Source organism: Rhipicephalus microplus, unplaced genomic scaffold (assembly GCF_043290135.1).
Source record: "Rhipicephalus microplus isolate Deutch F79 unplaced genomic scaffold, USDA_Rmic scaffold_69, whole genome shotgun sequence".
Classification (NCBI taxonomy): domain Eukaryota; kingdom Metazoa; phylum Arthropoda; class Arachnida; order Ixodida; family Ixodidae; genus Rhipicephalus; species Rhipicephalus microplus.
In genome coordinates, this window is record NW_027464642.1 from 177809 (window position 1) to 245186 (window position 67378).

Sequence of the window (67378 nt, forward strand, 5' to 3'; positions counted from 1 at the left end):
GCAGGACTGTCTCCGTGGCGGAATTGGCTATCGAGATCGGCTGTTAACCGAAAGGTTCGAGGTTCAAGCCCTCCCGGGAGTGGTGTGTGGCTTTTTTCTTTGCGCTGATAGCTTTGAAGATATGTTCTGTTGGTGGTGAGAGTGGAGCACGACTCTCTCCGTTGCACAATTGGCTAGCGCGATCGGGTGTTAACCAAATGGTTGGAGGTTTGAGCCCACCCGGTGGTGGTGCGGCGCTTTTTTTTCTTTGGGCTGATAGCTCTGAAGAATTGTTTTGACGGTGGTGAGAGTGGAGCATGACTGTCTCCTTGGCGCAATTGGCTAGCGCGATCGGCTGTTAACCGAAAGGTTGGAGGTTCGAGCCCTACCGGGAGTGGTGCGTTGCTTTTTTCTTTGCGCTGATAGCTTTGAAGATATGTTCTGATGGTGGTGAGAGTGGAGCACGACTCTCTCCTTGGCGCAATTGGCTAGCACGTTCGGCAGACAACCGAAAGGTTGGAGGTTCGAGCCCACTCGGTGGTGGTGCGGCGCTTTTTTTTCTTTGGGCTGATACCTTTGAAGATATGTTCTGATGGTGGTGAGAGTGGAGCAGGACTGTCTCCGTGGCGCAAATGGCTAGCGAGATCGGCTGTTAACCGAAAGGTTCGAGGTTCAAGCCCTCCCGGGAGTGGTGTGTTGCTTTTTTTTCTTTGGGCTGATAGCTCTGAAGAAATGTTCTGACGGTGGTGAGAGTGGAGCACGACTCTCTCCGTGGCGCAATTGGCTAGCGCGATGGGCTGTTAACTGAAAGGTTGGAGGTTCGAGCCCACCCAGTAATGGTATGTTGCTTTTTTTTTCTTTGGGCTGGTAGCTTTAAAGATATGTTCTGATGGTAGTGAGAGTGGAGCAGGACTGTCTCCATGGCGCAATTGGCTAGCGCGATCGGCTGTTAACCGAAAGTTTGGAGGTTCGAGCCCACCTGGTGGTGGTGCGACGCTTTTTTTTCTTTGGGCTGTTAGCTCTGAAGAAATGTTCTGACGGTGGTGAGAGTGGAGCACGACTGTCTCCGTGGCACAATTGGCTAGCGCGATTGGCTGTTAACCGAAAGGTTGGAGGTTCGAGCCCACCCGATGGTGGTGCGGCGCTTTTTTTCTTTTGGCTCATAGCTCTGAAGAAATGTTCTGACGGTGGTGAGAGTGGAGCACGACTGTCTCCTTGGCGCAATTGGCTAGCACGTTCGGCAGACAACCGAAAGGTTGGAGGTTCGAGCCCACTCGGTGGTGGTGCGGCGCTTTTTTTTCTTTGGGCTGATACCTTTGAAGATATGTTCTGATGGTGGTGAGAGTGGAGCAGGACTGTCTCCGTGGCGCAAATGGCTAGCGAGATCGGCTGTTAACCGAAAGGTTCGAGGTTCAAGCCCTCCCGGGAGTGGTGTGTTGCTTTTTTTTCTTTGGGCTGATAGCTCTGAAGAAATGTTCTGACGGTGGTGAGAGTGGAGCACGACTGTCTCCGTGGCACAATTGGCTAGCGCGATTGGCTGTTAACCGAAAGGTTGGAGGTTCGAGCCCACCCGAAGGTGGTGCGGCGCTTCTTTTTCTCTGGGCTGATAGCTCTGAAGAAATGTTCTGACGGTGGTTAGAGAGGAGCAGGACTGTCTCCGTGGCGCAATTGGCTAGCGCGATCCGCTGTTAACCAAAAGGCTGGAGGTTCGAGCTCTCCCGGGAGTGGTGTGTTGCTTTTTTTTGCACTGATAGCTTTGAATATATGTTCTGATGGTGGTGGGAGTGGAGCACGACTGTCTCCGTGGCGCAATCGGCTAGCTCGATCGGCTGTTAACCGAAAGGTTGAAGGTTCGAGCCCACTCGGTGGTGGTGCGGCGCTTTTTTTTCTTTGGGCTGATAGCTCTGAAGAAATGTTGTGACGGGGGGGAGAGTGGAGCACGACTGTCTCCGTGGCGCAATTGGCTGGCGCGATCGGCTGTTAACCGAAAGGTTGGAGGTTCGAGCCCACTCGGTGGTGGTGCGGCGCTTTTTTTTCTTTGGGCTGATAGCTTTGAAGATATGTTGTGATGGTGGTGAGAGTGGAGCACGACTGTCTCCGTGGCGCAATTGGCTAGCGCTATGGGCTGTTAACTGAAAGGTTGGAGGTTCGAGCTCTCCCGGGAGTGGTGTGTTGCTTTTTTTTTTGCGCTGATAGCTTTGAAGATATTGTTACGGAGCTCGCAAACACACGGAAGAGAGGAATGAGCGTATTTCCTATATTTACATGCCAAAGTGACGCTTCAGAGCTGCCAGTCTCTCGCGCGGCGAGTCCACTTCTTTTTCATCGAACTGTTGTCCACGACGGTAGAGCCATGCCCACTGCCTCGTAATATCACCCCCGGCGAACAAAGCGCCGTCACGGCGCCCCTAAGTCAATCAGGACTGGCAGTATAGTAGGGCTTTAGGCGCGACACATGAACAACATCAGTAGATGGTGTAGCAGAGGATGAGTGCGGTTGAACGGGAGTGATGAGGTAGTCGACGTCGGTGACCTTGTGGAGAACTTTGTAGGGTCCTGTGTATCGTGGGAGGAGCTTCTCGCACAAACCTTCACGTCGATACGGCGTCCAGAGTAGGACAAGAGAGTCATCAGGGTAGTCAACGTCGCGGTGCGAGTCATCGTAGCGGACTTTTTGTGCGGCCTGAGAAGCACTGAGCCGAGTGTGCGCGATTTGGCGAGCGACGCGGGCTCGAGAAGCAGCGTCCTGCGCATACACCGTTGGTTGGATAGTAGCAGAAGGAAGGAGTGTGTCGAATGGCAACGCAGGGTTGCAGCCGTACAAAAGAAAGAATGGAGAGTAGCCGGCGGTGTCATGTCTTGACGAATTATATGCAAATGTAACGTAGGGGAGCATTGCGTCCCAGTCACGGTGGTCAGCAGAGACGTACATAGACAACATGTCTGTAAGAGTTCGGTTGAGACGCTCCGTGAGACCGTTAGTCTGGGGATGGTAGGCAGTAGTAAGGTGATGTTCGGTAGAGCAGCTCCGGAGGATTTCGTCGATAACTTTTGCGAGGAAGCAGCGGCCCCGATCCGTCAAAAGCTGGCGCGGAGCTCCATGCCGCAGAATGACGTCATTTAGGAGAAAGTCTGCGACGTCTGTAGCGCAGCTAGTTGGCAATGCACGAGTTATCGCGTATCTGGTCGCATAGTCGGTTGCGACAGCGATCCACTTGTTGCCTGACACGGACGTCGGGAAAGGTCCGAGCAAGTCGAGGCCGATGCGGAAGAATGGTTCCGGGGGAATGTCGATAGGTTGGAGCAGGCCAGCCGGACGGAGAGCAGGACGTTTCCGACGCTGGCAGCGCTCGCAAGCAGCGACATAACGGCGCACAAATTTATACATGCCAGGCCAAAAGAACCGTTGCCGCACGCGGTGATAGGTGCGTGAAAAACCCAGGTGTCCCGCCGTCGGTGCGTCATGCAGATGTTGAAGAATAGTGGCACGCATGTGTTGGGGAATAACTAACAAATATTCCGGGCCATCAGACTTCATGTTGCGACGATACAGAATGTCGTTGCGAAGGACATATTGACGGAGAGAAGGGTCGGAATGTCCTGAAGATACTCGCTGAATGACCTTCTTGAGGGTTGCGTCCCGGCGCTGCTCTGTGCCGATGTCGTGCAAATCAGATATGGCGAGCACACAAGAATCGCCTTCATGGACAGCGAGGCTAGCAGGGTCCACCGGATAACGCGAGAGACAATCAGCATCTTGGTGCAACCTGCCCGACTTATAAATTACGTCGAAGTTATACTCCTGGAGACGTAGAGCCCAGCGACCTAGGCGACCAGTTGGGTCCTTGAGCGACGACAGCCAACACAGAGCGTGGTGGTCCGTAATAACTGAAAACTCGCGGCCATACAAGTAGGGGCGAAATTTCGCTACAGCCCAGACCAACGCAAGACACTCGCGCTCTGTTATCGAATAGTTTCGCTCAGATGTGGAGAGAAGGCGGCTGGCATACGCAATAACACGCGTTTGGCCTCCCTGGTGTTAAGCGAGGACGGCGCCGATTCCGTGAGCACTGGCGTCTGTGCGTACTTCAGTCGTCGCAGACGGGTCAAAGTGAGCCAGTATTGGTGGTGAAATGAGCAGGTCGATCAGCGTGGAAAACGCAGCTGCTTGGTCTTGGCCCCACGAGAAGGGCACGTTCTTTTTGAGAAGATCAGTTAGTGGTCGTGCAATTGTAGCGAAATCGCGTATAAAGCGGCGGAAGTACGAGCATAAGCCCACAAAACTCCGAACATCTTTGGTTGAAGAAGGCAGAGGGAAATTCTTGACAGCGCTAATCTTGTCAGGGTCAGGTCGGACGCCAGCAGCACTTACAAGATGACCAAGGATCGTGATTTGTTGTCGGCCGAAATTGCACTTTTTCGAGTTCAGCTGGAGTCCTGCTCGACGAAAAACGGCTAAAATGGTCGACAAACGAGTTAAGTGAGTTTCAAATGTTGGGGAAAAAACAATCACATCGTCGAGGTAGCAAAGACAGATGGACCATTTATAACCACGAAGAAGAGAGTCCATCATGCGTTCGAACGTTGCCGGGGCGTTGCACAGCCCAAAAGGCATAACCTTGAACTGATAAAGGCCGTCCGGTGTGATGAAGGCAGTCTTTTCTCGGTCTAAGTCGTCGACAGAAATTTGCCAGTAGCCCGAACGCAGATCAATAGATGAGAAGTATCGCGCGCCATGAAGGCAATCAAGGGCGTCGTCGATTCGTGGCAGCGGATATACGTCTTTGCGGGTTATCTTGTTCAAGGCACGGTAGTCAACGCAAAATCTCCAGCTGCCATCCTTCTTTTTCACTAAAACAACAGGTGACGCCCATGGACTTGAAGAGGCCTCTATGACTCCTTTGGAGAGCATTTTCTCGACTTCTCGTTGTATGACCTGGCGTTCGGACTGGGAAACACGATACGGTCGCCGTCTAACAGGATTAGCATCGCCGGTATGTATTTGATGACGCACGAAGGACGTTTGCCCTAAAGGGCGGTCATCGAAGTCGAAAATATCTCGGTAGGTAGTCAGAACGTGGTGAAGTTGCGCCAACTGACAGGGCAGAAGATCAGGGGCGATCATCATCGTGATTTCGTCGCTAGGTGCGTTTGCTCGGCTGGCTGCAGTAGGGGACGAACAGTCTTCAGGGTCCAATGCCACGATGCTACATGCATCAAGTGGGGAAACGTGGGCTAACGAAATGCCTTGCGGGAGAACTTGGGTCGAACTACTGAAGTTAAGGAGCGGAAGCTGAACGTAGTTGTCCACAATAGTCACGATTGTATGCGGCACAGCAACACTTCGAGCCAAGAGCACATCCACCAATGGAGACACTATGTAGTCACCGTCAGGAAGAGCTGGTGATATCGTTAAGGCAACACACGTGGTGGCTTGCGGTGACAGCCGAACATAATCAACAGCGCACAAGCGGTGTGACGGTGAGGACGGCACAGGTCCAAGTCGAGGCAGTTCAAGTTGAAGAACGCCGGTTGCACAGTCGATGAGAGCAGCATGGGTGGACAAGAAATCTAAACCAAGAATTAGGTCATTTGGGCACTGCTCAATAACTGCAAAGAGAACAGATGTGGGGTGATCGGCGATAGTGATGCGTGCTGTGCACATTCCTGTGATGGCAAGACTTCTTCCGTCGGCGACACGAATAACGCCAGGGGCAGCCGGTGTGAGCACTTTCTTCAGGCGGCGACGAAGTCGGGCACTCATCACAGAAATATGCGCCCCAGTGTCAACAAGTGCAGAAACAGTCAGGCCGTCAACGTCGACGTCGATCAAATTTCGTCGTGTCGGCAGTACAAGGAGAGGATTTGAGGTCGGTACCGAGGATGCAGCTTCACCTCCAAGAGCTGCACCGCTTAGTTTCCCTGGTGAGAATTGAGCGGGGAGGTCGGGCGTCGTCGTAGAGGAGAAGGGGACGACGGTCGACGTCCTGGCGGCGAACGAGACTGGTGACGTCGAGGCGACGGTGAGCGGCTGTGCTGCGTATCAGGGGCATCGCAGGCGTAGGAATCGACGGGCAGAGGCCGGCGGTAGTTGTCGGCGATCGGCTCAGGAGGTTGGAAACGACGGTAGCTATCGGTGCGGCGAGCAGTGTTATACTGGTTTCGGGACGAAGACCAATGGTTGTGGCAATACCGTGCGACGTGACCTATGCGGCGGCAGTTAAAGCAGATCGGCCGATCATCCGCAGTTCTCCATTCGGCCGGATTGCGAGAGCGTGGATAAGACCTTTCTTGGGGTGGTGACCTGGGGCGAGGCGGCGACCTTGAACGGAAGCCAATTGGTCGAGACTGAGCAACGGCGCAGACATCGAAGCCCAAATTGCTCAGTTCTTCCCGCACAATCGACTGTACCAAGCAAACCTGAGGTACTTGCAAATCGACGTGGCCGTTGGCGGGAAGAGTAGGTGTAATTGCTTCGATTTCCCGCCGGACAATTCGCGTAATTTCAGACGCTGGTGAAGACTGCCGATGGGAGGACAGTCCATCTTCGCAGGAGGACGTCGCTGCGGTGTTCGGCAGTCGAGTAAATGATCTTGAAATCCGCCTGCTTTTGGCCAGTTCAAAACGCCGGCATTCCTCAATAATTTCGTCGACGGTCGCACAGTTCCGGCACATTAGCAGGTTGAACGCGTCGTCCGCTATGCCCTTGAGGACGTGGCCAACCTTGTCAGACTCCGACATGTCGTTGTCAACTTTACGACATAGAGCCAGCACGTCCTGTATATATGAGATATACGGCTCTGTGGACGTCTGAGCACGTATAGACAACTCCTTCTTTGCAGCCGCCTTTCGACCGATGGGCTTCCCAAATAAGTCGCGAAGCTTTTCCTTGAAGGTGTCCCAACTGCCGATCTCCTCCTCATGGTTCTCGTACCAGACTTTGGCCGTGCCTTTCAGGTAAAACAGCACATTGGCCAGCATAAGAGTCGGATCATACCGGTTGAGAGCACTGGTGCGTTCGTAGTCGGCTATCCAGTCGTCGACATCAACTTGGTCCGTACCGCAGAACGTTCCAGGATGCTTCGGATGCGTCAGCACGTACGTGGGTGGGGGTGGGGCCAGTGGAGGCGTTGCCGTGGATGGTGCGGGCGTCGCCGAAGCCGATGGAGAGGTGGCCGTGGGATCAGTCCCGTGTTCCATCACGGAAACTCCGATTTGACGACCACTGCGGAGCTCCGTTGTATGGCGCTTCGTTACCCAGCACTCCCACCAATTTGTTACGGAGCTCGCAAACACACGGAAGAGAGGAATGAGCGTATTTCCTATATTTACATGCCAAAGTGACGCTTCAGAGCTGCCAGTCTCTCGCGCGGCGAGTCCACTTCTTTTTCATCGAACTGTTGTCCACGACGGTAGAGCCATGCCCACTGCCTCGTAATAATATGTTCTGATGGTGGTGAGAGTGGAGCACGACTCTCTCCGTTGCGCAATTGGCTAGCGCGATGGGCTGTTAACTGAAAGGTTGGAGGTTCGAGCCCACCCAGTAATGGTATGTTGCTTTTTTTTTCTTTGGGCTGATAGCTTTAAAGATATGTTCTGATGGTAGTGAGAGTGGAGCAGGACTGTCTCCATGGCGCAATTGGCTAGCGCGATCGGCTGTTAACCGAAAGTTTGGAGGTTAGAGCCCACCTGGTGGTGGTGCGACGCTTTTTTTTCTTTGGGCTGTTAGCTCTGAAGAAATGTTCTGACGGTGGTGAGAGTGGAGCACGACTGTCTCCGTGGCACAATTGGCTAGCGCGATTGGCTGTTAACCGAAAGGTTGGAGGTTCGAGCCCACCCGATGGTGGTGCGGCGCTTTTTTTCTTTTGGCTCATAGCTCTGAAGAAATGTTCTGACGGTGGTGAGAGTGGAGCACGACTGTCTCCTTGGCGCAATTGGCTAGCACGTTCGGCAGACAACCGAAAGGTTGGAGGTTCGAGCCCACTCGGTGGTGGTGCGGCGCTTTTTTTTCTTTGGGCTGATACCTTTGAAGATATGTTCTGATGGTGGTGAGAGTGGAGCAGGACTGTCTCCGTGGCGCAAATGGCTAGCGAGATCGGCTGTTAACCGAAAGGTTCGAGGTTCAAGCCCTCCCGGGAGTGGTGTGTTGCTTTTTTTTCTTTGGGCTGATAGCTCTGAAGAAATGTTCTGACGGTGGTGAGAGTGGAGCACGACTGTCTCCGTGGCACAATTGGCTAGCGCGATTGGCTGTTAACCGAAAGATTGGAGGTTCGAGCCCACCCGAAGGTCGTGCGGCGCTTCTTTTTCTCTGGGCTGATAGCTCTGAAGAAATGTTCTGACGGTGGTTAGAGTGGAGCAGGACTGTCTCCGTGGCGCAATTGGCTAGCGCGATCCGCTGTTAACCAAAAGGCTGGAGGTTCGAGCTCTCCCGGGAGTGGTGTGTTGCTTTTTTTGCGCTGATAGCTTTGAATATATGTTCTGATGGTGGTGGGAGTGGAGCACGACTGTCTCCGTGGCGCAATCGGCTAGCTCGATCGGCTGTTAACCGAAAGGTTGAAGGTTCGAGCCCACTCGGTGGTGGTGCGGCTCTTTTTTTTCTTTGGGCTGATAGCTCTGAAGAAATGTTGTGACGGGGGGGAGAGTGGAGCACGACTGTCTCCGTGGCGCAATTGGCTGGCGCGATCGGCTGTTAACCGAAAGGTTGGAGGTTCGAGCCCACTCGGTGGTGGTGCGGCGCTTTTTTTTCTTTGGGCTGATAGCTTTGAAGATATGTTGTGATGGTGGTGAGAGTGGAGCAGGACTGTCTCCGTGGCGCAATTGGCTAGCGAGATCGGCTGTTAACCGACAGGTTCGAGGTTCAAGCCCTCCCGGGAGTGGTGTGTTGCTTTTTTCTTTGCGCTGATAGCTTTGAAGATATGTTCTGATGGTGGTGGGAGTGGAGCACGACTGTCTCCATGGCACAATCGGCTAGCGCGATCAGCTGTTAACCGAAAGGTTGGAGGTTCGAGCCCACTCGGTGGTGGTGCAGCGCTTTTTTTTCTTTGGGCTGATAGCTCTGAAGAAATGTTCTGACGGTGTTGAGAGTGGTGCACGACTGTCTCCGTGGCACAATTGGCTAGCGCGATTGGCTGTTAACCGAAAGGTTGGAGGTTCGAGCCCACCCGAAGGTGGTGCGGCGCTTTTTTCTTTTGGCTGATAGCTCTGAAGAAATGTTCTGACGGTGGTGAGAGTAGAGCATGCATGTCTCCTTGGCGCAATCGGCTAGCACGTTCGGCAGTTAACCGAAAGGTTGGAGGTTCGAGCTCTCCCGGGAGTGGTGTGTTGCTTTTTTTTGCGCTGATAGCTTTGAAGATATGTTCTGATGGTGGTGGAAGTTGAGCACGACTATCTCCGTGGCGCAATTGGCTAGCGCGATCGGCTGTTAACCGAATAGTTGGAGGTTCAAGCCCACCCGGTGGTGGTGCGGTGCTTTTTTTCCTTTGGGCTGATAGCTTTGAAGATATGTTGTGATGGTGGTGAGAGTGGAGCACGACTGTCTCCGTGGGACAATTGGCTAGCGCTATGGGCTGTTAACTGAAAGGTTGGAGGTTCGAGCTCTTCCGGGAGTGGTGTGTTGCTTTTTTCTTTGCGCTGATAGCTTTGAAGATATGTTCTGATGGTGGTGGGAGTGGAGCACGACTGTCTGCGTGGCGCAATTGGCTAGCGCGTTCGGCTGTTAACCGAAAGGTTGGAGGTTCGAGCCCTCCCGGGAGTGGTGTGTTGCTTTTTTTCTTTGCCCTTATAGCTTTGAAGATATGTTCTGATGGTGGTGAGAGTGGAGCACGACTGTCTCCGTGGCGCAATTGGCTGGCGCGATCGGCTGTTAACCGAAAGGTTGGAGGTTCGAGCCCACTCGGTGGTGGTGCGGCGCTTTTTTTTTCTTTGGGCTGATAGCCTTTAAGATATGTTCTGATGTTGGTGAGAGTGGAGCAGGACTGTCTCCGTGGCGGAATTGGCTAGCGAGATCGGCTGTTAACCGAAAGGTTCGAGGTTCAAGCCCTCCCGGGAGTGGTGTGTGGCTTTTTTCTTTGCGCTGATAGCTTTGAAGATATGTTCTGTTGGTGGTGAGAGTGGAGCACGACTCTCTCCGTTGCACAATTGGCTAGCGCGATCGGGTGTTAACCAAATGGTTGGAGGTTTGAGCCCACCCGGTGGTGGTGCGGCGCTTTTTTTTCTTTGGGCTGATAGCTCTGAAGAATTGTTTTGACGGTGGTGAGAGTGGAGCATGACTGTCTCCTTGGCGCAATTGGCTAGCGCGATCGGCTGTTAACCGAAAGGTTGGAGGTTCGAGCCCTACCGGGAGTGGTGCGTTGCTTTTTTCTTTGCGCTGATAGCTTTGAAGATATGTTCTGATGGTGGTGAGAGTGGAGCACGACTCTCTCCGTGGCGCAATTGGCTAGCGCGATGGGCTGTTAACTGAAAGGTTGGAGGTTCGAGCCCACCCAGTAATGGTATGTTGCTTTTTTTTTCTTTGGGCTGATAGCTTTAAAGATATGTTCTGATGGTGGTGAGAGTGGAGCAGGACTGTCTCCATGGCGCAATTGGCTAGCGCGATCGGCTGTTAACCGAAAGTTTGGAGGTTCGAGCCCACCTGGTGGTGGTGCGGCGCTTTTTTTTCTTTGGGCTGTTAGCTCTGAAGAAATGTTCTGACGGTGGTGAGAGTGGAGCACGACTGTCTCCGTGGCACAATTGGCTAGCGCGATTGGCTGTTAACCAAAAGGTTGGAGGTTCGAGCCCACCCGATGGTGGTGCGGCGCTTTTTTTCTTTTGGCTCATAGCTCTGAAGAAATGTTCTGACGGTGGTGAGAGTGGAGCACGACTGTCTCCTTGGCGCAATTGGCTAGCACGTTCGGCAGATAACCGAAAGGTTGGAGGTTCGAGCCCACTCGGTGGTGGTGCGTTGCTTTTTTCTTTGCACTGATAGCTTTGAAGATATGTTCTGATGGTGGTGAGAGTGGAGCACGACTCTCTCCGTGGCGCAATTGGCTAGCGCGATGGGCTGTTAACTGAAAGGTTGGAGGTTCGAGCCCACCCAGTAATGGTATGTTGCTTTTTTTTTCTTTGGGCTGATAGCTTTAAAGATATGTTCTGATGGTAGTGAGAGTGGAGCAGGACTGTCTCCATGGCGCAATTGGCTAGCGCGATCGGCTGTTAACCGAAAGTTTGGAGGTTCGAGCCCACCTGGTGGTGGTGCGACGCTTTTTTTTCTTTGGGCTGTTAGCTCTGAAGAAATGTTCTGACGGTGGTGAGAGTGGAGCACGACTGTCTCCGTGGCACAATTGGCTAGCGCGATTGGCTGTTAACCGAAAGGTTGGAGGTTCGAGCCCACCCGATGGTGGTGCGGCGCTTTTTTTCTTTTGGCTCATAGCTCTGAAGAAATGTTCTGACGGTGGTGAGAGTGGAGCACGACTGTCTCCTTGGCGCAATTGGCTAGCACGTTCGGCAGACAACCGAAAGGTTGGAGGTTCGAGCCCACTCGGTGGTGGTGCGGCGCTTTTTTTTCTTTGGGCTGATACCTTTGAAGATATGTTCTGATGGTGGTGAGAGTGGAGCAGGACTGTCTCCGTGGCGCAAATGGCTAGCGAGATCGGCTGTTAACCGAAAGGTTCGAGGTTCAAGCCCTCCCGGGAGTGGTGTGTTGCTTTTTTTTCTTTGGGCTGATAGCTCTGAAGAAATGTTCTGACGGTGGTGAGAGTGGAGCACGACTGTCTCCGTGGCACAATTGGCTAGCGCGATTGGCTGTTAACCGAAAGGTTGGAGGTTCGAGCCCACCCGAAGGTGGTGCGGCGCTTCTTTTTCTCTGGGCTGATAGCTCTGAAGAAATGTTCTGACGGTGGTTAGAGAGGAGCAGGACTGTCTCCGTGGCGCAATTGGCTAGCGCGATCCGCTGTTAACCAAAAGGCTGGAGGTTCGAGCTCTCCCGGGAGTGGTGTGTTGCTTTTTTTTGCGCTGATAGCTTTGAATATATGTTCTGATGGTGGTGGGAGTGGAGCACGACTGTCTCCGTGGCGCAATCGGCTAGCTCGATCGGCTGTTAACCGAAAGGTTGAAGGTTCGAGCCCACTCGGTGGTGGTGCGGCTCTTTTTTTTCTTTGGGCTGATAGCTCTGAAGAAATGTTGTGACGGGGGGGAGAGTGGAGCACGACTGTCTCCGTGGCGCAATTGGCTGGCGCGATCGGCGGTTAACCGAAAGGTTGGAGGTTCGAGCCCACTCGGTGGTGGTGCGGCGCTTTTTTTTCTTTGGGCTGATAGCTTTGAAGATATGTTGTGATGGTGGTGAGAGTGGAGCAGGACTGTCTCCGTGGCGCAATTGGCTAGCGAGATCGGCTGTTAACCGACAGGTTCGAGGTTCAAGCCCTCCCGGGAGTGGTGTGTTGCTTTTTTCTTTGCGCTGATAGCTTTGAAGATATGTTCTGATGGTGGTGGGAGTGGAGCACGACTGTCTCCATGGCACAATCGGCTAGCGCGATCAGCTGTTAACCGAAAGGTTGGAGGTTCGAGCCCACTCGGTGGTGGTGCAGCGCTTTTTTTTCTTTGGGCTGATAGCTCTGAAGAAATGTTCTGACGGTGGTGAGAGTGGTGCACGACTGTCTCCGTGGCACAATTGGCTAGCGCGATTGGCTGTTAACCGAAAGGTTGGAGGTTCGAGCCCACTCGGTGGTGGTGCGGCGCTTTTTTTTCTTTGGGCTGATAGCCTTTAAGATATGTTCTGATGTTGGTGAGAGTGGAGCAGGACTGTCTCCGTGGCGGAATTGGCTAGCGATATCGGCTGTTAACCGAAAGGTTCGAGGTTCGAGCCCTCCCGGGAGTGGTGTGTTGCTTTTTTCTTTGCGCTGATAGCTTTGAAGATATGTTCTGTTGGTGGTGAGAGTGGAGCACGACTCTCTCCGTTGCACAATTGGCTAGCGCGATCGGGTGTTAACCAAATGGTTGGAGGTTTGAGCCCACCCGGTGGTGGTGCGGCGCTTTTTTTTCTTTGGGCTGATAGCTCTGAAGAATTGTTTTGACGCTGGTGAGAGTGGAGCATGACTGTCTCCTTGGCGCAATTGGCTAGCGCGATCGGCTGTTAACCGAAAGGTTGGAGGTTCGAGCCCTACCGGGAGTGGTGCGTTGCTTTTTTCTTTGCGCTGATAGCTTTGAAGATATGTTCTGATGGTGGTGAGAGTGGAGCACGACTCTCTCCGTGGCGCAATTGGCTAGCGCGATGGGCTGTTAACTGAAAGGTTGGAGGTTCGAGCCCACCCAGTAATGGTATGTTGCTTTTTTTTCTTTGGGCTGATAGCTTTAAAGATATGTTCTGATGGTGGTGAGAGTGGAGCAGGACTGTCTCCATGGCGCAATTGGCTAGCGCGATCGGCTGTTAACCGAAAGTTTGGAGGTTCGAGCCCACCTGGTGGTGGTGCGGCGCTTTTTTTTCTTTGGGCTGTTAGCTCTGAAGAAATGTTCTGACGGTGGTGAGAGTGGAGCACGACTGTCTCCGTGGCACAATTGGCTAGCGCGATTGGCTGTTAACCAAAAGGTTGGAGGTTCGAGCCCACCCGATGGTGGTGCGGCGCTTTTTTTCTTTTGGCTCATAGCTCTGAAGAAATGTTCTGACGGTGGTGAGAGTGGAGCACGACTGTCTCCTTGGCGCAATTGGCTAGCACGTTCGGCAGATAACCGAAAGGTTGGAGGTTCGAGCCCACTCGGTGGTGGTGCGGCGCTTTTTTTTCTTTGGGCTGATACCTTTGAAGATATGTTCTGATGGTGGTGAGAGTGGAGCAGGACTGTCTCCGTGGCGCAATTGGCTAGCGAGATCGGCTGTTAACCGAAAGGTTCGAGGTTCAAGCCCTCCCGGGAGTGGTGTGTTGCTTTTTTCTTTGCGCTGATAGCTCTGAAGAAATGTTCTGTTGGTGGTGAGAGTGGAGCACGACTTTCTCCGTTGCGCAATCGGCTAGCGCGATCGGGTGTTAACCAAAAGGTTGGAGGTTCGAGCCCACCCGGTGGTGGTGCGGCGCTTTTTTTTCTTTGGGCTGATAGCTCTGGAGAATTGTTCTGACGGTGGTGAGAGTGGAGCACGACTGTCTCCTTGGCGCAATTGGCTAGCGCGATCGGCTGTTAACCTAAAGGTTGGAGGTTCGAGCCCTCCCGGGAGTGGTGTGTTGCTTTTTTCTTTGCGCTGATAGCTTTGAAGATATGTTCTGTTGGTGGTGAGAGTGGAGCACGACTGTCTCCGTGGCGCAATTGGCTACCGCGATGGGCTGTTAACTGAAAGGTTGGAGGTTCGAGCCTACCCGATGGTGGTGCGGCTCTTTTTTTTCTTTGGGCTGATAGCTCTGAAGAAATGTTCTGACGATGGTGAGAGTGGAGCAGGACTGTCTCCGTAGCACAATTGGCTAGCGCGATCGGCTGTTAACCGAAAGGCTGGAGGTTCGAGCTCTCCCGGGAGTGGTGTGTTGCTTTTTTTTGCGCTGATAGCTTTGAAGATATGTTCTGATGGTGGTGGAAGTGGAGCACGACTATCTCCGTGGCGCAATTGGCTAGCGCGATCGGCTGTTAACCGAATAGTTGGAGGTTCAAGCCCACCCGGTGGTTGTGCGGCGCTTCTTTTTCTTTGGGCTGATAGCTCTGAAGAAATGTTCTGACGGGGAGGAGGGTGGACCACGACTGTCTCCGTGGCGCAATTGGCTGGCGCGATCGGCTGTTAACCGAAAGGTTGGAGGTTCGAGCCCACTCGGTGGTGGTGCGGCGCTTTTTTTTTCTTTGGGCTGATAGCCTTTAAGATATGTTCTGATGTTGGTGAGAGTGGAGCAGGACTGTCTCCGTGGCGGAATTGGCTAGCGAGATCGGCTGTTAACGGAAAGGTTCGAGGTTCAAGCCCTCCCGGGAGTGGTGTGTTGCTTTTTTCTTTGCGCTGATAGCTTTGAAGATATGTTCTGTTGGTGGTGAGAGTGGAGCACGACTCTCTACGTTGCACAATTGGCTAGCGTGATCGGGTGTTAACCAAAAGGTGGGAGGTTTGAGCCCACCCGGTGGTGGTGCGGCGCTTTTTTTCCTTTGGGCTGATAGCTCTGAAGAATTGTTCTGACGGTGGTGAGAGTGGAGCATGACTGTCTCCTTGGCGCAATTGGCTAGCGCGATCGGCTGTTAACCGAAAGGTTGGAGGTTCGAGCCCTACCGGGAGTGGTGCGTTGCTTTTTTCTTTGCGCTGATAGCTTTGAAGATACGTTCTGATGGTGGTGAGAGTGGAGCACGACTCTCTCCGTGGCGCAATTGGCTAGCGCGATGGGCTGTTAACTGAAAGGTTGGAGGGTCGAGCCCACCCAGTAATGGTATGTTGCTTTTTTTTTCTTTGGGCTGATAGCTTTAAAGATATGTTCTGATGGTGGTGAGAGTGGAGCAGGACTGTCTCCCTGGCGCAATTGGCTAGCGCGATCGGCTGTTAACCGAAAGTTTGGAGGTTCGAGCCCACCTGGTGGTGGTGCGGCGCTTTTTTTTCTTTGGGCTGTTAGCTCTGAAGAAATGTTCTGACGGTGGTGAGAGTGGAGCACGACTGTCTCTGTGGCACAATTGGCTAGCGCGATTGGCGGTTAACCGAAAGGTTGGAGGTTCGAGCCCACCCGATGGTGGAGCGGCGCTTTTTTTCTTTTGGCTCATAGCTCTGAAGAAATGTTCTGACGGTGGTGAGAGTGGAGCACGACTGTCTCCTTGGCGCAATTGGCTAGCACGTTCGGCAGACAACCGAAAGGTTGGAGGTTCGAGCCCACTCGGTGGTGGTGCGGCGCTTTTTTTTCTTTGGGCTGATACCTTTGAAGATATGTTCTGATGGTGGTGAGAGTGGAGCAGGACTGTCTCCGTGGCGCAATTGGCTAGCGAGATCGGCTGTTAACCGAAAAGTTCGAGGTTCAAGCCCTCCCGGGAGTGGTGTGTTGCTTTTTTCTTTGCGCTGATAGCTTTGAAGATATGTTCTGATGGTGGTGGGAGTGGAGCACGACTGTCTCCATGGCACAATCGGCTAGCGCGATCGGCTGTTAACCGAAAGGTTGGAGGTTCGAGCCCACTCGGTGGTGGTGCAGCGCTTTATTTTCTTTGGGCTGATAGCTCTGAAGAAATGTTCTGACGGTGGTGAGAGTGGAGCACGACTGTCTCCGTGGCACAATTGGCTAGCGCGATTGGCTGTTAACCGAAAGGTTGGAGGTTCGAGCCCACCCGAAGGTGGTGCGGCGCTTATTTCTTTTGGCTGATAGCTCTGAAGAAATGTTCTGACGGTGGTGAGAGTGGAGCATGCATGTCTCCTTGGCGCAATCGGCTAGCACGTTCGGCAGTTAACCGAAAGGTTGGAGGTTCGAGCTCTCCCGGGAGTGGTGTGTTGCTTTTTTTTGCGCTGATAGCTTTGAAGATATGTTCTGATGGTGGTGGAAGTTGAGCACGACTATCTCCGTGGCGCAATTGGCTAGCGCGATCGGCTGTTAACCGAATAGTTCGAGGTTCAAGCCCACCCGGTGGTGGTGCGGTGCTTTTTTTCCTTTGGGCTGATAGCTTTGAAGATATGTTGTGATGGTGGTGAGAGTGGAGCACGACTGTCTCCGTGGCGCAATTGGCTAGCGCTATGGGCTGTTAACTGAAAGGTTGGAGGTTCGAGCTCTTCCGGGAGTGGTGTGTTGCTTTTTTCTTTGCGCTGATAGCTTTGAAGATATGTTCTGATGGTGGTGGGAGTGGAGCACGACTGTCTGCGTGGCGCAATTGGCTAGCGCGTTCGGCTGTTAACCGAAAGGTTGGAGGTTCGAGCCCTCCCGGGAGTGGTGTGTTGCTTTTTTTCTTTGCCCTTATAGCTTTGAAGATATGTTCTGATGGTGGTGAGAGTGGAGCACGACTGTCTCCGTGGCGTAATTGGCTAGCGCGATGGGCTGTTAACTGAAAGGTTGGAGGTTCGAGCTCTCCCGGGAGTGGTGTGTTGCTTTTTTTTTGCGCTGATAGCTTTGAAGATATGTTCTGATGGTGGTGGAAGTGGAGCACGAATATCTCTGTGGCGCAATTGGCTAGCGCGATCGGCTGTTAACCGAATAGTTGGAGGTTCAAGCCCACCCGGTGGTTGTGCGGCGCTTCTTTTTCTTTGGGCTGATAGCTCTGAAGAAATGTTCTGACGGGGAGGAGGGTGGACCACGACTGTCTCCGTGGCGCAATTGGCTGGCGCGATCGGCTGTTAACCGAAAGGTTGGAGGTTCGAGCCCACTCGGTGGTGGTGCGGCGCTTTTTTTTTCTTTGGGCTGATAGCCTTTAAGATATGTTCTGATGTTGGTGAGAGTGGAGCAGGACTGTCTCCGTGGCGGAATTGGCTAGCGAGATCGGCTGTTAACCGAAAGGTTCGAGGTTCAAGCCCTCCCGGGAGTGGTGTGTTGCTTTTTTCTTTGCGCTGATAGCTTTGAAGATATGTTCTGTTGGTGGTGAGAGTGGAGCACGACTCTCTCCGTTGCACAATTGGCTAGCGCGATCGGGTGTTAACCAAATGGTTGGAGGTTTGAGCCCACCCGGTGGTGGTGCGGCGCTTTTTTTCCTTTGGGCTGATAGCTCTGAAGAATTGTTCTGACGGTGGTGAGAGTGGAGCATGACTGTCTCCTTGGCGCAATTGGCTAGCGCGATCGGCTGTTAACCGAAATGTTGGAGGTTCGAGCCCTACCGGGAGTGGTGCGTTGCTTTTTTCTTTGCGCTGATAGCTTTGAAGATATGTTCTGATGGTGGTGAAAGTGGAGCACGACTCTCTCCGTGGCGCAATGGGCTAGCGCGATGGGCTGTTAACTGAAAGGTTGGAGGTTCGAGCCCACCCAGTAATGGTATGTTGCTTTTTTTTCTTTGGGCTGATAGCTTTAAAGATATGTTCTGATGGTGGTGAGAGTGGAGCAGGACTGTGTCCATGGCGCAATTGGCTAGCGCGATCGGCTGTTAACCGAAAGTTTGGAGGTTCGAGCCCACCTGGTGGTGGTGCGGCGCTTTTTTTTCTTTGGGCTGTTAGCTCTGAAGAAATGTTCTGACGGTGGTGAGAGTGGAGCACGACTGTCTCCGTGGCACAATTGGCTAGCGCGATTGGCTGTTAACCGAAAGGTTGGAGGTTCGAGCCCACCCGATGGTGGTGCGGCGCTTTTTTTCTTTTGGCTCATAGCTCTGAAGAAATGTTCTGACGGTGGTGAGAGTGGAGCACGACTGCCTCCTTGGCGCAATTGGCTAGCACGTTCGGCAGATAACCGAAAGGTTGGAGGTTCGAGCCCACTCGGTGGTGGTGCGGCGCTTTTTTTTCTTTGGGCTGATACCTTTGAAGATATGTTCTGATGGTGGTGAGAGTGGAGCACGACTGTCTCCTTGGCGCAATTGGCTAGCGCGATCGGCTGTTAACCTAAAGGTTGGAGGTTCGAGCCCTCCCGGGAGTGGTGTGTTGCTTTTTTCTTTGCGCTGATAGCTTTGAAGATATGTTCTGATGGTGGTGAGAGTGGAGCACGACTGTCTCCGTGGCGTAATTGGCTAGCGCAATGGGCTATTAACCGAAAGGTTGGACGCTCGAACCCACCCGGTGGTGGTGCGGCACTTTTTTTCCTTTGGGCTTATAGCTCTGAAGAAATGTTCTGACGGTGTGAGAGTGGAGCACGACTGTCTCCGTGGCGCAATTGGCTAGCGCGATGGGCTATTAACCGAAAGGTTGGAGGTTCAAGCCCACCCGGTGGTGGTGCGGCGCTTTTTTTTCTTTGCCCTGATAGCATTGAAGATATGTTCTGTTGGTGGTGAGAAAAGAGCACGACTCTCTCCGTGGCGCAATTGGCTAGCGCGATCGGCTGTTAACCGAAAGGCTGGAGGTTCGAGCTCTCCCGGGAGTGGTGTGTTGCTTTTTTTTGCGCTGATAGCTTTGAATATATGTTCTGATGGTGGTGGGAGTGGAGCACGACTGTCTCCGTGGCGCAATCGGCTAGCGTGATCGGCTGTTAACCGAAAGGTTGGAGGTTCGAGCCCACTCGGTGGTGGTGCGGCGCTTTTTTTCCTTTGGGCTGATAGCTCTGAAGAAATGTTCTGACGGGGGGGAGAGTGGAGCACGACTGTCTCCGTGGCGCAATTGGCTGGCGCGATCGGCTGTTAACCGAAAGGTTGGAGGTTCGAGCCCACTCGGTGGTGGTGCGGCGCTTTTTTTTTCTTTGGGCTGAGTGCTTTGAAGATATGTTGTGATGGTGGTGAGAGTGGAGCAGGACTGTCTCCGTGGCGCAATTGGCTAGCGAGATCGGCTGTTAACCGACAGGTTCGAGGTTCAAGCCCTCCCGGGAGTGGTGTGTTGCTTTTTTCTTTGCGCTGATAGCTTTGAAGATATGTTCTGATGGTGGTGGGAGTGGAGCACGACTGTCTCCGTGGCGCAATCGGCTAGCGCGTTCGGCTGTTAACCGAAAGGTTGGAGGTTCGAGCCCTCCCGGGAGTGGTGTGTTGCTTTTTTTCTTTGCCCTTATAGCTTTGAAGATATGTTCTGATGGTGGTGAGGGTGGAGCACGACTGTCTCCGTGGCGTAATTGGCTAGCGCGATGGGCTGTTAACTGAAAGGTTGGAGGTTCGAGCCCACCCGATGGTGGTGCGGCGCTTTTTTTTCTTTGGGCTGATAGCTCTGAAGAAATGTTCTGACGATGGTGAGAGTGGAGCAGGACTGTCTCCGTGGCGCAATTGGCTAGCGCGATCGGCTGTTAACCGAAAGGTTGGAGGTTCGAGCTCTCCCGGGAGTGGTGTGTTGCTTTTTTTGCGCTGATAGCTTTGAAGATATGTTCTGATGGTGGTGGAAGTGGAGCACGACTATCTCCGTGGCGCAATTGGCTAGCGCGATCGGCTGTTAACCGAATAGTTGGAGGTTCAAGCCCACCCGGTGGTGGTGCGGCGCTTCTTTTTCTTTGGGCTGATAGCTCTGAAGAAATGTTCTGACGGGGAGGAGGGTGGACCACGACTGTCTCCGTGGCGCAATTGGCTGGCGCGATCGGCTGTTAACCGAAAGGTTGGAGGTTCGAGCCCAGCCGATGGTGGTGCGGCGCTTTTTTTTCTTTGGGCTGATAGCTCTGAAGAAATGTTCTGACGATGGTGAGAGTGGAGCAGGACTGTCTCCGTGGCGCAATTGGCTAGCGAGATCGGCTGTTAACCGAAAGGTTCGAGGTTCAAGCCCTCCCGGGAGATGTGTGTTGCTTTTTTCTTTGCGCTGGTAGCTTTGAAGATATGTTCTGTTGGTGGTGACAGTGGAGCACGACTCTCTCCATTGCGCAATTGGCTAGCGCGATCGGGTGCTAACCAAAAGGTTGGAGGTTTGAGCCCACCCGGTGGTGGTGCGGTGCTTTTTTTCCTTTGGGCTGATAGCTCTGAAGAAATGTTCTGACGGTGCTGAGAGTGGAGCATGACTGTCTCCGTGGCGCGATTGGCTAGCGCGATCAGCTGTTAACTGAAAGGTTGGAGGTTCTAGCCCTCCCGGGAGTGGTGTGTTGCTTTTTTTTCTTTGGGCTGATAGCTTTGAAGATATGTTCTGATGGTGGTGAGAGTGGAGCAAGACTGTCTCCGTGGCGCAATCGGCTAGCGCGATCGGCTGGTAACCGAAAGGTTGGAGGTTCGAGCCCACGCGGTGGTGGTGTGATGCTTTTTTTTCTTTGGGCTGATAGCTTTGAAGATATGTTGTGATGGTGGTGACAGTGGAGCCCGACTGTCTCCGTGGCGCAATTGGCTAGCGCGATGGGCTGTTAACTGAAAGGTTGGAGGTTCGAGCCCTCCCAGGAGTGGTGTGTTGCTTTTTTTTCTTTGGGCTGATAGCTTTGAAGATATGTTCTGATGGTGGTGAGAGTGGAACAGGACTGTCTCCATGGCGCAATTGGCTAGCGCGATCGGCTGTTAACCGAAAGGTTGGAGGTTCGAGCCCACCCGGTGGTGGTGCGGCGCTTTTTTTTGGGGGGCTCATAGCTCTGAAGAAATGTTCTGACGGTGGTGAGAGTGGAGCACGACTGTCTCCGTGGCGCAATTGGCTAGCGCGATTGGCTATTAACCGAAACGTTGGAGGTTCGAGCCCACCCGATGGTGGTGCGGCGCTTTTTTTTCTTTGGGCTGATAGCTCTGAAGAAATGTTCTGACGGTGGTGAGAGTGGAGCCGGACTGTCTCCGATGCGGAAGTGGCTAGCGCGATCGGCTGTTAACCGAAATGTTGGAGGTTCGAGCCCTCCCGGGAGTGGTGTGTTGCTTTTTTCTTTGCGCTGATAGCTTTGGAGATATGTTCTGTTGGGTGTGAGAAAGGAGCACGACTCTCTCTGTGGCGCAATTGGCTAGCGCGATCGGCTGTTAACCAAAAGGTTGGAGGTTTGAGCCCACCCGGTGGTGGTGCGGCGCTTTTTTTCTTTGGGCTGATAGCTCTGAAGATATGTTCTGGTGGTGGTGAGAGTGGAGCGGGACTGTCTCCGTTACGCGATTCTCTAGCGCGATCGGCTGTTAACCGAAAGGTTGGAGGTTCGAGCCCACCCGGTGGTGGTGCGGCGCTTTTTTTTCTTTCGTCTGATAGCTTTGAATATATGTTCTGATGGTGGTGAGAGTGGAGCAGGACTGTCTCCGTGGCGCAATTTGCTAGCGCGATCGGCTGTTAACAGAAAAGTTGGAGGTTCGAGCCCTCTCGGGAGTGGTGTGTTGCTTTTTTCTTTGCGCTTATAGCTTTTGTTCTGATGGTGGTGAGAGTGGAGCATGACTGTCTCCGCGGCGCAATTGGCTAGCGCGATCGGCTGTTAACCGAAAGCTTCGAGGTTCAAGCCCTCCCGGGAGTGGTGTGTTCTTTTTTCTTTGCGCTGATAGCTTTGAAGATATGTTCTGTTGGTGGTGAGAAAGGAGCACGACTCTCTCCGTGGCGCAATTGGCTAGCGCGATCGGCTGTTAACGAAAAGGTTGGAGGTTCAAGCCCACCCGGTGGTGGTGCGGCGCTTTTTTCCTTTGGGCTGATAGCTCTGAAGAAATGTTCTGACGGTAGTGAGAGTGGAGCAGGACTGTCTCCGTGGCGCAATTGGCTAGCGCGATGGGCTGTTAACCGAAAGGTTGGAGGTTCGAGCCCACCCGAAGGTGGTGCGGCGCTTCTTTTTCTTTGGGCTGATAGCTCTGGAGAAATGTTCTCACGGTGGTGAGAGTGGAGCATGACTGTCTCCTTGGCGCAATTGGCTAGCGCGATCGGCTGTTAACCGAAAGGTTGGAGGTTCGAGCCCTCCCGGGAGTGGTGTGTTGCTTTTTTCTTTGCGCTGATAGCTTTGAAGATATGTTCTGATGGTGGTGAGAGTGGAGCACGACTGTCTCCGTGGCGTAATTGGCTAGCGCGATGTGCTATTAACCGAAAGGTTGGACGCTCGAACCCACCCGGTGGTGGTGCGGCACTTTTTTTCCTTTGGGCTTATAGCTCTGAAGAAATGTTCTGACGGTGGTGAGAGTGGAGCACGAATGTCTCCGTGGCGCAATTGGCTGGCGCGATGGGCTATTAACCGAAAGGTTGGAGGTTCGAGCCCACCCGGTGGTGGTGCGGCGCTTTTTTTTCTTTGCCCTGATAGCTTTGAAGATATGTTCTGTTGGTGGTGAGAAAGGAGCACGACTCTCTCCGTGGCGCAATTGGCAAGCACGATCGGCTGTTAACCAAAAGGTTGGAGGTTCGAGCCCACCCGGTGGTGGTGCGGCGCTTTTTTTCTTTGGGCTGATAGCTCTGAAGAAATGTTCTGACGGTGGTGAGAGTGGAGCAGGACGGTCTCCGTGGCGCAATTGGATAGCGCGATCATCTGTTAACCGAAAGGTTGGAGGTTCGAGCTCTCCCGGGAGTGGTGTGTTGCTTTTTTCTTTGCGCTGATAGCTTTGAAGATATGTTCTGATGGTGGTGAGAGTGGAGCACGACTGTCTCCGTGGCGTAATTGGCTAGCGCGATGGGCTATTAACCGAAAGGTTCGAGGTTCAAGCCCACCCGGTGGTGGTGCGGCGCTTTTTTTTTGGGCTGATAGCTCTGAAGAAATGTTCTGACGGTGGTGAGAGTGGAGCATGACTGTCTCTGTGGCGCAATTGGCTAGCGCGATGGGCTGTTAACCGAAAGGTTGGAGGTTCGAGCCCACCCGATGGTTGTGCGGCGCTTCTTTTTCTCTGGGCTGATAGCTCTGAACAAATGTTCTGACGGTGGTGAGAGTGGAGCAGGACTGTCTCCGTGGCGCAATTGGCTAGCGCGATCCGCTGTTAACCAAAAGGCTGGAGGTTCGAGCTCTCCCGGGAGTGGTGTGTTGCTTTTTTTTGCGCTGATAGCTTTGAATATATGTTCTGATGGTGGTGGGAGTGGAGCACGACTGTCTCCGTGGCGCAATCGGCTAGCGCGATCGGCTGTTAACCGAAAGGTTGAAGGTTCGAGCCCACTCGGTGGTGGTGCGGCGCTTTTTTTTCTTTGGGCTGATAGCTCTGAAGAAATGTTGTGACGGGGGGGAGAGTGGAGCACGACTGTCTCCGTGGCGCAATTGGCTGGCGCGATCGGCTGTTAACCGAAAGGTTGGAGGTTCGAGCCCACTCGGTGGTGGTGCGGCGCTTTTTTTTTCTTTGGGCTGATAGCTTTGAAGATATGTTGTGATGGTGGTGAGAGTGGAGCAGGACTGTCTCCGTGGCGCAATTGGCTAGCGAGATCGGCTGTTAACCGACAGGTTCGAGGTTCAAGCCCTCCCGGGAGTGGCGTGTTGCTTTTTTCTTTGCGCTGATAGCTTTGAAGATATGTTCTGATGGTGGTGGGAGTGGAGCACGACTGTCTCCATGGCACAATCGGCTAGCGCGATCGGCTGTTAACCGAAAGGTTGGAGGTTCGAGCCCACTCGGTGGTGGTGCAGCGCTTTTTTTTCTTTGGGCTGATAGCTCTGAAGAAATGTTCTGACGGTGGTGAGAGTGGAGCACGACTGTCTCCGTGGCACAATTGGCTAGCGCGATTGGCTGTTAACCGAAAGGTTGGAGGTTCGAGCCCACCCGAAGGTGGTGCGGTGCTTTTTTCTTTTGGCTGATAGCTCTGAAGAAATGTTCTGACGGTGGTGAGAGTGGAGCATGACTGTCTCCTTGGCACAATCGGCTAGCACGTTCGGCAGTTAACCGAAAAGTTGGAGGTTCGAGCTCTCCCAGGAGTGGTGTGTTGCTTTTTTTTGCGCTGATAGCTTTGAAGATATATTCTGATGGTGGTGGAAGTGGAGCATGACTATCTCCGTGGCGCAATTGGCTAGCGCGATCGGCTGTTAACCGAATAGTTGGAGGTTCAAGCCCACCCGGTGGTGGTGCGGTGCTTTTTTTCCTTTGGGCTGATAGCTTTGAAGATATGTTGTGATGGTGGTGAGAGTGGAGCACGACTGTCTCCGTGGCGCAATTGGCTAGCGCTATGGGCTGTTAACTGAAAGGTTGGAGGTTCGAGCTCTCCCGGGAGTGGTGTGTTGCTTTTTTCTTTGCGCTGATAGCTTTGAAGATATGTTCTGATGGTGGTGGGAGTGGAGCACGACTGTCTCCGTGGCGCAATTGGCTAGCGCGTTCGGCTGTTAACCGAAAGGTTGGAGGTTCGAGCCCTCCCGGGAGTGGTGTGTTGCTTTTTTTCTTTGCCCTTATAGCTTTGAAGATATGTTCTGATGGTGGTGAGAGTGGAGCACGACTGTCTCCGTGGCGTAATTGGCTAGCGCGATGGGCTGTTAACTGAAAGGTTGGAGGTTCGAGCCCACTCAGTGGTGGTGCGGCGCTTTTTTTTCTTTGGGCTGAGTGCTTTGAAGATATGTTGTGATGGTGGTGAGAGTGGAGCAGGACTGTCTCCGTGGCGCAATTGGCTAGCGAGATGGGCTGTTAACCGACAGGTTCGAGGTTCAAGCCCTCCCGGGAGTGGTGTGTTGCTTTTTTCTTTGCGCTGATAGCTTTGAAGATATGTTCTGATGGTGGTGGGAGTGGAGCACGACTGTCTCCGTGGCGCAATCGGCTAGCGCGTTCGGCTGTTAACCGAAAGGTTGGAGGTTCGAACCCTCCCGGGAGTGGTGTGTTGCTTTTTTTCTTTGCCCTTATAGCTTTGAAGATATGTTCTGATGGTGGTGAGAGTGGAGCACGACTGTCTCCGTGGCGTAATTGGCTAGCGCGATGGGCTGTTAACTGAAAGGTTGGAGGTTCGAGCCCACCCGATGGTGGTGCGGCGCTTTTTTTTCTTTGGGCTGATAGCTCTGAAGGAATGTTCTGACGATGGTGAGAGTGGAGCATGACTGTCTCCGTGGCGCAATTGGCTAGCGCGATCGGCTGTTAACCGAAAGGTTGGAGGTTCGACCTCTCCCGGGAGTGGTGTGTTGCTTTTTTTTGCGCTGATAGCTTCGAAGATATGTTCTGATGGTGGTGGAAGTGGAGCACGACTATCTCCGTGGCGCAATTGGCTAGCGCGACCGGCTGTTAACCGAATAGTTGGAGGTTCAAGCCCACCCGGTGGTGGTGCGGCGCTTCTTTTTCTTTGGGCTGATAGCTCTGAAGAAATGTTCTGACGGGGAGGAGGGTGGACCACGACTGTCTCCGTGGCGCAATTGGCTGGCGCGATCGGCTGTGAACCGAAAGGTTGGAGGTTCGAGCCCACTTGGTGGTGGTGCGGCGCTTTTTTTTTCTTTGGGCTGATAGCCTTTGGGATATGTTCTGATGTTGGTGAGAGTGGAGCAGGACTGTCTCCGTGGCGGAATTTGCTAGCGAGATCGGCTGTTAACCGAAAGGTTCGAGGTTCAAGCCCTCCCGGGAGTGGTGTGTTGCTTTTTTCTTTGCGCTGATAGCTTTGAAGATATGTTCTGTTGGTGGTGAGAGTGGAGCACGACTCTCTCCGTTGCACAATTGGCTAGCGCGATCGGGTGTTAACCAAAAGGTTGGAGGTTTGAGCCCACCCGGTGGTGGTGCGGCGCTTTTTTTCCTTTGGGCTGATAGCTCTGAAGAATTGTTCTGACGGTGGTGAGAGTGGAGCATGACTGTCTCCTTGGCGCAATTGGCTAGCGCGATCGGCTGTTAACCGAAAGGTTGGAGGTTCGAGCCCTACCGGGAGTGGTGTGTTGCTTTTTTCTTTGCGCTGATAGCTTTGAAGATATGTTCTGATGGTGGTGAGACTGGAGCACGACTCTCTCCGTGGCGCAATTGGCTAGCGCGATGGGCTGTTAACTGAAAGGTTGGAGGTTCGAGTCCACCCAGTAATGGTATGTTGCTTTTTTTTTCTTTGGGCTGATAGCTTTAAAGATATGTTCTGATGGTGGTGAGAGTGGAGCAGGACTGTCTCCATGGCGCAATTGGCTAGCGCGATCGGCTGTTAACCGAAAGTTTGGAGGTTCCAGCCCACCTGGTGGTGGTGCGGCGCTTTTTTTTCTTTGGGCTGTTAGCTCTGAAGAAATGTTCTGACGGTGGTGAGAGTGGAGCACGACTGTCTCCGTGGCGCAATTGGCTAGCGAGATCGGCTGTTAACCGAAAGGTTCGAGGTTCAAGCCCTCTCGGTAGTGGTGTGTTGCTTTTTTCTTTGCGCTGATAGCTCTGAAGAAATGTTCTGTTGGTGGTGAGAGTGGAGCACGACTTTCTCCGTTGCGCAATCGGCTAGCGCGATCGGGTGTTAACCAAAAGGTTGGAGGTTCGAGCCCACCCGGTGGTGGTGCGGCGCTTTTTTTTCTTTGGGCTGATAGCTCTGGAGAATTGTTCTGACGGTGGTGAGAGTGGAGCACGACTGTCTCGAGGGCGCAATTGGCTAGCGCGATCGGCTGTTAACCGAAAGGCTGGAGGTTCGAGCTCTCCCGGGAGTGGTGTGTTGCTTTTTTTTGCGCTGATAGCTTTGAATATATGTTCTGATGGTGGTGGGAGTGGAGCACGACTGTCTCCGTGGCGCAATCGGCTAGCGTGATCGGCTGTTAACCGAAAGGTTGGAGGTTCGAGCCCACTCGGTGGTGGTGCGGCGCTTTTTTTTCCTTTGGGCTGATAGCTCTGAAGAAATGTTCTGACGGGGGGGAGAGTGGAGCACGACTGTCTCCGTGGCGCAATTGGCTGGCGCGATCGGCTGTTAACCGAAAGGTTGGAGGTTCGAGCCCACTCGGTGGTGGTGCGGCGCTTTTTTTTCTTTGGGCTGAGTGCTTTGAAGATATGTTGTGATGGTGGTGAGAGTGGAGCAGGACTGTCTCCGTGGCGCAATTGGCTAGCGAGATCGGCTGTTAACCGACAGGTTCGAGGTTCAAGCCCTCCCGGGAGTGGTGTGTTGCTTTTTTCTTTGCGCTGATAGCTTTGAAGATATGTTCTGATGGTGGTGGGAGTGGAGCACGACTGTCTCCGTGGCGCAATCGGCTAGCGCGTTCGGCTGTTAACCGAAAGGTTGGAGGTTCGAACCCTTCCCGGGAGTGGTGTGTTGCTTTTTTTCTTTGCCCTTATAGCTTTGAAGATATGTTCTGATGGTGGTGAGAGTGGAGCACGACTGTCTCCGTGGCGTAATTGGCTAGCGCGATGGGCTGTTAACTGAAAGGTTGGAGGTTCGAGCCCACCCGATGGTGGTGCGGCGCTTTTTTTTCTTTGGGCTGATAGCTCTGAAGAAATGTTCTGACGATGGTGAGAGTGGCGCATGACTGTCTCCGTGGCGCAATTGGCTAGCGCGATCGGCTGTTAACCGAAAGGTTGGAGGTTCGAGTTCTCCCGGGAGTGGTGTGTTGCTTTTTTTTGCGCTGATAGCTTTGAAGATATGTTCTGACGGTGGTGGAAGTGGAGCACGACTATCTCCGTGGCGCAATTGGCTAGCGCGACCGGCTGTTAACCGAATAGTTGGAGGTTCAAGCCCACCCGGTGGTGGTGCGGCGCTTCTTTTTCTTTGGGCTGATAGCTCTGAAGAAATGTTCTGACGGGGAGGAGGGTGGACCACGACTGTCTCCGTGGCGCAATTGGCTGGCGCGATCGGCTGTGAACCGAAAGGTTGGAGGTTCGAGCCCACTTGGTGGTGGTGCGGCGCTTTTTTTTCTTTGGGCTGATATCCTTTAAGATATGTTCTGATGGTGGTGAGAGTGGAGCAGGACTGTCTCCGTGGCGTAATTGGCTAGCGCGATGGGCTGTTAACTGAAAGGTTGGAGGTTCGAGCCCACCCGATTGTGGTGCGGCTGTTTTTTTTCTTTGGGCTGATAGCTCTGAAGAAATCTTCTGACGATGATGAGAGTGGAGCAGGACTGTCTCCGTGGCGGAATTTGCTAGCGAGATCGGCTGTTAACCGAAAGGTTCGAGGTTCAAGCCCTCCCGGGAGTGGTGTGTTGCTTTTTTCTTTGCGCTGATAGCTTTGAAGATATGTTCTGTTGGTGGTGAGAGTGGAGCACGACTCTCTCCGTTGCACAATTGGCTAGCGCGATCGGGTGTTAACCAAAAGGTTGGAGGTTTGAGCCCACCCGGTGGTGGTGCGGCGCTTTTTTTCCTTTGGGCTGATAGCTCTGAAGAATTGTTCTGACGGTGGTGAGAGTGGAGCATGACTGTCTCCTTGGCGCCATTGGCTAGCGCGATCGGCTGTTAACCGAAAGGTTGGAGGTTCGAGCCCTACCGGGAGTGGTGTGTTGCTTTTTTCTTTGCGCTGATAGCTTTGAAGATATGTTCTGATGGTGGTGAGACTGGAGCACGACTCTCTCCGTGGCGCAATTGGCTAGCGCGATGGGCTGTTAACTGAAAGGTTGGAGGTTCGAGTCCACCCAGTAATGGTATGTTGCTTTTTTTTTCTTTGGGCTGATAGCTTTAAAGATATGTTCTGATGGTGGTGAGAGTGGAGCAGGACTGTCTCCATGGCGCAATTGGCTAGCGCGATCGGCTGTTAACCGAAAGTTTGGAGGTTCCAGCCCACCTGGTGGTGGTGCGGCGCTTTTTTTTCTTTGGGCTGTTAGCTCTGAAGAAATGTTCTGACGGTGGTGAGAGTGGAGCAGGACTGTCTCCGTGGCGCAATTGGCTAGCGAGATCGGCTGTTAACCGAAAGGTTCGAGGTTCAAGCCCTCTCGGTAGTGGTGTGTTGCTTTTTTCTTTGCGCTGATAGCTCTGAAGAAATGTTCTGTTGGTGGTGAGAGTGGAGCACGACTTTCTCCGTTGCGCAATCGGCTAGCGCGATCGGGTGTTAACCAAAAGGTTGGAGGTTCGAGCCCACCCGGTGGTGGTGCGGCGCTTTTTTTTCTTTGGGCTGATAGCTCTGGAGAATTGTTCTGACGGTGGTGAGAATGGAGCACGACTGTCTCCTTGGCGCAATTGGCTAGCGCGATCGGCTGTTAACCTAAAGGTTGGAGGTTCGAGCCCTCCCGGGAGTGGTGTGTTGCTTTTTTCTTTGCGCTGATAGCTTTGAAGATATGTTCTGATGGTGGTGAGAGTGGAGCACGACTGTCTCCGTGGCGTAATTGGCTAGCGCAATGGGCTATTAACCGAAAGGTTGGACGCTTGAACCCACCCGGTGGTGGTGCGGCACTTTTTTTCCTTTGGGCTTATAGCTCTGAAGAAATGTTCTGACGGTGGTGAGAGTGGAGCACGACTGTCTCCGTGGCGCAATTGGCTAGCGCGATGGGCTATTAACCGAAAGGTTGGAGGTTCGAGCCAACCCGGTGGTGGTGCGGCGCTTTTTTTTCTTTGCCCTGATAGCATTGAAGATATGTTCTGTTAGTGGTGAGAAAAGAGCACGACTCTCTCCGTGGCGCAATTGGCTAGCGCGATCGGCTGTTAACCGAAAGGCTGGAGGTTCGAGCTCTCCCGGGAGTGGTGTGTTGCTTTTTTTTGCGCTGATAGCTTTGAATATATGTTCTGATGGTGGTGGGAGAGGAGCACGACTGTCTCCGTGGCGCAATCGGCTAGCGTGATCGGCTGTTAACCGAAAGGTTGGAGGTTCGAGCCCACTCGGTGGTGGTGCGGCGCTTTTTTTCCTTTGGGCTGATAGCTCTGAAGAAATGTTCTGACGGGGGGGAGAGTGGAGCACGACTGTCTCCGTGGCGCAATTGGCTGGCGCGATCGGCTGTTAACCGAAAGGTTGGAGGTTCGAGCCCACTCGGTGGTGGTGCGGCGCTTTTTTTTCTTTGGGCTGAGTGCTTTCAAGATATGTTGTAATGGTGGTGAGAGTGGAGCAGGACTGTCTCCGTGGCACAATTGGCTAGCGAGATCGGCTGTTAACCGACAGGTTCGAGGTTCAAGCCCTCCCGGGAGTGGTGTGTTGCTTTTTTTCTTTGCGCTGATAGCTTTGAAGATATGTTCTGATGGTGGTGGGAGTGGAGCACGACTGTCTCCGTGGCGCAATCGGCTAGCGCGTTCGGCTGTTAACCGAAAGGTTGGAGGTTCGAACCCTCCCGGGAGTGGTGTGTTGCTTTTTTTCTTTGCCCTTATAGCTTTGAAGATATGTTCTGATGGTGGTGAGAGTGGAGCACGACTGTCTCCGTGGCGTAATTGGCTAGCGCGATGGGCTGTTAACTGAAAGGTTGGAGGTTCGAGCCCACCCGATGGTGGTGCGGCGCTTTTTTTTCTTTGGGCTGATAGCTCTGAAGAAATGTTCTGACGATGGTGAGAGTGGAGCAGGACTGTCTCCGTGGCGCAATTGGCTAGCGCGATTGGCTGTTAACCGAAACGTTGGAGGTTCGAGCCCACCCGATGGTGGTGCGGCGCTTTTTTTTCTTTGGGCTGATAGCTCTGAAGAAATGTTCTGACGGTGGTGAGAGTGGAGCCGGACTGTCTCCGATGCGGAAGTGGCTAGCGCGATCGGCTGTTAACCGAAATGTTGGAGGTTCGAGCCCTCCCGGGAGTGGTGTGTTGCTTTTTTCTTTGCGCTGATAGCTTTGGAGATATGTTCTGTTGGTGGTGAGAAAGGAGCATGACTCTCTCTGTGGCGCAATTGGCTAGCGCGATCGGCTGTTAACCAAAAGGTTGGAGGTTCGAGCCCACCCGGTGGTGGTGCGGCGCTTTTTTTCTTTGGGTTGATAGCTCTGAAGATATGTTCTGGTGGTGGTGAGAGTGGAGCACGACTCTCTCCGTTGCACAATTGGCTAGCGCGATCGGGTGTTAACCAAAAGGTTGGAGGTTTGAGCCCACCCGGTGGTGGTGCGGCGCTTTTTTTCCTTTGGGCTGATAGCTCTGAAGAATTGTTCTGACGGTGGTGAGAGTGGAGCATGACTGTCTCCTTGGCGCAATTGGCTAGCGCGATCGGCTGTTAACCGAAAGGTTGGAGGTTCGAGCCCTACCGGGAGTGGTGTGTTGCTTTTTTCTTTGCGCTGATAGCTTTGAAGATATGTTCTGATGGTGGTGAGAGTGGAGCACGACTCTCTCCGTGGCGCAATTGGCTAGCGCGATGGGCTGTTAACTGAAAGGTTGGAGGTTCGAGTCCACCCAGTAATGGTATGTTGCTTTTTTTTTCTTTGGGCTGATAGCTTTAAAGATATGTTCTGATGGTGGTGAGAGTGGAGCAGGAATGTCTCCATGTCGCAATTGGCTAGCGCGATCGGCTGTTAACCGAAAGTTTGGAGGTTCCAGCCCACCTGGTGGTGGTGCGGCGCTTTTTTTTCTTTGGGCTGTTAGCTCTGAAGAAATGTTCTGACGGTGGTGACAGTGGAGCACGACTGTCTCCGTGGCACAATTGGCTAGCGCGATTGGCTGTTAACCGAAAGGTTGGAGGTTCGAGCCCACCCGATGGTGGTGCGGCGCTTTTTTTCTTTTGGCTCATAGCTCTGAAGAAATGTTCTGACGGTGGTGAGAGTGGAGCACGACTGTCTCCTTGGCGCAATTGGCTAGCACGTTCGGCAGATAACCGAAAGGTTGGAGGTTCGAGCCCACTCGGTGGTGGTGCGGCGCTTTTTTTTCTTTGGGCTGATACCTTTGAAGATATGTTCTGATGGTGGTGAGAGTGGAGCAGGACTGTCTCCGTGGCGCAATTGGCTAGCGAGATCGGCTGTTAACCGAAAGGTTCGAGGTTCAAGCCCTCTCGGTAGTGGTGTGTTGCTTTTTTCTTTGCGCTGATAGCTCTGAAGAAATGTTCTGTTGGTGGTGAGAGTGGAGCACGACTGTCTCCGTGGCGTAATTGGCTAGCGCAATGGGCTATTAACCGAAAGGCTGGACGCTCGAACCCACCCGGTGGTGGTGCGGCACTTTTTTTCCTTTGGGCTTATAGCTCTGAAGAAATGTTCTGACGGTGGTGAGAGTGGAGCACGACTGTCTCCGTGGCGCAATTGGCTAGCGCGATGGGCTATTAACCGAAAGGTTGGAGGTTCGAGCCCACACGGTGGTGGTGCTGCGCTTTTTTTTCTTTGCCCTGATAGCATTGAAGATATGTTCTGTTGGTGGTGAGAAAAGAGCACGACTCTCTCCGTGGCGCAATTGGCTAGCGCGATCGGCTGTTAACCGAAAGGCTGGAGGTTCGAGCTCTCCCGGGAGTGGTGTGTTGCTTTTTTTTGCGCTGATAGCTTTGAAGATATGTTGTGATGGTGGTGAGAGTGGAGCAGGACTGTCTCCGTGGCGCAATTGGCTAGCGAGATCGGCTGTTAACCGACAGGTTCGAGGTTCAAGCCCTCCCGGGAGTGGTGTGTTGCTTTTTTCTTTGCGCTGATAGCTTTGAAGATATGTTCTGATGGTGGTGGGAGTGGAGCACGACTGTCTCCGTGGCGCAATCGGCTAGCGCGTTCGGCTGTTAACCGTAAGGTTGGAGGTTCGAACCCTCCCGGGAGTGGTGTGTTGCTTTTTTTCTTTGCCCTTATAGCTTTGAAGATATGTTCTGATGGTGGTGAGAGTGGAGCACGACTGTCTCCGTGGCGTAATTGGCTAGCGCGATGGGCTGTTAACTGAAAGGTTGGAGGTTCGAGCCCACCCGATGGTGGTGCGGCTCTTTTTTTTCTTTGGGCTGATAGCTCTGAAGAAATGTTCTGACGATGGTGAGAGTGGAGCAGGACTGTCTCCGTGGCGCAATTGGCTAGCGCGATCGGCTGTTAACCGAAAGGTTGGAGGTTCGAGCTCTCCCGGGAGTGGTGTGTTGCTTTTTTTTGCGCTGATAGCTTTGAAGATATGTTCTGATGGTGGTGGAAGTGGAGCACGACTATCTCCGTGGCGCAATTGGCTAGCGCGACCGGCTGTTAACCGAATAGTTGGAGGTTCAAGCCCACCCGGTGGTGGTGCGGCGCTTCTTTTTCTTTGGGCTGATAGCTCTGAAGAAATGTTCTGACGGGGAGGAGGGTGGACCAAGACTGTCTCCGTGGCGCAATTGGCTGGCGCGATCGGCTGTGAACCGAAAGGTTGGAGGTTCGAGACCACTCGGTGGTGGTGCGGCGCTTTTTTTTCTTTGGGCTGATAGCCTTTAAGATATGTTCTGATGGTGGTGAGAGTGGAGCAGGACTGTCTCCGTGGCGTAATTGGCTAGCGCGACGGGCTGTTAACTGAAAGGTTGGAGGTTCGAGCCCACCCGATGGTGGTGCGGCTCTTTTTTTTCTTTGGGCTGATAGCTCTGAAGAAATGTTCTGACGATGAGGAGAGTGGAGCAGGACTGTCTCCGTGGCGCAATTGGCTAGCGCGATTGGCTGTTAACCGAAAGGTAGGAGGTTCGAGCTCTCCCGGGAGTGGTGTGTTGCTTTTTTTTGCGCTGATAGCTTTGAAGATATGTTCTGATGGTGGTGGAAGTGGAGCACGACTATCTCCGTGGCGCAATTGGCTAGCGCGACCGGCTGTTAACCGAATAGTTGGAGGTTCAAGCCCACCCGGTGGTGGTGCGGCGCTTCTTTTTCTTTGGGCTGATAGCTCTGAAGAAATGTTCTGACGGGGAGGAGGGTGGACCACTACTGTCTCCGTGGCGCAATTGGCTGGCGCGATCGGCTGTGAACCGAAAGGTTGGAGGTTCGAGCCCACTCGGTGGTGGTGCGGCGCTTTTTTTTCTTTGGGCTGATAGCCTTTAAGATATGTTCTGATGGTGGTGAGAGTGGAACAGGACTGTCTCCGTGGCGTAATTGGCTAGCGCGATGGGCTGTTAACTGAAAGGTTGGAGGTTCGAGCCCACCCGGTGGTGGTGCGGCGCTTTTTTTCCTTTGGGCTGATAGCTCTGAAGAATAGTTCTGACGGTGGTCAGAGTGGAGCATGACTGTCTCCTTGGCGCAATTGGCTAGCGCGATCGGCTGTTAACCGAAAGGTTGGAGGTTCGAGCCCTACCGGGAGTGGTGTGTTGCTTTTTTCTTTGCGCTGATAGCTTTGAAGATATGTTCTGATGGTGGTGAGAGTGGAGCACGACTCTCTCCGTGGCGCAATTGGCTAGCGCGATGGGCTGTTAACTGAAAGGTTCGAGTCCACCCAGTAATGGTATGTTGCTTTTTTTTTCTTTGGGCTGATAGCTTTAAAGATATGTTCTGATGGTGGTGAGAGTGGAGCAGGACTGTCTCCATGGCGCAATTGGCTAGCGCGATCGGCTGTTAACCGAAAGTTTGGAGGTTCCAGCCCACCTGGTGGTGGTGCGGCGCTTTTTTTTCTTTGGGCTGTTAGCTCTGAAGAAATGTTCTGACGGTGGTGAGAGTGGAGCACGACTGTCTCCGTGGCGCAATTGGCTAGCGAGATCGGCTGTTAACCGAAAGGTTCGAGGTTCAAGCCCTCTCGGTAGTGGTGTGTTGCTTTTTTCTTTGCGCTGATAGCTCTGAAGAAATGTTCTGTTGGTGGTGAGAGTGGAGCACGACTTTCTCCGTTGCGCAATCGGCTAGCGCGATCGGGTGTTAACCAAAAGGTTGGAGGTTCGAGCCCACCCGGTGGTGGTGCGGCGCTTTTTTTTCTTTGGGCTGATAGCTCTGGAGAATTGTTCTGACGGTGGTGAGAGTGGAGCACGACTGTCTCCTTGGCGCAATTGGCTAGCGCGATCGGCTGTTAACCTAAAGGTTGGAGGTTCGAGCCCTCCCGGGAGTGGTGTGTTGCTTTTTTCTTTGCGCTGATAGCTTTGAAAATATGTTCTGATGGTTGTGAGAGTGGAGCACGACTGTCTCCGTGGCGTAATTGGCTAGCGCAATGGGCTATTAACCGAAAGGTTGGACGCTTGAACCCACCCGGTGGTGGTGCGGCACTTTTTTTCCTTTGGGCTTATAGCTCTGAAGAAATGTTCTGACGGTGGTGAGAGTGGAGCACGACTGTCTCCGTGGCGCAATTGGCTAGCGCGATGGGCTATTAACCGAAAGGTTGGAGGTTCGAGCCAACCCGGTGGTGGTGCGGCGCTTTTTTTTCTTTGCCCTGATAGCCTTGAAGATATGTTCTGTTGGTGGTGAGAAAAGAGCACGACTCTCTCCGTGGCGCAATTGGCTAGCGCGATCGGCTGTTAACCGAAAGGCTGGAGGTTCGAGCTCTCCCGGGAGTGGTGTGTTGCTTTTTTTTGCGCTGATAGCTTTGAATATATGTTCTGATGGTGGTGGGAGTGGAGCACGACTGTCTCCGTGGCGCAATCGGCTAGCGTGATCGGCTGTTAACCGAAAGGTTGGAGGTTCGAGCCCACTCGGTGGTGGTGCGGCGCTTTTTTTCCTTTGGGCTGATAGCTCTGAAGAAATGTTCTGACGGGGGGGAGAGTGGAGCACGACTGTCTCCGTGGCGCAATTGGGAGAGTGGAGCACGACTGTCTCCGTGGCGCAATTGGCTGGCGCGATCGGCTGTTAACCGAAAGGTTGGAGGTTCGAGCCCACTCGGTGGTGGTGCGGCGGTTTTTTTTCTTTGGGCTGAGTGCTTTGAAGATATGTTGTGATGGTGGTGAGAGTGGAGCAAGACTGTCTCCGTGGCGCAATTGGCTAGCGAGGTCGGCTGTTATCCGACAGGTTCGAGGTTCAAGCCCTCCCGGGAGTGGTGTGTTGCTTTTTTCTTTGCGCTGATAGCTTCGAAGATATGTTCTGATGGTGGTGGGAGTGGAGCACGACTGTCTCCGTGGCGCAATCGGCTAGCGCGTTCGGCTGTTAACCGAAAGGTTGGAGGTTCGAACCCTCCCGGGAGTGGTGTGTTGCTTTTTTTCTTTGCCCTTATAGCTTTGAAGATATGTTCTGATGGTGGTGAGAGTGGAGCACGACTGTTTCCGTGGCGTAATTGGCTAGCGCGATGGGCTGTTAACTGAAAGGTTGGAGGTTCGAGCCCACCCGATGGTGGTGCGGCTCTTTTTTTTCTTCGGGCTGATAGCTCTGAAGAAATGTTCTGACGATGGTGAGAGTGGAGCAGGACTGTCTCCGTGGCGCAATTGGCTAGCGCGATCGGCTGTTAACCGAAAGGTTGGAGGTTCGAGCTCTCCCGGGAGTGGTGTGTTGCTTTTTTTGCGCTGATAGCTTTGAAGATATGTTCTGATGGTGGTGGAAGTGGAGCACGACTATCTCCGTGGCGCAATTGGCTAGCGCGACCGGCTGTTAACCGAATAGTTGGAGGTTCAAGCCCACCCGGTGGTGGTGCGGCGCTTCTTTTTCTTTGGGCTGATAGCTCTGAAGAAATGTTCTGACGGGGAGGAGGGTGGACCACGACTGTCTCCGTGGCGCAATTGGCTGGCGCGATCGGCTGTGAACCGAAAGGTTGGAGGTTCGAGACCACTCGGTGGTGGTGCGGCGCTTTTTTTTCTTTGGGCTGATAGCCTTTAAGATATGTTCTGATGGTGGTGAGAGTGGAGCAGGACTGTCTCCGTGGCGTAATTGGCTAGCGCGATGGGCTGTTAACTGAAAGGTTGGAGGTTCGAGCCCACCCGATGGTGGTGCGGCTCTTTTTTTTCTTTGGGCTGATAGCTCTGAAGAAATGTTCTGACGATGATGAGAGTGGAGCGGGAGTGTCTCCGTGGCGCAATTGGCTAGCGCGATTGGCTGTTAACCGAAAGGTTGGAGGTTCGAGCTCTCCCGGGAGTGGTGTGTTGCTTTTTTTTGCGCTGATAGCTTTGAAGATATGTTCTGATGGTGGTGGAAGTGGAGCACGACTATCTCCGTGGCGCAATTGGCTAGCGCGACCGGCTGTTAATCGAATAGTTGGAGGTTCAAGCCCACCCGGTGGTGGTGCGGCGCTTCTTTTTCTTTGGGCTGATAGCTCTGAAGAAATGTTCTGACGGGGAGGAGGGTGGACCACGACTGTCTCCGTGGCGCAATTGGCTGGCGCGATCGGCTGTGAACCGAAAGGTTGGAGGTTCGAGCCCACTCGGTGGTGGTGCGGCGCTTTTTTTTCTTTGGGCTGATAGCCTTTAAGATATGTTCTGATGGTGGTGAGAGTGGAGCAGGACTGTCTCCGTGGCGTAATTGGCTAGCGCGATGGGCTGTTAACTGAAAGGTTGGAGGTTCGAGCCCACCCGATGGTGGTGCGGCTCTTTTTTTTCTTTGGGCTGATAGCTCTGAAGAAATGTTCTGACGATGATGAGAGTGGAGCAGGACTGTCTCCGTGGCGCAATTGGCTAGCGCGATTGGCTGTTAACCGAAAGGTTGGAGGTTCGAGCTCTCCCGGGAGTGGTGTGTTGCTTTTTTTGCGCTGATAGCTTTGAAGATATGTTCTGATGGTGGTGGAAGTGGAGCACGACTATCTCCGTGGCGCAATTGGCTAGCGCGATCGGCTGTTAACCGAAAGGTTGGAGGTTCGAGCCCACTCGGTGGTGGTGCGGCACTTTTTTTTTCTTTGGGCTGATAGCCTTTGGGATATGTTCTGATGTTGGTGAGAGTGGAGCAGGACTGTCTCCGTTGCGGAATTGGCTAGCGAGATCGGCTGTTAACCGAAAGGTTCGAGGTTCAAGCCCTCCCGGGAGTGGTGTGTTGCTTTTTTCTTTGCGCTGATAGCTTTGAAGATATGTTCTGTTGGTGGTGAGAGTGGAGCACGACTCTCTCCGTGGCGCAATTGGCTAGCGCGATGGGCTGTTAACTGAAAGGATCGAGTCCACCCAGTAATGGTATGTTGCTTTTTTTTCTTTGGGCTGATAGCTTTAAAGATATGTTCTGATGGTGGTGAGAGTGGAGCAGGACTGTCTCCATGGCGCAATTGGCTAGCGCGATCGGCTGTTAACCGAATGTTTGGAGGTTCCAGCCCACCTGGTGGTGGTGCGGCGCTTTTTTTTCTTTGGGCTGTTAGCTCTGAAGAAATGTTCTGACGGTGGTGAGAGTGGAGCACGACTGTCTCCGTGGCGCAATTGGCTAGCGAGATCGGCTGTTAACCGAAAGGTTCGAGGTTCAAGCCCTCTCGGTAGTGGTGTGTTGCTTTTTTCTTTGCGCTGATAGCTCTGAAGAAATGTTCTGTTGGTGGTGAGAGTGGAGCACGACTTTCTCCGTTGCGCAATCGGCTAGCGCGATCGGGTGTTAACCAAAAGGTTGGAGGTTCGAGCCCACCCGGTGGTGGTGCGGCGCTTTTTTTTCTTTGGGCTGATAGCTCTGGAGAATTGTTCTGACGGTGGTGAGAGTGGAGCACGACTGTCTCCTTGGCGCAATTGGCTAGCGCGATCGGCTGTTAACCTAAAGGTTGGAGGTTCGAGCCCTCCCGGGAGTGGTGTGTTGCTTTTTTCTTTGCGCTGATAGCTTTGAAGATATGTTCTGATGGTGGTGAGAGTGGAGCACGACTGTCTCCGTGGCGTAATTGGCTAGCGCAATGGGCTATTAACCGAAAGGTTGGACGCTTGAACCCACCCGGTGGTGGTGCGGCACTTTTTTTCCTTTGGGCTTATAGCTCTGAAGAAATGTTCTGACGGTGGTGAGAGTGGAGCACGACTGTCTCCGTGGCGCAATTGGCTAGCGCGATGGGCTATTAACCGAAAGGTTGGAGGTTCGAGCCAACCCGGTGGTGGTGCGGCGCTTTTTTTTCTTTGCCCTGATAGCCTTGAAGATATGTTCTGTTGGTGGTGAGAAAAGAGCACGACTCTCTCCGTGGCGCAATTGGCTAGCGCGATCGGCTGTTAACCGAAGGGCTGGAGGTTCGAGCTCTCCCGGGAGTGGTGTGTTGCTTTTTTTGCGCTGATAGCTTTGAATATATGTTCTGATGGTGGTGGGAGTGGAGCACGACTGTCTCCGTGGCGCAATCGGCTAGCGTGATCGGCTGTTAACCGAAAGGTTGGAGGTTCGAGCCCACTCGGTGGTGGTGCGGCGCTTTTTTTCCTTTGGGCTGATAGCTCTGAAGAAATGTTCTGACGGGGGGGAGAGTGGAGCACGACTGTCTCCGTGGCGCAATTGGCTGGCGCGATCGGCTGTTAACCGAAAGGTTGGAGGTTCGAGCCCACTCGGTGGTGGTGCGGCGCTTTTTTTTCTTTGGGCTGAGTGCTTTGAAGATATGTTGTGATGGTGGTGAGAGTGGAGCAGGACTGTCTCCGTGGCGCAATTGGCTAGCGAGATCGGCTGTTATCCGAGAGGTTCGAGGTTCAAGCCCTCCCGGGAGTGGTGTGTTGCTTTTTTCTTTGCGCTGATAGCTTTGAAGATATGTTCTGATGGTGGTGGGAGTGGAGCACGACTGTCTCCGTGGCGCAATCGGCTAGCGCGTTCGGCTGTTAACCGAAAGGTTGGAGGTTCGAACCCTCCCGGGAGTGGTGTGTTGCTTTTTTTCTTTGCCCTTATAGCTTTGAAGATATGTTCTGACGGTGGTGAGAGTGGAGCACGACTGTCTCCGTGGCGCAATTGGCTAGCGCGTTCGGCTGTTAACCGAAAGGTTGGAGGTTCGAACCCTCCCGGGAGTGGTGTGTTGCTTTTTTTCTTTGCCCTTATAGCTTTGAAGATATGTTCTGATGGTGGTGAGAGTGGAGCACGACTGTCTCCGTGGCGTAATTGGCTAGCGCGATGGGCTGTTAACTGAAAGGTTGGGGGTTCGAGCCCACCCGATGGTGGTGCGGCGCTTTTTTTTCTTTGGGCTGATAGCTCTGAAGAAATGTTCTGACGATGGTGAGAGTGGAGCAGGACTGTCTCCGTTGCGGAATTGGCTAGCGAGATCGGCTGTTAACCGAAAGGTTCGAGGTTCAAGCCCTCCCGGGAGTGGTGTGTTGCTTTTTTCTTTGCGCTGATAGCTTTGAAGATATGTTCTGTTGGTGGTGAGAGTGGAGCACGACTCTCTCCGTTGCACAATTGGCTAGCGCGATCGGGTGTTAACCAAAAGGTTGGAGGTTTGAGCCCACCCGGTGGTGGTGCGGCGCTTTTTTTCCTTTGGGCTGATAGCTCTGAAGAATAGTTCTGACGGTGGTGAGAGTGGAGCATGACTGTCTCCTTGGCGCAATTGGCTAGCGCGATCGGCTGTTAACCGAAAGGTTGGAGGTTCGAGCCCTACCGGGAGTGGTGTGTTGCTTTTTTCTTTGCGCTGATAGCTTTGAAGATATGTTCTGATGGTGGTGAGAGTGGAGCACGACTCTCTCCGTGGCGCAATTGGCTAGCGCGATGGGCTGTTAACTGAAAGGTTCGAGTCCACCCAGTAATGGTATGTTGCTTTTTTTTTCTTTGGGCTGATAGCTTTAAAGATATGTTCTGATGGTGGTGAGAGTGGAGCAGGACTGTCTCCATGGCGCAATTGGCTAGCGCGATCGGCTGTTAACCGAAAGTTTGGAGGTTCCAGCCCACCTGGTGGTGGTGCGGCGCTTTTTTTTCTTTGGGCTGTTAGCTCTGAAGAAATGTTCTGACGGTGGTGAGAGTGGAGCACGACTGTCTCCGTGGCGCTATTGGCTAGCGAGATCGGCTGTTAACCGAAAGGTTCGAGGTTCAAGCCCTCTCGGTAGTGGTGTGTTGCTTTTTTCTTTGCGCTGATAGCTCTGAAGAAATGTTCTGTTGGTGGTGAGAGTGGAGCACGACTTTCTCCGTTGCGCAATCGGCTAGCGCGATCGGGTGTTAACCAAAAGGTTGGAGGTTCGAGCCCACCCGGTGGTGGTGCGGCGCTTTTTTTTCTTTGGGCTGATAGCTCTGGAGAATTGTTCTGACGGTGGTGAGAGTGGAGCACGACTGTCTCCTTGGCGCAATTGGCTAGCGCGATCGGCTGTTAACCTAAAGGTTGGAGGTTCGAGCCCTCCCGGGAGTGGTGTGTTGCTTTTTTCTTTGCGCTGATAGCTTTGAAGATATGTTCTGATGGTGGTGAGAGTGGAGCACGACTGTCTCCGTGGCGTAATTGGCTAGCGCAATGGGCTATTAACCGAAAGGTTGGACGCTTGAACCCACCCGGTGGTGGTGCGGCACTTTTTTTCCTTTGGGCTTATAGCTCTGAAGAAATGTTCTGACGGTGGTGAGAGTGGAGCACGACTGTCTCCGTGGCGCAATTGGCTAGCGCGATGGGCTATTAACCGAAAGGTTGGAGGTTCGAGCCAACCCGGTGGTGGTGCGGCGCTTTTTTTTCTTTGCCCTGATAGCCTTGAAGATATGTTCTGTTGGTGGTGAGAAAAGAGCACGACTCTCTCCGTGGCGCAATTGGCTAGCGCGATCGGCTGTTAACCGAAAGGCTGGAGGTTCGAGCTCTCCCGGGAGTGGTGTGTTGCTTTTTTTTGCGCTGATAGCTTTGAATATATGTTCTGATGGTGGTGGGAGTGGAGCACGACTGTCTCCGTGGCGCAATCGGCTAGCGTGATCGGCTGTTAACCGAAAGGTTGGAGGTTCGAGCCCACTCGGTGGTGGTGCGGCGCTTTTTTTCCTTTGGGCTGATAGCTCTGAAGAAATGTTCTGACGGGGGGGAGAGTGGAGCACGACTGTCTCCGTGGCGCAATTGGCTGGCGCGATCGGCTGTTAACCGAAAGGTTGGAGGTTCGAGCCCACTCGGTGGTGGTGCGGCGCTTTTTTTTCTTTGGGCTGAGTGCTTTGAAGATATGTTGTGATGGTGGTGAGAGTGGAGCAGGACTGTCTCCGTGGCGCAATTGGCTAGCGAGATCGGCTGTTATCCGACAGGTTCGAGGTTCAAGCCCTCCCGGGAGTGGTGTGTTGCTTTTTTCTTTGCGCTGATAGCTTTGAAGATATGTTCTGATGGTGGTGGGAGTGGAGCACGACTGTCTCCGTGGCGCAATCGGCTAGCGCGTTCGGCTGTTAACCGAAAGGTTGGAGGTTCGAACCCTCCCGGGAGTGGTGTGTTGCTTTTTTTCTTTGCCCTTATAGCTTTGAAGAAATGTTCTGACGGGGGGGAGAGTGGAGCACGACTGTCTCCGTGGCGCAATTGGCTGGCGCGATCGGCTGTTAACCGAAAGGTTGGAGGTTCGAGCCCACTCGGTGGTGGTGCGGCGCTTTTTTTTCTTTGGGCTGAGTGCTTTGAAGATATGTTGTGATGGTGGTGAGAGTGGAGCAGGACTGTCTCCGTGGCGCAATTGGCTAGCGAGATCGGCTGTTAACCGACAGGTTCGAGGTTCAAGCCCTCCCGGGAGTGGTGTGTTGCTTTTTTCTTTGCGCTGATAGCTTTGAAGATATGTTCTGATGGTGGTGGGAGTGGAGCACGACTGTCTCCGTGGCGCAATCGGCTAGCGCGTTCGGCTGTTAACCGAAAGGTTGGAGGTTCGAACCCTCCCGGGAGTGGTGTGTTGCTTTTTTTCTTTGCCCTTATAGCTTTGAAGATATGTTCTGTTGGTGGTGAGAAAGGAGCATGACTCTCTCCGTGGCGCAATTGGCTAGCGCGATTGGCTGTTATCCGAAACGTTGGAGGTTCGAGCCCACCCGATGGTGGTGCGGCGCTTTTTTTCCTTTGGGCTGATAGCTCTGAAGAATTGTTCTGACGGTGGTGAGAGTGGAGCATGACTGTCTCCTTGGCGCAATTGGCTAGCGCGATCGGCTGTTAACCGAAAGGTTGGAGGTTCGAGCCCTACCGGGAGTGGTGTGTTGCTTTTTTCTTTGCGCTGATAGCTTTGAAGATATGTTCTGATGGTGGTGAGAGTGGAGCACGACTCTCTCCGTGGCGCAATTGGCTAGCGCGATGGGCTGTTAACTGAAAGGTTGGAGGTTCGAATCCACCCAGTAATGGTATGTTGCTTTTTTTTCTTTGGGCTGATAGCTTTAAAGATATGTTCTGATGGTGGTGGGAGTGGAGCAGGACTGTCTCTATGGCGCAATTGGCTAGCGCGATCGGCTGTTAACCGAAAGTTTGGAGGTTCCAGCCCACCTGGTGGTGGTGCGGCGATTTTTTTCTTTGGGCTGTTAGCTCTGAAGAAATGTTCTGACGGTGGTGAGAGTGGAGCACGACTGTCTCCGTGGCACAATTGGCTAGCGCGATTGGCTGTTAACCGAAAGGTTGGAGGTTCGAGCCCACCCGATGGTGGTGCGGCGCTTTTTTTCTTTTGGCTCATAGCTCTGAAGAAATGTTCTGACGGTGGTGAGAGTGGAGCACGACTGTCTCCTTGGCGCAATTGGCTAGCACGTTCGGCAGATAACCGAAAGGTTGGAGGTTCGAGCCCACTCGGTGGTGGTGCGGCGCTTTTTTTTCTTTGGGCTTATACCTTTGAAGATATGTTCTGATGGTGGTGAGAGTGGAGCAGGACTGTCTCCGTGGCGCAATTGGCTAGCGAGATCGGCTGTTAACCGAAAGGTTCGAGGTTCAAGCCCTCTCGGTAGTGGTGTGTTGCTTTTTTCTTTGCGCTGATAGCTCTGAAGAAATGTTCTGTTGGTGGTGAGAGTGGAGCACGACTTTCTCCGTTGCGCAATCGGCTAGCGCGATCGGGTGTTAACCAAAAGGTGGGAGGTTCGAGCCCACCCGGTGGTGGTGCGGCGCTTTTTTTTCTTTGGGCTGATAGCTCTGGAGAATTGTTCTGACGGTGGTGAGAGTGGAGCACGCCTGTCTCCTTGGCGCAATTGGCTAGCGAGATCGGCTGTTAACCTAAAGGTTGGAGGTTCGAGCCCTCCCGGGAGTGGTGTGTTGCTTTTTTCTTTGCGCTGATAGCTTTGAAGATATGTTCTGATGGTGGTGAGAGTGGAGCACGACTGTCTCCGTGGCGTAATTGGCTAGCGCAATGGGCTATTAACCGAAAGGTTGGACGCTCGAACCCACCCGGTGGTGGTGCGGCACTTTTTTTCCTTTGGGCTTATAGCTCTGAAGAAATGTTCTGACGGTGGTGAGAGTGGAGCACGACTGTCTCCGTGGCGCAATTGGCTAGCGCGATGGGCTATTAACCGAAAGGTTGGAGGTTCGAGCCCACCCGGTGGTGGTGCGGCGCTTTTTTTCTTTGCCCTGATAGCATTGAAGATATGTTCTGTTGGTGGTGAGAAAAGAGCACGACTCTCTGCGTGGCGCAATTGGCTAGCGCGATCGGCTGTTAACCGAAAGGCTGGAGGTTCGAGCTCTCCCGGGAGTGGTGTGTTGCTTTTTTTTTGCGCTGATAGCTTTGAATATATGTTCTGATGGTGGTGGGAGTGGAGCACGACTGTCTCCGTGGCGCAATCGGCTAGCGTGATCGGCTGTTAACCGAAAGGTTGGAGGTTCGAGCCCACTCGGTGGTGGTGCGGCGCTTTTTTTCCTTTGGGCTGATAGCTCTGAAGAAATGTTCTGACGGGGGGGAGAGTGGAGCACGACTGTCTCCGTGGCGCAATTGGCTGGCGCGATCGGCTGTTAACCGAAAGGTTGGAGGTTCGAGCCCACTCGGTGGTGGTGCGGCGCTTTTTTTTCTTTGGGCTGAGTGCTTTGAAGATATGTTGTGATGGTGGTGAGAGTGGAGCAGGACTGTCTCCGTGGCGCAATTGGCTAGCGAGATCGGCTGTTAACCGACAGGTTCGAGGTTCAAGCCCTCCCGGGAGTGGTGTGTTGCTTTTTTCTTTGCGCTGATAGCTTTGAAGATATGTTCTGATGGTGGTGGGAGTGGAGCACGACTGTCTCCGTGGCGCAATCGGCTAGCGCGTTCGGCTGTTAACCGAAAGGTTGGAGGTTCGAACCCTCCCGGGAGTGGTGTGTTGCTTTTTTTCTTTGCCCTTATAGCTTTGAAGATATGTTCTGATGGTGGTGAGAGTGGAGCACGACTGTCTCCGTGGCGTAATTGGCTAGCGCGATGGGCTGTTAACTGAAAGGTTGGAGGTTCGAGCCCACCCGATGGTGGTGCGGCTCTTTTTTTTCTTTGGGCTGATAGCTCTGAAGAAATGTTCTGACGATGGTGAGAGTGGAGCAGGACTGTCTCCGTGGCGCAATTGGCTAGCGCGATCGGCTGTTAACGGAAAGGTTGGAGGTTCGAGCTCTCCCGGGAGTGGTGTGTTGCTTTTTTTTGCGCTGATAGCTTTGAAGATATGTTCTGATGGTGGTGGAAGTGGAGCACGACTATCTCCGTGGCGCAATTGGCTAGCGCGACCGGCTGTTAACCGAATAGTTGAAGGTTCAAGCCCACCCGGTGGTGGTGCGGCGCTTCTTTTTCTTTGGGCTGATAGCTCTGAAGAAATGTTCTGACGGGGAGGAGGGTGGACCACGACTGTCTCCGTGGCGCAATTGGCTGGCGCGATCGGCTGTGAACCGAAAGGTTGGAGGTTCGAGCCCACTCGGTGGTGGTGCGGCGCTTTTTTTTCTTTGGGCTGATAGCCTTTAAGATATGTTCTGATGGTGGTGAGAGTGGAGCAGGTTGTCTCCGTGGCGTAATTGGCTAGCGCGATGGGCTGTTAACTGAAAGGTTGGAGGTTCGAGCCCACCCGATGGTGGTGCGGCTCTTTTTTTTCTTTGGGCTGATAGCTCTGAAGAAATGTTCTGACGATGATGAGAGTGGAGCAGGACTGTCTCCGTGGCGCAATTGGCTAGCGCGATTGGCTGTTAACCGAAAGGTTGGAGGTTCGAGCTCTCCCGGGAGTGGTGTGTTGCTTTTTTTTGCGCTGATAGCTTTGAAGATATGTTCTGATGGTGGTGGAAGTGGAGCACGACTATCTCCGTGGCGCAATTGGCTAGCGCGATCGGCTGTTAACCGAATAGTTGGAGGTTCAAGCCCACCCGGTGGTTGTGCGGCGCTTCTTTTTCTTTGGGCTGATAGCTCTGAAGAAATGTTCTGACGGGGAGGAGGGTGGACCACGACTGTCTCCGTGGCGCAATTGGCTGGCGCGATCGGCTGTTAACCGAAAGGTTGGAGGTTCGAGCCCACTCGGTGGTGGTGCGGCGCTTTTTTTTTTCTTTGGGCTGATAGCCTTTGGGATATGTTCTGATGTTGGTGAGAGTGGAGCAGGACTGTCTCCGTGGCGGAATTGGCTAGCGAGATCGGCTGTTAACCGAAAGGTTCGAGGTTCAAGCCCTCCCGGGAGTGGTGTGTTGCTTTTTTCTTTGCGCTGATAGCTTTGAAGATATGTTCTGTTGGTGGTGAGAGTGGAGCACGACTCTCTCCGTTGCACAATTGGCTAGCGCGATCGGGTGTTAACCAAAAGGTTGGAGGTTTGAGCCCACCCGGTGGTGGTGCGGCGCTTTTTTTCCTTTGGGCTGATAGCTCTGAAGAATTGTTCTGACGGTGGTGAGAGTGGAGCATGACTGTCTCCTTGGCGCAATTGGCTAGCGCGATCGGCTGTTAACCGAAAGGTTGGAGGTTCGAGCCCTACCGGGAGTGGTGTGTTGCTTTTTTCTTTGCGCTGATAGCTTTGAAGATATGTTCTGATGGTGGTGAGAGTGGAACACGACTCTCTCCGTGGCGCAATTGGCTAGCGCGATGGGCTGTTAATTGAAAGGTTGGAGGTTCGAGTCCACCCAGTAATGGTATGTTGCTTTTTTTTTCTTTGGGCTGATAGCTTTAAAGATATGTTCTGATGGTGGTGAGAGTGGAGCAGGACTGTCTCCATGGCGCAATTGGCTAGCGCGATCGGCTGTTAACCGAAAGTTTGGAGGTTCCAGCCCACCTGGTGGTGGTGCGGCGCTTTTTTTTCTTTGGGCTGTTAGCTCTGAAGAAATGTTCTGACGGTGGTGAGAGTGGAGCACGACTGTCTCCGTGGCGCAATTGGCTAGCGAGATCGGCTGTTAACCGAAAGGTTCGAGGTTCAAGCCCTCTCGGTAGTGGTGTGTTGCTTTTTTCTTTGCGCTGATAGCTCTGAAGAAATGTTCTGTTGGTGGTGAGAGTGGAGCACGACTTTCTCCGTTGCGCAATCGGCTAGCGCGATCGGGTGTTAACCAAAAGGTGGGAGGTTCGAGCCCACCCGGTGGTGGTGCGGCGCTTTTTTTTCTTTGGGCTGATAGCTCTGGAGAATTGTTCTGACGGTGGTGAGAGTGGAGCACGACTGTCTCCTTGGCGCAATTGGCTAGCGAGATCGGCTGTTAACCTAAAGGTTTGAGGTTCGAGCCCTCCCGGGAGTGGTGTGTTGCTTTTTTCTTTGCGCTGATAGCTTTGAAGATATGTTCTGATGGTGGTGAGAGTGGAGCACGACTGTCTCCGTGGCGTAATTGGCTAGCGCAATGGGCTATTAACCGAAAGGTTGGACGCTCGAACCCACCCGGTGGTGGTGCGGCACTTTTTTTCCTTTGGGCTTATAGCTCTGAAGAAATGTTCTGACGGTGGTGAGAGTGGAGCACGACTGTCTCCGTGGCGCAATTGGCTAGCGCGATGGGCTATTAACCGAAAGGTTGGAGGTTCGAGCGCACCCGGTGGTGGTGCGGCGCTTTTTTTTCTTTGCCCTGATAGCATTGAAGATATGTTCTGTTGGTGGTGAGAAAAGAGCACGACTCTCTGCGTGGCGCAATTGGCTAGCGCGATCGGCTGTTAACCGAAAGGCTGGAGGCTCGAGCTCTCCCGGGAGTGGTGTGTTGCTTTTTTTTGCGCTGATAGCTTTGAATATATGTTCTGATGGTGGTGGGAGTGGAGCACGACTGTCTCCGTGGCGCAATCGGCTAGCGTGATCGGCTGTTAACCGAAAGGTTGGAGGTTCGAGCCCACTCGGTGGTGGTGCGGCGCTTTTTTTCCTTTGGGCTGATAGCTCTGAAGAAATGTTCTGACGGGGGGGAGAGTGGAGCACGACTGTCTCTGTGGCGCAATTGGCTGGCGCGATCGGCTGTTAACCGAAAGGTTGGAGGTTCGAGCCCACTCGGTGGTGGTGCGGCGCTTTTTTTTCTTTGGGCTGAGTGCTTTGAAGATATGTTGTGATGGTGGTGAGAGTGGAGCAGGACTGTCTCCGTGGCGCAATTGGCTAGCGAGATCGGCTGTTAACCGACAGGTTCGAGGTTCAAGCCCTCCCGGGAGTGGTGTGTTGCTTTTTTCTTTGCGCTGATAGCTTTGAAGATATGTTCTGATGGTGGTGGGAGTGGAGCACGACTGTCTCCGTGGCGCAATCGGCTAGCGCGTTCGGCTGTTAACCGAAAGGTTGGAGGTTCGAACCCTCCCGGGAGTGGTGTGTTGCTTTTTTTCTTTGCCCTTATAGCTTTGAAGATATGTTCTGATGGTGGTGAGAGTGGAGCACGACTGTCTCCGTGGCGTAATTGGCTAGCGCGATGGGCTGTTAACTGAAAGGTTGGAGGTTCGAGCCCACCCGATGGTGGTGCGGCTCTTTTTTTTCTTTGGGCTGATAGCTCTGAAGAAATGTTCTGACGATGGTGAGAGTGGAGCAGGACTGTCTCCGTGGCGCAATTGGCTAGCGCGATCGGCTGTTAACGGAAAGGTTGGAGGTTCGAGCTCTCCCGGGAGTGGTGTGTTGCTTTTTTTTGCGCTGATAGCTTTGAAGATATGTTCTGATGGTGGTGGAAGTGGAGCACGACTATCTCCGTGGCGCAATTGGCTAGCGCGACCGGCTGTTAACCGAATAGTTGAAGGTTCAAGCCCACCCGGTGGTGGTGCGGCGCTTCTTTTTCTTTGGGCTGATAGCTCTGAAGAAATGTTCTGACGGGGAGGAGGGTGGACCACGACTGTCTCCGTGGCGCAATTGGCTGGCGCGATCGGCTGTGAACCGAAAGGTTGGAGGTTCGAGCCCACTCGGTGGTGGTGCGGCGCTTTTTTTTCTTTGGGCTGATAGCCTTTAAGATATGTTCTGATGGTGGTGAGAGTGGAGCATGTCCGAGACAGCCTTGCTCGTCTTTCGCTGCTGCCGGAAGTGGTTGCCCTAGGGGCATACCAAATGAATCATGTATGGGCAGTGACGTTCAAGGATGATGAGGGTAAAAAGAAGATGCTGGCGGCGGAGTCTTTTGATCTAAAGGACCATCGCTGTATGGTGGTTGACCCCCGTGATCGAGGTGTGCGGCTGAAGTTGTACTGGCTTCTTCATGGCGTGCCGGACGAGGCTGTGCGAGTCGCCTTAACGCCCTACGGAAAAGTGACCGAGATAAGCAGAGATAAATGGAAGGTGCAGGGTTGCAATGATAAAGGTTCAACCACGCGGTCGGTCACGCTGAGGCTACACGCGGGCGTGTCCGTGGACGACCTGCCACACCAACTGCGAGTTGCGGAGGATATGGCGCTCGTCGTAATTCCTGGCAGAGCACCGCTATGCCTCCGATGCCGGGCTATCGGACACATTCGACGGGATTGCCGCGTGCCGCGCTGTGGGGTCTGTCGTCGCTATGGCCACGATGACGCCCACTGTGTGAGGTCGTACGCCAGCATTGCGGGCCCAGGCCAAACAGACGAAGTGTCTGAACACCTGATGGATGCCGTGGATGCCGAAGAAGCGAGCAGGGAAGACGGTTATACGGAAGGCCCTGCCACGCCCCCTGAACAGTCTTCTGGGGCCGCACTGGAATCTACCAATAAAGGCGACAAGCACTCTGGTGCGCCAGGAACGAATTTAGACACGGCAGCAGTAGAGAACGACGCTACAGCAGCGAGCAAGTCATCTTCAGCTGCGCGAGAGGGCGGCCCGGAAGCAACGGACGCCGAGATGACCAAGGCCGGTGCTATCGCTTTTAAGCGAGCTCGTGAAACACCTGACCGTACCGGAAATGTTGACACGTCGGCCATCAATGAACCTCCAACAAAGACGGCGACTGGTCGTCGGCCTACCTTTAAACCACGACCAAACCTGTCTCCTGACCGTAGGGGCACTCAAACGTCGGCCCCGCCGTAGCGGAGGGGACGTTCCGAGGCTTTCTACGCTGAGCACACGCAACCACTGTTGCGACGTGAGTATGACACCTGACGAAACAACCTTCAAGAAATGGCGACTAACTTTAAAACTGGTATTTGCATCGCGACGTTGAACTCAAGAGGCCTGTGTTCGCGCAGGAGACAATGCCAGATTAGTCGCATTTTGTTAGAAAACGACATAGACCTCCTGGCTGTACAAGAAACTAAAATGGAAAGTGAAGAACAAACGGAGCAAATGGTTCAAGTTTTTCGCTCTAGGTACAATGTCTGCGTTTGTCATGCTGTTGGGCGGTCAGGAGGCTGTGTCGTTTTCATACGTAGTAGTATCGCGGTTGTTGAAAATGTGTCTACCTGCGATAGCGGTAGGCTGGTTGTGTGCGACTTCAGTGTTTCTGGAATGCCTTGGCGCGTTGTGTGTGTTTATGCACCGAATAGATCGCACGAACGGGAATTTTTTTTCAGAGCGATTGAAGGATTCTTGAAAACGGAAAGAAATGTTGTGGTTCTAGGGGACTTCAATTGTGTCTGTAGAGCTGAGGATAAGACAACGAGCTTCAATGTGCGCGATAGAAGCGCTGAGCTGTTGAATAAAATAGTGAACGAGACAGGGCTGGAAGATGTCGGTTATGTAATGACGCGAGAGGGTGAAGTAGGATATACGCACTTTCAAGGTCATTCGCACGCGAGGTTAGACAGAATATATTTGTCGGCAAAGTTGGTGCCACTATGCTCATCTTATCAAATTCAACATCTTAGTTTTAGTGATCATTGTCTGGTCAAGGTCAACATTGGCGAAAAACGTAAGGCTGCGAAGTTTAATTGGTTTCTATGGAAATTTAATGAAAAGCTGCTGCAAGATGAACTATTTGTCACAAAAACCAAAGAATGTCTTTCAAATGCTCTTCGTTTGGAGACCAATAACTTCATAGCTGTGTGGGAGCAAATGAAGTGTGATATAAAGATGATAGCGATTGAAAGAGCCTGTGTATTACGTAATCGGGAAAGGCAACAAGAGAGGCAGTTACAAAGCGAACTAGACTACATGTTAAGCGTAGAAAATGAAGTGCCGGGAAAATTTAAGAAAGAAATAAAGGAGGCGAAAGCAAAGCTCGAATTCATCGACGACGAAAAGTACCGCGGAGCAATGATAAGGGCTCGCACTGAACGGCTGTGGATGGGTGAAACGCCCACTAAGCGGGTGCTCAGTGAAGAAAAGAAACATGCAGCAAACAAAGAGATAAATGAAATTCGATACCGCAATTACATTACCCGGGACCGCGAACAGATAAAACACGCCTTTGTCGAGTTTTATACGCAACTCCTTAGCCATACAATCAATGACCCCGAACGATTCAAAGAGGACTTTCTGACCCTTATGCCGAGATTGGAAGACTCTGAGCGGGAGCTACTGGAAGTAGAAATCACTGTGGCAGAAATTGAATCAGCTATAGATAACCTGGGTAACGGCAAGTCACCAGGGCCGGATGGGCTTGGTGCTGCCATATACAAATTTTTTAAGACAGAAATGGCACTGGCATTACACCGAGTGATCAGAGAATGCTACGACAAGCAGCAAACACCTCATTCATTTAGGACAGCACACGTAGTATTAATCCCCAAAACTGATGACCCCGCAAAGCTACTTTCAGTGGAATCCTACCGACCTATCAGTTTGAGCAACACTGACTATAAAATATACACGAAGGTCCTAGCAAGACGGCTCCAAAGTGTTGTCACATCCCTTGTCGGCCCGCATCAGACATGTGGGATTAAGGGCAGAACCATATTCACAAATATACACGTAACCAGAAGTATTCTAGAATGCTGTGATGCAAATAATGACCGCGTGGCCATGATTCAGCTAGACCTGCACAAAGCGTTCGATAAAGTCGTACATGAAATTTTGTTTTTATTGCTGGAACATGTGAATGTAGGAACTGTCATTACAGAAGGCGTTAGAATGGTGTATCATGACTGCAGGGCTAATTTAGTAATCAACAAAGAAGTAAGTGCTTCAATTCCTGTGCGCTCGAGCGTGAAGCAAGGTTGTGCCTTGTCGCCACTCCTTTTCGCGCTTTACTTAGAGCCCTTCTGTTTACGAATACTTGCATCACCAAGTATAAGAGGGTATACGTTTCTGACCAGTGGAATTAGAATTTTAGCCTATGCTGATGACGTCGCAGTGTTCTGCAGTGACAAAGAAAGTGTGCAAGAAGTTGTACGAATAGCTAGGGAATTCTGTGCAGCAACGGGCAGCGCAATTAGTTGGCCAAAATGTCTAGGCGTTTGGCATGGCCAGTGGCAAAGCACACCCGAAGTTTACTGTAACATGAATTGGAAAATCATGCCCGGAAAGTACCTCGGTGTGCCTTTGGATCACTACCGCAATGCTACGGAGTATTGGTCTGAGGAACGTCAACGCATTAAAAATTGTACTGATAAGTGGGGAGGTCGCAATTTATCAATGTTTGCAAAAGCGTCCGTGTGCAATGTATTTCTGATTGCAAAAGTGTTTTATGTACTACAAGTGTTAACCATGACCCGCACTTCGGTCCAGAAAATGCACCGAGTATTCGCGACCTTTATATGGGGGTCGCAGTGGGAGCGCACGAGCCGGTGCAATTTATTTCATAGGGTAAAATATGGTGGTCTGGGGCTTTTGCATTTGTTTTTTAAGCAGTTGGTGAGCAGATTCATGTTCGCTCGAGATCAAACTGACAATTTCTTGAGAACTGTGATCCAAGCAAGACTGCAGACCCCCTTATCTGATTTCGTCGTGTCATCTTTTTCCTTCGAAGCTGGACCACTCAGTCCTTATTTGCGAGAAGTAGTTACAGCTACACGCCTGCTCAAGGAAAGATTTTCGTACGAATACTTGTCCGACGTGACTAAAAAGAAACTGTATCGTGACCTTCTTGATGTCTTCCTGCCAGTGCCCGTCTACCGAGCTTCGTGCAGGCTAGGTTCTGAGCGTGACGTGTTTAAACGTGTTAAGAGAATGCCGGTCAGACCCTCTGTCAAAACATTCTTCTTTCAAGTGCATACCGGCACTCTCCCTGTACTGCCATGGCTAAAAAGTAAAGGGCTTTTTGTACCGTGGTCCGTCAACTGTCTAATCTGCGGCAAACCAGAAACGATAAATCATATCTTTCTCGACTGCCATGATGCTGTGTTCTTGTGGGACGTACTACAACGGACTATAAAAAAAGAACTACCTATCAACGCTTTTGGAATCCGTTTTCTTCCGTGTGCAGCTGCAGGGGAAGTGCCGAGTGACATGTTAATGTTGCTTTGCATGCATAGTGTGTGGAGGACAAGAATGGATGTTCGACATATGCGTGTAGACGCACGTTCAGCGAGAGACTATTTTGTTGAGAGTATGCTGTATACACGAGACGTGTTTAAAGCGCTGCCTGAACCCCCCGAGTGGTTACCTGTGCTCGACCAATTGGCTTCTGTGAAGCCTTTTTAAACCAAGTGCACTGGCCAAGTTGAAGCTGGTGTTTTAGTAAGTGTACATATTTTGTATGTATTTCCTTTGCTTGTGGTTATTAAAAGGCAATAAAGAAAAAAAAAAAAAAAAAGTCTCCGTGGCGTAATTGGCTAGCGCGATGGGCTGTTAACTGAAAGGTTGGAGGTTCGAGCCCACCCGATGGTGGTGCGGCTCTTTTTTTTCTTTGGGCTGATAGCTCTGAAGAAATGTTCTGACGATGATGAGAGTGGAGCAGGACTGTCTCCGTGGCGCAATTGGCTGGCGCGATCGGCTGTTAACCGAAAGGTTGGAGGTTCGAGCCCACTCGGTGGTGGTGCGGCGCTTTTTTTTTCTTTGGGCTGATAGCCTTTGGGATATGTTCTGATGTTGGTGAGAGTGGAGCAGGACTGTCTCCGTGGCGGAATTGGCTAGCGAGATCGGCTGTTAACCGAAAGGTTCGAGGTTCAAGCCCTCCCGGGAGTGGTGTGTTGCTTTTTCTTTGCGCTGATAGCTTTGAAGATATGTTCTGTTGGTGGTGAGAGTGGAGCACGACTCTCTCCGTTGCACAATTGGCTAGCGCGATCGGGTGTTAACCAAAAGGTTGGAGGTTTGAGCCCACCCGGTGGTGGTGCGGCGCTTTTTTTCCTTTGGGCTGATAGCTCTGAAGAATTGTTCTGACGGTGGTGAGAGTGGAGCATGACTGTCTCCTTGGCGCAATTGGCTAGCGCGATCGGCTGTTAACCGAAAGGTTGGAGGTTCGAGCCCTACCGGGAGTGGTGTGTTGCTTTTTTTTTGCGCTGATAGCTTTGAAGATATGTTCTGATGGTGGTGAGAGTGGAGCACGACTCTCTCCGTGGCGCAATTGGCTAGCGCGATGGGCTGTTAACTGAAAGGTTGGAGGTTCGAGTCCACCCAGTAATGGTATGTTGCTTTTTTTTTCTTTGGGCTGATAGCTTTAAAGATATGTTCTGATGGTGGTGAGAGTGGAGCAGGACTGTCTCCATGGCGCAATTGGCTAGCGCGATCGGCTGTTAACCAAAAGTTTGGAGGTTCTAGCCCACCTGGTGGTGGTGCGGCGCTTTTTTTTCTTTGGGCTGTTAGCTCTGAAGAAATGTTCTGACGGTGGTGAGAGTGGAGCACGACTGTCTCCGTGGCGCAATTGGCTAGCGAGATCGGCTGTTAACCGAAAGGTTCGAGGTTCAAGCCCTCTCGGTAGTGGTGTGTTGCTTTTTTCTTTGCGCTGATAGCTCTGAAGAAATGTTCTGTTGGTGGTGAGAGTGGAGCACGACTTTCTCCGTTGCGCAATCGGCTAGCGCGATCGGGTGTTAACCAAAAGGTTGGAGGTTCGAGCCCACCCGGTGGTGGTGCGGCGCTTTTTTTTCTTTGGGCTGATAGCTCTGGAGAATTGTTCTGACGGTGGTGAGAGTGGAGCACGACTGTCTCCTTGGCGCAATTGGCTAGCGCGATCGGCTGTTAACCTAAAGGTTGGAGGTTCGAGCCCTCCCGGGAGTGGTGTGTTGCTTTTTTCTTTGCGCTGATAGCTTTGAAGATATGTTCTGATGGTGGTGAGAGTGGAGCACGACTGTCTCCGTGGCGTAATTGGCTAGCGCAATGGGCTATTAACCGAAAGGTTGGACGCTTGAACCCACCCGGTGGTGGTGCGGCACTTTTTTTCCTTTGGGCTTATAGCTCTGAAGAAATGTTCTGACGGTGGTGAGAGTGGAGCACGACTGTCTCCGTGGCGCAATTGGCTAGCGCGATGGGCTATCAACCGAAAGGTTGGAGGTTCGAGCCAACCCGGTGGTGGTGCGGCGCTTTTTTTTCATTGCCCTGATAGCATTGAAGATATGTTCTGTTGGTGGTGAGAAAAGAGCACGACTCTCTCCGTGGCGCAATTGGCTAGCGCGATCGGCTGTTAACTGAAAGGCTGGAGGTTCGAGCTCTCCCGGGAGTGGTGTGTTGCTTTTTTTTGCGCTGATAGCTTTGAATATATGTTCTGATGGTGGTGGGAGTGGAGCACGACTGTCTCCGTGGCGCAATCGGCTAGCGTGATCGGCTGTTAACCGAAAGGTTGGAGGTTCGAGCCCACTCGGTGGTGGTGCGGCGCTTTTTTTCCTTTGGGCTGATAGCTCTGAAGAAATGTTCTGACGGGGGGGAGAGTGGAGCACGACTGTCTCCGTGGCGCAATTGGCTGGCGCGATCGGCTGTTAACCGAAAGGTTGGAGGTTCGAGCCCACTCGGTGGTGGTGCGGCGCTTTTTTTTCTTTGGGCTGAGTGCTTTGAAGATATGTTGTGATGGTGGTGAGAGTGGAGCAGGACTGTCTCCGTGGCGCAATTGGCTAGCGAGATCGGCTGTTATCCGACAGGTTCGAGGTTCAAGCCCTCCCGGGAGTGGTGTGTTGCTTTTTTCTTTGCGCTGATAGCTTTGAAGATATGTTCTGATGGTGGTGGGAGTGGAGCACGACTGTCTCCGTGGCGCAATCGGCTAGCGCGTTCGGCTGTTAACCGAAAGGTTGGAGGTTCGAACCCTCCCGGGAGTGGTGTGTTGCTTTTTTTCTTTGCCCTTATAGCTTTGAAGATATGTTCTGATGGTGGTGAGAGTGGAGCACGACTGTCTCCGTGGCGTAATTGGCTAGCGCGATGGGCTGTTAACTGAAAGGTTGGAGGTTCGAGCCCACCCGATGGTGGTGCGGCGCTTTTTTTTCTTTGGGCTGATAGCTCTGAAGAAATGTTCTGACGATGGTGAGAGTGGAGCAGGACTGTCTCCGTGGCGCAATTGGCTAGCGCGATTGGCTGTTAACCGAAACGTTGGATGTTCGAGCCCACCCGATGGTGGTGCGGCGCTTTTTTTTCTTTGGGCTGATAGCTCTGAAGAAATGTTCTGACGGTGGTGAGAGTGGAGCCGGACTGTCTCCGATGCGGAAGTGGCTAGCGCGATCGGCTGTTAACCGAAATGTTGGAGGTTCGAGCCCTCCCGGGAGTGGTGTGTTGCTTTTTTCTTTGCGCTGATAGCTTTGGAGATATGTTCTGTTGGTGGTGAGAAAGGAGCATGACTCTCTCTGTGGCGCAATTGGCTAGCGCGATCGGCTGTTAACCAAAAGGTTGGAGGTTCGAGCCCACCCGGTGGTGGTGCGGCGCTTTTTTTCTTTGGGCTGATAGCTCTGAAGATATGTTCTGGTGGTGGTGAGAGTGGAGCGGGACTGTCTCCGTTACGCGATTCTCTAGCGCGATCGGCTGTTAACCGAAAGGTTGGAGGTTCGAGCCCACCCGGTGGTGGTGCGGCGCTTTTTTTTCTTTCGTCTAATAGCTTTGAATATATGTTCTGATGGTGGTGAGAGTGGAGCAGGACTGTCTCCGTGGCGCAATTTGCTAGCGCAATCGGCTGTTAACAGAAAAGTTGGAGGTTCGAGCCCTCTCGGGAGTGGTGTGTTGCTTTTTCTTTGCGCTTATAGCTTTTGTTCTGATGGTGGTGAGAGTGGAGCATGACTGTCTCCGCGGCGCAATTGGCTAGCGCGATCGGCTGTTAACCGAAAGGTTCAAGGTTCAAGCCCTCCCGGGAGTGGTGTGTTCTTTTTTCTTTGCGCTGATAGCTTTGAAGATATGTTCTGTTGGTGGTGAGAAAGGAGCACGACTCTCTCCGTGGCGCAATTGGCTAGCGCGATCGGCTGTTAACGAAAAGGTTGGAGGTTCGAGCCCACCCGGTGGTGGTGCGGCGCTTTTTTTCTTTGGGCTGATAGCTCTGAAGAAATGTTCTGACGGTAGTGAGAGTGGAGCAGGACTGTCTCCGTGGCGCAATTGGCTAGCGCGATGGGCTGTTAACCGAAAGGTTGGAGGTTCGAGCCCACCCGAAGGTGGTGCGGCGCTTCTTTTTCTTTGGGCTGATAGCTCTGGAGAAATGTTCTCACGGTGGTGAGAGTGGAGCATGACTGTCTCCTTGGCGCAATTGGCTAGCGCGAGCGGCTGTCAACCGAAAGGTTGGAGGTTCGAGCCCTCCCGGGAGTGGTGTGTTGCTTTTTTCTTTGTGCTGATAGCTTTGAAGATATGTTCTGATGGTGGTGAGAGTCTAGCACGACTGTCTCCGTGGAGTAATTGGCTAGCGCGATGGGCTATTAACCGAAATGTTGGACGCTCGAGCCCACCCGGTGGTGGTGCGGCGCTTTTTTTCCTTTGGGCTGATAGCTCTGAAGAAATGTTCTGACGGTGGTGAGAGTGGAGCATGACTGTCTCCGTGGCGCAATTGGCTAGCGTGATCGGCTGTTAACTGAAAGGTTGGAGGTTCGAGCCCTCCCGGGAGTGGTGTGTTGCTTTTTTTCTTTGGGCTGATAGCTTTGAAGATATGTTCTGATGGTGGTGAGAGTGGAGCAGGGCTGTCTCTGTGGCGCACTCGGCTAGCGCGATCGGCTGGTAACCGAAAAGTTGGAGGTTCGAGCCCACGCGGTGGTGGTGCGGTGCTTTTTTTTCTTTGGGCTGATAGCTTTGAAGATATTTGTGATGGTGGTGAGAGTGGAGCACGACTGTCTCCGGGGCACAGTTGGCTAGCACGATGGGCTGTTAACTGAAAGGTTGGAGGTTCGAGCCCTCCCAGGTGTGGTGTGTTGCTTTTTTTTGTTTGGACTGATAGCTTTGAAGATATGTTTTGATGGTGGTGAGAGTGGAGCACGACTGTCTCCGTGGAGTAATTGGCTAGCGCGATGGGCTATTAACCGAAATGTTGGACGCTCGAGCCCACCCGGTGGTGGTGCGGCGCTTTTTTTCCTTTGGGCTGATAGCTCTGAAGAAATGTTCTGACGGTGGTGAGAGTGGAGCATGACTGTCTCCATGGCGCAATTGGCTAGTGCGATCGGCTGTTAACCGGAAGGTTGGAGGTTCGAGCCCACCCGGTGGTGGTGCGGCGCTTTTTTTTCTTTGGGCTGATAGCTCTGAAGAAATGTTCTGACGGTGGTTAGAGTGGAGCACGACTGTCTCCGTGGCGCAATTGGCTAGCGCGATTGGCTGTTAACCGAAACGTTGGAGGTTCGAGCCCACCCGATGGTGGTGCGGCGCTTTTTTTTCTTTGGGCTGATAGCTCTGAAGAGACGTTTAGACGGTGGTGAGAGTGCAGCAGGACTGTCTCCGTGGCGCAATTGGCTAGCGCGATCGGCTGTTAACCGAAAGGTTGGAGGTTCGAGCTCTCCCGGGAGTGGTGTGTTGCTTTTTTCTTTGCGCTGATAGCTTTGAAGATATGTTCTGATGGTGGTGGGAGTGGAGCACGACTGTCTCTGTGGCGCAATCGGCTAGCGCGATCGGCTGTTAACCAAAAGGTTGGAGGTTCGAGCCCTCCCGGGAGTGGTGTGTTGCTTTTTTTTCTTTGCGCTTATAGCTTTGAAGATATGTTCTGATGGTGGTGAGAGTGGAGCACGACTATCTCCGTGGCGTAATTGGCTAGCGCGATGGGGTGTTAACCGAAAGGTTGGAGGTTCGAGCCCACCCGGTGGTGGTGCGGCGCTTTTTTTTTCTTTGGGCTGATAGCTCTGAAGAAATGTTCTGACGGTGGTGAGAGTGGAGCATGACTGTCTCCGTGGCGCAATTGGCTAGCGCGATGGGCTGTTAACCGAAAGGTTGGAGGTTCGAGCCCACCCGATGGTGGTGCGGCGCTTTTTTTTCTTTTGGGCTGATAGCTTTGAAGAAATGTTCTGACGGTGGTGAGAGTGGAGCAGGACTGTCTCCGTGGCGCAATTGGCTAGCGCGATCGGCTGTTAACCGAAAGGCTGTAGGTTCGAGCTCTCCCGGGAGTGGTGTGTTGCTTTTTTTGCGCTGATAGCTTTGAAGATATGTTCTGATGGTGGTGAAAGTGGAGCACGACTGTCTCCGTGGCGTAATTGGCTAGCGCGATGGGCTATTAACCGAAAGGTTGGACGCTCGAGCCCACCCGGTGGTGGTGCGGCACTTTTTTTCCTTTGGGCTGATAGCTCTGAAGAAATGTTCTGACGGTGGTGAGAGTGGAGCATGACTGTCTCCGTGGCGCAATTGGCTAGCGCGATCGGCTGTTAAGCGAAAGGTTGGAGGTTCGAGCCCTCCCGGGAGTGGTGTGTTGCTTTTTTCTTTGCGCTGATAGCTTTGAAGATATGTTCTGATGGTGGTGAGAGTGGAGCACGACGTTCTCCGTGGCGTAATTGGCTAGCGCGATGGGCTATTAACCGAAAGGTTGGACGCTCGAGCCCACCCGGTGGTGGTGCGGCGCTTTTTTTCCTTTGGGCTGATAGCTCTGAAGAAATGTTCTGACGGTGGTGAGAGTGGAGCATGACTGTCTCCGTGGCACAATTGGCTAGCGTGATCGGCTGTTAACTGAAAGGTTGGAGGTTCGAGCCTTCCCGGGAGTGCTGTGTTGCTTTTTTTTCTTTGGGCTGATAGCTTTGAAGATATGTTCTGATGGTGGTGAGAGTGGAGCAGGACTGTATCCGTGGCGCAATCGGCTAGCGCGATCGGCTGGTTACCGAAAGGTTGGAGGTTCGAGCCCACCCGGTGGTGGTGCGGCGCTTTTTTTTCTTTAGGCTCATAGCTCTGAAGAAATGTTCTGACGGTGGTGAGAGTGGAGCACGACTGTCTCCGTGGCGCAATTGGCTAGCGTGATTGGCTGTTAACCGAAACGTTGGAGGTTCGAGCCCACCCGATGGTGGTGCGGCGCTTTTTTTTCTTTGGGCTGATAGCTCTGAAGAAATGTTCTGACGGTGGTGAGAGTGGAGCCGGACTGTCTCCGTTACGCGATTCTCTAGCGCGATCGGCTGTTAACCGAAAGGTTGGAGGTTCGAGCCCACCCGGTGGTGGTGCGGCGCTTTTTTTTCTTTCGTCTGATAGCTTTGAATATATGTTCTGATGGTGGTGAGAGTGGAGCAGGACTGTCTCCGTGGCGTAATTGGCTAGCGCGATCGGCTGTTAACAGAAAAGTTGGAGGTTCGAGCCCTCTCGGGAGTGGTGTGTTGCTTTTTTCTTTGCACCTATAGCTTTTGTTCTGATGGTGGTGAGAGTGGAGCATGACTGTCTCCGCGGCGCAATTGGCTAGCGCGATCGGCTGTTAACCGAAAGGTTCGAGGTTCGAGCCCTCCCGGGAGTGGTGTGTTGCTTTTTTCTTTGCGCTGATAGCTTTGGAGATATGTTCTGTTGGTGGTGAGAAAGGAGCATGACTCTCTCTGTGGCGCAATTGGCTAGCGCGATCGGCTGTTAACCAAAATGTTGGAGGTTCGAGCCCACCCGGTGGTGGTGCGGCGCTTTTTTTCTTTGGGCTGATAGCTCTGAAGATATGTTCTGGTGGTGGTGAGAGTGGAGCGGGACTGTCTCCGTTACGCGATTCTCTAGCGCGATCGGCTGTTAACCGAAAGGTTGGAGGTTCGAGCCCACCCGGTGGTGGTGCGGCGCTTTTTTTTCTTTCGTCTAATAGCTTTGAATATATGTTCTGATGGTGGTGAGAGTGGAGCAGGACTGTCTCCGTGGCGCAATTTGCTAGCGCGATCGGCTGTTAAGAGAAAAGTTGGAGGTTCGAGCCCTCTCGGGAGTGGTGTGTTGCTTTTTCTTTGCGCTTATAGCTTTTGTTCTGATGGTGGTGAGAGTGGAGCATGACTGTCTCCGCGGCGCAATTGGCTCGCGCGATCGGCTGTTAACCGAAAGGTTCGAGGTTCAAGCCCTCCCGGGAGTGGTGTGTTCTTTTTTCTTTGCGCTGATAGCTTTGAAGATATGTTCTGTTGGTGGTGAGAAAGGAGCACGACTCTCTCCGTGGCGCAATTGGCTAGCGCGATCGGCTGTTAACGAAAAGGTTGGAGGTTCGAGCCCACCCGGTGGTGGTGCGGCGCTTTTTTCCTTTGGGCTGATAGCTCTGAAGAAATGTTCTGACGGTAGTGAGAGTGGAGCAGGACTGTCTCCGTGGCGCAATTGGCTAGCGCGATGGGCTGTTAACCGAAAGGTTGGAGGTTCGAGCCCACCCGAAGGTGGTGCGGCGCTTCTTTTTCTTTGGGCTGATAGCTCTGGAGAAATGTTCTCACGGTGGTGAGAGTGGAGCATGACTGTCTCCTTGGCGCAATTGGCTAGCGCGAGCGGCTGTTAACCGAAAGGTTGGAGGTTCGAGCCCTCCCGGGAGTGGTGTGTTGCTTTTTTCTTTGTGCTGATAGCTTTGAAGATATGTTCTGATGGTGGTGAGAGTGGAGCACGACTGTCTCCGTGGAGTAATTGGCTAGCGCGATGGGCTATTAACCGAAATGTTGGACGCTCGAGCCCACCCGGTGGTGGTGCGGCGCTTTTTTTCCTTTGGGCTGATAGCTCTGAAGAAATGTTCTGACGGTGGTGAGAGTGGAGCATGACTGTCTCCGTGGCGCAATTGGCTAGCGTGATCGGCTGTTAACTGAAAGGTTGGAGGTTCGAGCCCTCCCGGGAGTGGTGTGTTGCTTTTTTTCTTTGGGCTGATAGCTTTGAAGATATGTTCTGATGGTGGTGAGAGTGGAGCAGGGCTGTCTCTGTGGCGCACTCGGCTAGCGCGATCGGCTGGTAACCGAAAAGTTGGAGGTTCGAGCCCACGCGGTGGTGGTGCGGTGCTTTTTTTCTTTGGGCTGATAGCTTTGAAGATATTTGTGATGGTGGTGAGAGTGGAGCACGACTGTCTCCGTGGCACAGTTGGCTAGCGCGATGGGCTGTTAACTGAAAGGTTGGAGGTTCGAGCCCTCCCAGGTGTGGTGTGTTGCTTTTTTTTGTTTGGGCTGATAGCTTTGAAGATATGTTTTGATGGTGGTGAGAGTGGAGCACGACTGTCTCCGTGGAGTAATTGGCTAGCGCGATGGGCTATTAACCGAAATGTTGGACGCTCGAGCCCACCCGGTGGTGGTGCGGCGCTTTTTTTCCTTTGGGCTGATAGCTCTGAAGAAATGTTCTGACGGTGGTGAGAGTGGAGCATGACTGTCTCCATGGCGCAATTGGCTAGTGCGATCGGCTGTTAACCGGAAGGTTGGAGGTTCGAGCCCACCCGGTGGTGGTGCGGCGCTTTTTTTTCTTTGGGCTGATAGCTCTGAAGAAATGTTCTGACGGTGGTTAGAGTGGAGCACGACTGTCTCCGTGGCGCAATTGGCTAGCGCGATTGGCTCTTAACCGAAACGTTGGAGGTTCGAGCCCACCCGATGGTGGTGCGGCGCTTTTTTTCTTTGGGCTGATAGCTCTGAAGAGACGTTTAGACGGTGGTGAGAGTGCAGCAGGACTGTCTCCGTGGCGCAATTGGCTAGCGCGATCGGCTGTTAACCGAAAGGTTGGAGGTTCGAGCTCTCCCGGGAGTGGTGTGTTGCTTTTTTCTTTGCGCTGATAGCTTTGAAGATATGTTCTGATGGTGGTGGGAGTGGAGCACGACTGTCTCTGTGGCGCAATCGGCTAGCGCGATCGGCTGTTAACCAAAAGGTTGGAGGTTCGAGCCCTCCCGGGAGTGGTGTGTTGCTTTTTTTTCTTTGCGCTTATAGCTTTGAAGATATGTTCTGATGGTGGTGAGAGTGGAGCACGACTATCTCCGTGGCGTAATTGGCTAGCGCGATGGGGTGTTAACCGAAAGGTTGGAGGTTCGAGCCCACCCGGTGGTGGTGCGGCGCTTTTTTTTTTCTTTGGGCTGATAGCTCTGAAGAAATGTTCTGACGTTGGTGAGAGTGGAGCATGACTGTCTCCGTGGCGCAATTGGCTAGCGCGATGGGCTGTTAACCGAAAGGTTGGAGGTTCGAGCCCACCCGATGGTGGTGCGGCGCTTTTTTTTCTTTGGGCTGATAGCTTTGAAGAAATGTTCTGACGGTGGTGAGAGTGGAGCAGGACTGTCTCCGTGGCGCAATTGGCTAGCGCGATCGGCTGTTAACCGAAAGGCTGGAGGTTCGAGCTCTCCCGGGAGTGGTGTGTTGCTTTTTTTGCGCTGATAGCTTTGAAGATATGTTCTGATGGTGGTGAAAGTGGAGCACGACTGTCTCCGTGGCGTAATTGGCTAGCGCGATGGGCTATTAACCGAAAGGTTGGACGCTCGAGCCCACCCGGTGGTGGTGCGGCACTTTTTTTCCCTTGGGCTGATAGCTCTGAAGAAATGTTCTGACGGTGGTGAGAGTGGAGCATGACTGTCTCCGTGGCGCAATTGGCTAGCGCGATCGGCTGTTAAGCGAAAGGTTGGAGGTTCGAGCCCTCCCGGGAGTGGTGTGTTGCTTTTTTCTTTGCGCTGATAGCTTTGAAGATATGTTCTGATGGTGGTGAGAGTGGAGCACGACGTTCTCCGTGGCGTAATTGGCTAGCGCGATGGGCTATTAACCGAAAGGTTGGACGCTCGAGCCCACCCGGTGGTGGTGCGGCGCTTTTTTTCCTTTGGGCTGATAGCTCTGAAGAAATGTTCTGACGGTGGGGAGAGTGGAGCATGACTGTCTCCGTGGCACAATTGGCTAGCGTGATCGGCTGTTAACTGAAAGGTTGGAGGTTCGAGCCTTCCCGGGAGTGCTGTGTTGCTTTTTTTTCTTTGGGCTGATAGCTTTGAAGATATGTTCTGATGGTGGTGAGAGTGGAGCAGGACTGTATCCGTGGCGCAATCGGCGAGCGCGATCGGCTGGTTACCGAAAGGTTGGAGGTTCGAGCCCACCCGGTGGTGGTGCGGCGCTTTTTTTTCTTTAGGCTCATAGCTCTGAAGAAATGTTCTGACGGTGGTGAGAGTGGAGCACGACTGTCTCCGTGGCGCAATTGGCTAGCGTGATTGGCTGTTAACCGAAACGTTGGAGGTTCGAGCCCACCCGATGGTGGTGCGGCGCTTTTTTTTCTTTGGGCTGATAGCTCTGAAGAAATGTTCTGACGGTGGTGAGAGTGGAGCCGGACTGTCTCCGTTACGCGATTCTCTAGCGCGATCGGCTGTTAACCGAAAGGTTGGAGGTTCGAGCCCACCCGGTGGTGGTGCGGCGCTTTTTTTTCTTTCGTCTGATAGCTTTGAATATATGTTCTGATGGTGGTGAGAGTGGAGCAGGACTGTCTCCGTGGCGTAATTGGCTAGCGCGATCGGCTGTTAACAGAAAAGTTGGAGGTTCGAGCCCTCTCGGGAGTGGTGTGTTGCTTTTTTCTTTGCACTTATAGCTTTTGTTCTGATGGTGGTGAGAGTGGAGCATGACTGTCTCCGCGGCGCAATTGGCTAGCCCGATCGGCTGTTAACCGAAAGGTTCGAGGTTCAAGCCCTCCCGGGAGTGGTGTGTTCTTTTTTCTTTGCGCTGATAGCTTTGGAGATATGTTCTGCTGTTGGTGGTGAGAAAGGAGCACGACTCTCTCCGTGGCGCAATTGGCTAGCGCGATCGGCTGTTAACCAAAAGGTTGGAGGTTCGAGCCCACCCGATGGTGGTGCGGCGCTTTTTTCTTTTGGCTGATAGCTCTGAAGAAATGTTCTGACGGTGGTGAGAGTGGAGCATGACTGTCTCCTTGGCGCAATCGGCTAGCACGTTCGGCAGTTAACCGAAAGGTTGGAGGTTCGAGCCCACGCTGTGGTAGGGCGGTGCTTTTTTTCCTTTGGGCTGATAGCTTTGAAGATATGTTGTGATGGTGGTGAAAGTGGAGCACGACTGTCTCCGTGGCGTAATTGGCTAGCGCGATGGGCTGTTAACTGAAAGGTTGGATGTTCGAGCCCACCCGATGGTGGTGCGGCGCTTTTTTTTCTTTGGGCTGATAGCTCTGAAGAAATGTTCTGACGATGGTGAGAGTGGAGCAGGACTGTCTCCGTGGCGCAATTGGCTAGCGCGTTCGGCTGTTAACCGAAAGGTTGGAGGTTCGAGCTCTCCCGGGAGTGGTGTGTTGCTTTTTTTTGCGCTGATAGCTTTGAAGATATGTTCTGATGGTGGTGGAAGTGGAGCACGACTATCTCCGTGGCGCAATTGGCTAGCGCGATCGGCATTTAACCGAATAGTTGGAGGTTCAAGCCCACCCGGTGGTGGTGCGGCGCTTCTATTTCTTTGGGCTGATAGCTCTGAAGAAATGTTCTGACGGGGAGGAGGGTGGACCACGACTGTCTCCGTGGCGCAATTGGCTGGCGCGATCGGCTGTTAACCGAAAGGTTGGAGGTTCGAGCCCACTCGGTGGTGGTGTGGCGCTTTTTTTTCTTTGGGCTGATAGCCTTTAAGATATGTTCTGATGGTGGTGAGAGTGGAGCAGGACTGTCTCCGTGGCGCAATTGGCTAGCGAGATCGGCTGTTAACCGAAAGGTTCGAGGTTCAAGCCCTCCCGGGAGTGGTGTGTTGCTTTTTTCTTTGCGCTGATAGCTTTGAAGATATGTTCTGTTGGTGGTGAGAGTGGAGCACGACTCTCTCCGTTGCGCAATTGGCTAGCGCGATCGGGTGCTAACCAAAAGGTTGGAGGTTTGAGCCCACCCGGTGGTGGTGCGGCGCTTTTTTTCCTTTGGGCTGATAGCTCTGAAGAAATGTTCTGACGGTGGTGAGAGTGGAGCATGACTGTCTCCGTGGCGCGATTGGCTAGCGCGATCGGCTGTTAACTGAAAGGTTGGAGGTTCGAGCCCTCCCGGGAGTGGTGTGTTGCTTTTTTTTCTTTGGGCTGATAGCTTTGAAGATATGTTCTGATGGTGGTGAGAGTGGACCAAGACTGTCTCCGTGGCGCAATCGGCTAGCGCAATCAGCTGGTAACCGAAAGGTTGGAGGTTCGAGCCCACGCGGTGGTGGTGTGGTGCTTTTTTTTCTTTGGGCTGATAGCTTTGAAGATATGTTGTGATGGTGGTGAGAATGGAGCACGACTGTCTCCGTGGCGCAATTGGCTAGCGCGATGGGCTGTTAACTGAAAGGTTGGAGGTTCGAGCCCTCCCAGGAGTGGTGTGTTGCTTTTTTTTCTTTGGGCTGATAGCTTTGAAGATATGTTCTGATGGTGGTGAGAGTGGAACAGGACTGTCTCCATGGCGCAATTGGCTAGCGCGATCGGCTGTTACCCGAAAGGTTGGAGGTTCGAGCCCACCCGGTGGTGGTGCGGCGCTTTTTTTTTGGGGGGGGGCTCATAGCTCTGAAGAAATGTTCTGACGGTGGTGAGAGTGGAGCACGACTGTCTCCGTGGCGAAATTGGCTAGCGCGATTGGCTGTTAACCGAAACGTTGGAGGTTCGAGCCCACCCGATGGTGGTGCGGCGCTTTTTTTTCTTTGGGCTGATAGCTCTGAAGAAATGTTCTGACGGTGGTGAGAGTGGAGCCGGACTGTCTCCGATGCGGAAGTGGCTAGCGCGATCGGCTGTTAACCGAAATGTTGGAGGTTCGAGCCCTCCCGGGAGTGGTGTGTTGCTTTTTTCTTTGCGCTGATAGCTTTGGAGATATGTTCTGTTGGTGGTGAGAAAGGAGCACGACTCTCTCCGTGGCGCAATTGGCTAGCGCGATCGGCTGTTAACCAAAAGGTTGGAGGTTCGAGCCCACCCGGTGGTGGTGCGGCGCTTTTTTTCTTTGGGCTGATAGCTCTGAAGATATGTTCTGGTGGTGGTGAGAGTGGAGCGGGACTGTCTCCGTTACGCGATTCTCTAGCGCGATCGGCTGTTAACCGAAAGTTTGGAGGTTCGAGCCCACCCGGTGGTGGTGCGGCGCTTTTTTTCTTTCGTCTGATAGCTTTGAATATATGTTCTGACGGTGGTGAGAGTGGAGCATGACTGTCTCCGTGGCGCGATTGGCTAGCGCGATCGGCTGTTAACTGAAAGGTTGGAGGTTCGAGCCCTCCCGGGAGTGGTGTGTTGCTTTTTTTTCTTTGGGCTGATAGCTTTGAAGATATGTTCTGATGGTGGTGAGAGTGGACCAAGACTGTCTCCGTGGCGCAATCGGCTAGCGCAATCAGCTGGTAACCGAAAGGTTGGAGGTTCGAGCCCACGCGGTGGTGGTGTGGTGCTTTTTTTTCTTTGGGCTGATAGATTTGAAGATATGTTGTGATGGTGGTGAGAATGGAGCACGACTGTCTCCGTGGCGCAATTGGCTAGCGCGATGGGCTGTTAACTGAAAGGTTGGAGGTTCGAGCCCTCCCAGGAGTGGTGTGTTGCTTTTTTTTTCTTTGGGCTGATAGCTTTGAAGATATGTTCTGATGGTGGTGAGAATGCAACAGGACTGTCTCCATGGCGCAATT

General features: G+C 52.8%; 14 non-coding genes across 14 annotated transcripts; all 14 read left to right on the forward strand.

Moving 5' to 3' along the window:
• The first annotated feature begins 9663 nt into the window (after positions 1–9663).
• TRNAN-GUU (transfer RNA asparagine (anticodon GUU)) lies at positions 9664–9733 on the forward strand. The gene has a single exon. It is a non-coding gene; the product is annotated as a tRNA-Asn (tRNA).
• A 6996-nt stretch (positions 9734–16729) lies between these two features.
• TRNAN-GUU (transfer RNA asparagine (anticodon GUU)) lies at positions 16730–16799 on the forward strand. Its single transcript has one exon. It is a non-coding gene; the product is annotated as a tRNA-Asn (tRNA).
• A 2571-nt stretch (positions 16800–19370) lies between these two features.
• TRNAN-GUU (transfer RNA asparagine (anticodon GUU)) lies at positions 19371–19447 on the forward strand. The gene has a single exon. It is a non-coding gene; the product is annotated as a tRNA-Asn (tRNA).
• A 5057-nt stretch (positions 19448–24504) lies between these two features.
• TRNAN-GUU (transfer RNA asparagine (anticodon GUU)) lies at positions 24505–24581 on the forward strand. The gene has a single exon. It is a non-coding gene; the product is annotated as a tRNA-Asn (tRNA).
• Positions 24582–24945: 364 nt separating this feature from the next.
• On the forward strand, positions 24946–25022 carry TRNAN-GUU (transfer RNA asparagine (anticodon GUU)). Its single transcript has one exon. It is a non-coding gene; the product is annotated as a tRNA-Asn (tRNA).
• A 5221-nt stretch (positions 25023–30243) lies between these two features.
• On the forward strand, positions 30244–30320 carry TRNAN-GUU (transfer RNA asparagine (anticodon GUU)). Its single transcript has one exon. It is a non-coding gene; the product is annotated as a tRNA-Asn (tRNA).
• Positions 30321–35862: 5542 nt separating this feature from the next.
• On the forward strand, positions 35863–35939 carry TRNAN-GUU (transfer RNA asparagine (anticodon GUU)). Its single transcript has one exon. It is a non-coding gene; the product is annotated as a tRNA-Asn (tRNA).
• A 3441-nt stretch (positions 35940–39380) lies between these two features.
• TRNAN-GUU (transfer RNA asparagine (anticodon GUU)) lies at positions 39381–39457 on the forward strand. Its single transcript has one exon. It is a non-coding gene; the product is annotated as a tRNA-Asn (tRNA).
• Positions 39458–39527: 70 nt separating this feature from the next.
• Positions 39528–39604, forward strand: TRNAN-GUU (transfer RNA asparagine (anticodon GUU)). The gene has a single exon. It is a non-coding gene; the product is annotated as a tRNA-Asn (tRNA).
• A 2270-nt stretch (positions 39605–41874) lies between these two features.
• On the forward strand, positions 41875–41951 carry TRNAN-GUU (transfer RNA asparagine (anticodon GUU)). The gene has a single exon. It is a non-coding gene; the product is annotated as a tRNA-Asn (tRNA).
• Positions 41952–42315: 364 nt separating this feature from the next.
• TRNAN-GUU (transfer RNA asparagine (anticodon GUU)) lies at positions 42316–42392 on the forward strand. The gene has a single exon. It is a non-coding gene; the product is annotated as a tRNA-Asn (tRNA).
• Positions 42393–44668: 2276 nt separating this feature from the next.
• TRNAN-GUU (transfer RNA asparagine (anticodon GUU)) lies at positions 44669–44745 on the forward strand. Its single transcript has one exon. It is a non-coding gene; the product is annotated as a tRNA-Asn (tRNA).
• A 3306-nt stretch (positions 44746–48051) lies between these two features.
• TRNAN-GUU (transfer RNA asparagine (anticodon GUU)) lies at positions 48052–48128 on the forward strand. The gene has a single exon. It is a non-coding gene; the product is annotated as a tRNA-Asn (tRNA).
• A 7623-nt stretch (positions 48129–55751) lies between these two features.
• On the forward strand, positions 55752–55828 carry TRNAN-GUU (transfer RNA asparagine (anticodon GUU)). Its single transcript has one exon. It is a non-coding gene; the product is annotated as a tRNA-Asn (tRNA).
• The last annotated feature ends 11550 nt before the right edge of the window (positions 55829–67378 follow it).